This window comes from Artemia franciscana, chromosome 20, assembly GCF_032884065.1.
Source record: "Artemia franciscana chromosome 20, ASM3288406v1, whole genome shotgun sequence".
Lineage (NCBI taxonomy): Eukaryota > Metazoa > Arthropoda > Branchiopoda > Anostraca > Artemiidae > Artemia > Artemia franciscana.
This window is the reverse complement of record NC_088882.1, coordinates 10,137,441-10,209,529: the sequence shown is the minus strand read 5'-3', so window position 1 is coordinate 10,209,529 and position 72,089 is coordinate 10,137,441. Positions and strand designations below refer to the sequence as shown.

Genomic DNA, 72,089 nt, shown 5'->3' with positions numbered 1-72,089 from the left:
ATAAAATAATTCTTAAATAACTTAAACTCGTAATAACGTAATAAAAAAAATACTTTTAGTGTATACAGCTGGGAAATAACGTAGACTTCGATAAATAATAATAATAATAATAAACAAAAAGTAAAATTGAAATATTAAACATCAAAACCTAATCAAGGAACCTAAGGCTTTAAACCTAAGGCTTCGTTTTTATTTACCCATTAGATTATATTTTTCATTTAATTTGTTTCTTTTAACTTCGTTCTTAGACAATGCCACAAAAAACAAGCTAACACCGCCACCTGGTATGTGTGCTTAAAGTAATCTTTAAAAATAGCTTTTCCAAGAGAAAAGAAAATATCTACTTCTGCTGGTCGCAAACGAATTTATATTCGTTTATTTATATTTATATGTTCTTATTTATTAATCCACCTTGAATTAACTGTTGCCTCTTTAAGCTTACAAAAGTCCAAATTTTATAAATAATTTCAAAATTAAAGTTAAAATGTTTCCAGTGAACAAAAAAGTTTAATCTAGTTCAGTTCAATTTTACTCACTCGAGTTTAATAAAAAATGTAGCACTCATAACTGCACAATTCCTCTTCTTTTTACAAAAACGCATGCTGAATCCCTTAACGCCTCAAAACTTATTACACACTACGGCTCTCCCTCCACTCCTCGATATAACCATGGCCCCTGGCTTCAATATCATTCTTACAAGTCCCAACCATTTCATCGAGAAGTAAACCATTCTTATCTCTGCTTCGGCGTGGTAAGGGGGTTAGTTGCCCCCCACAATTACTTTTGACTGTAAAAAGGGCACTATCCCTATCAATGTCAAATTGAATGAGCTCTTTTCAAAGTTTCTAAGACAACAAATGGCCATCTCAAAATTTTCATTAGATACTTTTTGGGAAAATACAAAATGTGTGTGTGCATGTGGGGGGGGGGTTATCCAGCTTCCGATCACTTTGAATCTGAAAAAGAGCCCTAAAACTGGGGGGATGTCATTCTCAAAGACATGACATACGGGACCTTAAAATTATGTTGAACAAAGTGGTTACCTCAAAACTTTGATTGGTTGTGTTTGAGGAAAGAATGGGTGTGGTAGGGGGAGCGGTGAGTTTCCCGTCAATCACTTTTGACTATTTAAAGGGACCCTGGCTCTTTGAACTTTTAATCGAAAAGGCTTTTTTTGAAGTTTCCACGACAAAAAACGGCCATTTCAATATTTATGTCAGATACATTTGGGGAAAATACGAGGTTGGGGGGTATCCACCCTCCTATCACTCTGAGTCTTGAAAAAAGCTCTTGAACTTCTTAATAACAATCCAATGAGCCCCCTCCAAACTTTATGCGATCACCCTTTCTTTATGTACCTTATATGCCCCTTATATACATTTGAATTTTTTGCAACAACAAATGGCCATCTCAAAACTTATATCAGATGCATTACGGGAAAATACGAGGTGTAGGAGGAGTATCCACCTTCTGATCACTCTGAATCATAAAAATTACAGCATAACATATGATATCCAGTCAAATGAGCCCATTCCCAACTTTTTAGAATCAACTTTTGTATTTATACCTTATATTACCCCCGGGCATAACTTATAATCCTTGCCCTGAGTGCTGTTGGAGGGTTGTCATTCTCAAAGACATAGTTTTTGGAATTTTTAACAACGTTGAACAAAATAGCCATCAAACCATTTTTTGATTGAAAGTGTTTGGGAAAATGGTGGGCGTGGGAGGGGGTCAGTTGCTCTCCCTTTACTTTTCACTATAAAAAGGGCACTAGCACTTTCAATACACAATCGAATGTGCTCTTTTAAAGCTTCTAAGACAACAAATGGCCATCTCAAAGTTTTCATTAGATACATTTTGGGAAATATGAAATGTGTGTATGTGTGGGGGGAGAGGGTGTATCCACCCTGTGACCACTCTGAATCTTAAAAAAGGCAGCATAACTTATGATTACAATTCCAGCTAGCCCATTCCGAAGTTTATACGATTACCCTTTCTATATATACCTTATATGCGCCAAGGGCATAACTTACAACCCTTGCCCCTAGGGCTGTGGGGCTGAAATGTCGTCCTCAAAAAATAATTACAGGACTTTTCAACTATGTTGAACAAAATGGCTATCTCAAAATTTTGACTGGATGTTTTGGGGAAGCGTTGAGCGTGGAAGGGAGGCTTGTTGCACTTCGATCACTTTCAACTATGTAAAAAGGACACTCGCCCTTCTACTTCCCAATTGAATGAGCCCTTGTTGAAGTTCCTACGACAACTCCTTCGATGCGAAGATTGCTGGTCTAAACAAATAATATTTATTTCTGCTCATTTTTGGCTTTATGGAGCTCTTTACTTTTCTATTTTGAGAGAGTGCCAATATGTGTTCAGCCTTTTTATGCGAACTACCCTTATATAAGCGATGAAATTGATGCGGAAAATCACCGGATCGTATTTAAGAAAGGAATGAAAATATATTACACAGGAAGAAATAACGTAGAGAAATAGCGTAGAGAAATAACGAGGAAATATAAAATTGTCAATTATAAACCCTGAAACTTCCCTCTCGATACAACCTGGATTGCCAATAACCGACTATCGTGTTCTTTATCAGTATTCTGGCAATTCAAGATTTAATATAAAGCTCCTTTTTGTTTTGCCATTATTTTTTATTTTGCATATAATTTGTTTTTTTTAACTTTGCTTTTTGAAAATGCCACAAAAAAACCAGTTAACACCGAGACTTGCAATGCGTACTTAAAGTAATCTTTCAATAATAGCTATTCTAAAAGAAAATTAAATATCTACTTCCGCTGGTGGCAAGCAAATTTATCTTCTTTTTTCCTTCAGATATAAAGGAGGTTAAGTTTGCAGATTATCATATTTTTGGACTGTTTGTGCAAATTTTTTATTTTTCTTGTAAAAATAACGGTTACTTATAACTGTTACTAACTGTAACTTTACGAAGGACGGTAAACAATCTACATTCTTTTATTTTCAAGGAATGGTGATGAAGATATTGGGTGGGGCACCTAAAAATTAGAAGGGGGTAACCACAGTCTAAGACACATTATAATTATATAGCGGTCCAAGAGTCAGAAGAACTTAAATGACTAAACGCCACGCGGGTTTGAGCGAAAATTTTATAGCTCATGAAAATTTATTGAAAATCATATGTCCCAATTGGTGGGAACCCCACTTGGCAACACAGGTTTCATCTGGCATAACTCTAACTTACATATTATCAAAAACGATATTTTTTAGGGAATGAGAATATCCTTTCAGTTATCGCAAACATCTGTTGGCTAACTTGGCTTTTCAGAAACAAAATTGAACTTTCTACCAGGGTTGCCAACTTACACGCTATTCGTGTGTAATATAATACACTCCTTTTAACCTCATAGCACTCTTTCCTTACATGGACTGGTACACACTTTATGCCAATTATTAGCTCTTTTACGAAATTGATTGAAAAAAACTTTTTCCACAAGATAAATTTTTCAAAGAAAAGTAAAAAGCTTCATTAAGCTAAGAATAAGCAAAAATTAAGTCAAATAAGCTTCCAAACGTAAATATTAATTAATAAATGAAAATCAAAACGAACAGAAATTTCAATAAATAGCCGCGTCAAACTCAAACCAGCAAAATTTAACATGAGTAGGGCTAATAATCCCCATGCCTTCTCAAGACAAGAACACAATCTGCGCTTTACTGAAAAAAACAATAAAAGAACAACAACAAACAAATGGCCGTGGATTATCAGTTTAATTGACATATACTGACATTTGCTTCTTAAGGTTTTGATAAAAAGAAAAATTATTTATGATAGTAAGAAAGGTGAACACATTTCATACGTATTTTGTTTTTAGTAAAGCCCAAATTTTGTTCTAGTCAAATAGTTCGTGGTAACGAACTGTAGTAAGGAGCGACCCGGCTCAATAGTAAACGATCCCTAAAAAACGGAATTTTGATGCTAAAATATACATGAAAAGAATCTGATTTTCATGCTGATTTTAAATATATAAGTTTTATCAAATTTAGTCTCTGTCATCAAAAGTTACTAGCCTGAGAAAATTTGCCTTATTTTGGAAAATAGGGGGAAACACCCCATAAAAGTCATAGAATCTTAACGGAAATCACACCATCGCATTCGGCGTATCAGAGAACCCTATAGCAAAAATTTCAAGCTCCTATCTACAAAAATGTGGAATTTCGTATTTTTTGCCAGAAGACAAATCACGGGTGCGTGTTTATTTGTTTGTTTTTCTTTCTTTTCCCCAGGGGTCATCGTATCGACCAAGTGGTCCTAGAATGCCGCAAAAGGGCTCATTCTAACGAAAATAAAAAGTTTTAGTGCCCTTTTTAAGTGACCGAAAAAATTGGAGGGCACCTAGGCCCCCTCCCAAGCTCATTTTTCTCCAAAGTCAACGGATCAAAATTTTGAGATAGCCGTTTTGTTCCGCATAGTCAAAAACTATAATAACTGTGTCTTTGGGAATGACTTACTCCCCCCACAGTCCCTGGGGGAGGGGCTGCAAGTTGCAAACTTTGACCAGTGTTTACATATAATAATGGTTATTTGGAAGTGTACAGACGTTTTCAGGGGATTTTTTTTTGGTTTTGGGGGTGGGGCTGAGGGGAGGGGGCTATATGGGAGGATCTTTCTTTGGAGAAATATGTCATGGGGGAAGAGAAATTCAATGAAAAGGGCTCAGGATTTTCTAAAACTACTATAAAAAAAAACAATGAAAAAATATGCATGAAAAAGTTCTTTCAATTGAAAGTAAGGAGTAGCATTGAAATTTAAAACGAACAGAGATTATTACGCATATGAGGGGTTCTAAAAATACTTTAGCATAAAGAGTGAGGTATTTAGGAGGAGATAAATACCTCGCTTTTTATGCTAAAGTATTTTTAGTAATTTCAACTATTTACTCTATGGCCTTTCTGATTCAGGGGTCATTCTTAAAGAATTGAGACGAAACTTACAATTTAGTGTAAAGAGCAAGGCATTAACGAGGGTACAAACCCCCTTATATATATAATAAAAATATAAGAATATAAAAGTTTGTTACGTAAGTTGTTTCTTAAGTTAAGTATATTTTTTACTAATAGAAACGTTCGTTAAAAATTAGAAGTTATAGTTGCCTTTTTATGTAAACGAAAAATTGGAGGGTAACTAGGCCTCCTTCCCCACCCCTTATTTCTCAAAATCGTCTGATCAAAACTAAGAGAAAGCCATTTAGCCAAAAAAGAAATTAAAATGTAAATTTCATTTTAATAATTTATGTGTGGAGAGCCAAAATCAAACATGCATTAATTCAAAAACGTTCAGAAATTAAATAAAAAAACTATTTTTTTTAACTGTAAGTAAGGAGCGACATTAAAACTTAAAACGAACAGAAATTACTCCGTATATGAAATGGGTTGTCCCCTCCTCAACGCCTCGCTCTTTACGCTAAAGCTGTTAATTGTTTTAAAAAGTAGAATCTTGGCAAAGAGTCAAACTTTAGCGTAAAGAGTGAGGTGTTGAGGAGGGGACAACTCATTTCATATACGGAGTAATTTCTGTTCGTTTTAAATTTTAATACTACTCCTTACGTACAGTTAAAAAACTATTTTTTTTATTTATCTTGAGAAGCCATGGGGGTTATCAGCCCTACTCATGTTAAATTTTGCTGGTTTGGGTTTGACTCGGCTATTTATTGTAACTTCCGTTTGTTTTGAGTTTCATTTGTTCTTTGATAGTGATTTGTGATAGTAATCTATTTCTAAATTTCGATTGGATGTGTTTGGTAGTTTCATTTATTTTCTGATAGTGATTTGTGGTAGTAGTATATCTTGAAATTTTGATTGGATGTGATTGGAGAAATGATGGGCGTGGGAGGGGTTATTTACCCTCCAACCACTTTTGACTATTAAAAAGAGCACTAACCCTTTCTATATCCAATCAAATAAGCTCTTTTCAAAGTTTCTGAGACCATCTCAAAATTTCTATCACATGCTTTTTCGGAAAACCCGAGGTGTGAGGGAGGGCATCTACCCTCCGATCACTCTGAATCTTGAAAAAGGCACTAAAACTCCTGATTACCAATCCAATGAGCCCCCTCTGAAGTTTATACAATCATCCTTTATATTTGTACCTTATATGCCTCCAGAGCGTAAATTAAAATCCCTTCTCTGAGGGCTATAAGAGGGGAAGAATCATCCTCAAAGACGTAATTTCCGGAATTTTCAATTACGTTGAACAAGATGGCTGTTTTAAAATTTTGATTAGACGGGAATCTACAAATTTTGAAAGGCATCTACAAATGCCTTTGTAGAAACGATGGACGTGGGAGGGGGGTGTGTTGCCCTCCACTCACTTTCGACTAGTAAAAAGGGCACTGGACCTTTCAATTTCCAATCTAGTTAGCTGTATTTGAAGTTTCTACAGCAATAAATGGCCATCTCAAAACTTCTATTTCGTGCATTTCTAGAAAATAGAGGTTTGGGGGGATATCCACCCTCCGATAACTCTGAATCTTAAAAAGCGGACTAGAAGTCCAGATTAATAATCTAATCAGTCCCCCCCCCCGAAGTTTATCCAGTCATCCTTTCCATGAATACCTTTTATACCCCCAGGGCATAACTTACAACCCTTGCCCTTAGGGCTATGGGGGAACGGTTGATAACCTTAAAGACATATTTTACAGCCCTATTTATCATTTATCATGTTGAACAAAATAGCTAACTCAAAATTTTGATAGGATTTGTTTGAGGAAATGGTGGTCATGGGAGGGGGGTTAGTTGCCCTCCAATCAACTTTCAACTTTTGAAAAAGGGCACTGGCTCTTTGAATTTTTAACCGAAAGAGCTGTTTTTGGAGTTTCTACGACAAAAAAAAAATGGTTATTTCAAAATTTCTATCAATGTACTTCGGAAAAATACAAGGTGTGGGGGGGGGGGTATCCACCCTCCTACCACTCTTAAAAGTCTTAAAAAATTCTCTTGAACTTCTTAATACCATTCAATGATCCCCCTCCGAAATTTATACGATCGCCCTTTCTATATGTACCTTATATGCCCCCAGGACAGAACTTACAACCCTTGCCCTGAGGGCTGTTTTCCATAAGATTCATTTTGGGAAATACCAAATTTTTTATAGGGAGGGGGTATCCACCCTCTGATCACTCTGAATCTCAAAAAGACTACTAAATCTTCTGATTAGCAATCCAATGATTCGCTTCCGAAGTTTATACAATGATCTTTTCTATATTTACCTATATGCCCCCAGAGAATAATTTAAACCCTTGTCCTGAGAGGTTTGGGGGTTTGTCATCCTCAAAGACGTATTTTTTTTACCTTTTACTAACATTGAACAAAATGGCTATCTTAAAATTTTGATTGGATGTATTTGGAAAAATGGTGGATGCAGGAGGGGTGTTTGTTACCCTCCAATACCTTTTGTCTATTAAAAGGGTATTAGCCCTTTCAATTTCTAATCGAATGAGCTCTTTTAGAAGTTTAGCTTTTCTCTGAGAAAAAACAATTGATTTCGTGCAATAGTAGCGAGCAAAATCACAGAGCTGGGCGTGACGGATGTCCCTAAACGCATAGATTGCCAAAAAATGTTTCCTTAAGTGTATCAACATATTCCCTATTTCCAAAAATTATTGATTAATGATGGATAAAGAAGTTTCCTTGCGACAGGAGCAATTGAACCTCGGCACGGGTTGTTCCCGAGCGTGGCTTTCCCCATTCCGCTGTCACAAGGTGAATAGATGAGAGATTTGTGCCAAAGGGTATGGGCTGAAATCGGCAAAAAAAAAAATTAATGTGGCTATTTTGTTGTATTGTTATGTGTATGTATTGTTGTTTTTTATATATAAGAGAGGCTAGGTGGATAATAATAATAATAATAATAATAATTTATTTATACCCTCTTTACATACAAAAGATGTACATAGATGAGCATAAAAAAAACTGAAAAATATAAAAAAAAAACACTTTAAAATTATTTTCCCCTTAATTGTCTCATTTAATGGAAAAACAGTTTTGTCATCATTTCTGTAATAAAATAGATATTTAAGCGCTATTTTAATGGGTGTTGTTTTATGAGTTATGCTTATGAATTATATTATTATTTACGGGTCATGTTTTGTCAGTGGTTTTTTGAGTTATGTGCAAAAAAGTGTTATTTATAAAAAAAATTTGCACAAATAGTCCAAAAATATGATTATCTGCATTCTTGACCCCCTTAATATTTGAAGGAAAAAAGAAGATGAATTTGTTTGCCACCAGCCGAAGTAGATATTTTCTTTTCTCTTGGAATAGCTATTTTTTAAGATTACTCCAAGTACGCTTTGCAAGTCTCGGCGTTTACTGCTTTTTTGTGGTATTGTCTAAAAGTGACGATAAAAAACATATTATATGAAAATAAAAATAACAGAAAAACAAAAACGGAGCTACATATTAAATCCTGAATTGCAAGAATACTGATGTAGAACAAACGACAGCTGGTTATTTCCAATCAATGCCGCATCAAGACGGAAGTTTCAGGGTGTATAATTGACAATATTATAATTGACAATCAAAGGTTTGTCTAAAAATTCAAAACATCCTTTTCCATATTTGACCACCTGGTACTAACACATCAGGTATTAAATTAATCTCAAGCCCCTCAAACGATCTCGTATAGCCCTAGGCCATATAAATAACTAACTAAACATAATTCATAGAAAGCGTAAATTAATCATATTTCCTCGTTATTTCTCTACGCTTTTTTCCTGTGTAACATACTTTCATTATTTTTCAGATAAGATCCAATGATTTTCTGTATCAATATCAATTAATATCTAAATCTCTAAACTATTCACCTTGTGGCACCGGAATGGTGACAGCCACGCCCGAGAACAACGAGTGCCGATGTTTAACCCTCCCTGGCGCATGGAAGCTTTTCTATAATCGAGTTTGATAGCAATTTTTTGAAATATGTAAAATTGTGGTAAATTCAAGAAAAAAAATGTAGGCAATCAGTGCGTTTAGGTGTATAGGCTACACCCTGCTCTATGATTCTGCTTGGTAGTATTACACAAAATCAACTGTTTTTTCTCAGATAATTTATTTGACTTATCTGGAAAGCCAAGTTAGCCAACATATGTTGGCGATAACTAAAAGGACATTCTCATTCCCTAAAAAATATCGTTTTTGATAATATGTAAGTTAGAGTTATGCTAGATGAAACCTATGTGGCCAGGTTGGGCTGCCGCCAATTTGGCTATAATATTTTCATTAAATTTTCAGTCGTTGAACGAATAATTATACACAACTTTCATTATTTTCTAAGTAACAGTCTAATATTTTTCAAGCACAAACAAATTTTTTAAATGCTGAATAGATCAAATCTTGATACCCTGATCTTCATCAATCTGCACAGCAATCCTCATAGAAACTGTAATAGGAAACTGTAAACTGTAAAGCCAGTAAATTTGCTATCTGTTGCACGAAAGTGTTTTTATAGCACACAATATTTCATCATGTCTTGCTCCTGCTAGTGCTCAACATTAAATGTACCACTTTTTATCTTGTATGACAAAATTGTAACACTTTCTGCTATAATTTTTCTTTTTTGTCTTTGACAAAAAAAATGAGGATTTAAAAAAAAGACAGAGAGATTAGCAAAGAGCGCTGACTACCCTTTTGCCGTCTTTGTTTAGAAAGATTGGCACTATTGCTACAGCCAGGAACCCCTTTTTGTCGTGTTTGCTTCGACAGATTAGTGTAAGCTTTTAATAACTTGATATGGGTCGTAAGAAGAAAATCAGTGGCTCTGCTAGAAAGATTTTTTTCGTCACCTTTGGCTAAAAGCAGCCCCCTTCCACCAGGAAAGAAATTGTGAGAAGCTTAGGCTGTTGATCTGTGAATTTCAATAGAAGAGAATTTTTGCTTTAAGTTACAGGAGATCTACACAGGTTTGTAGGCTACATTAGTACATGCATGTAGGCCTAGGTTACATTTCCAAATATCAGGATAATAAAAGAAAATAAGCCAAGAGAAGGACCACTAGAGAAGGAAACTTGCTAATTAGACAATTCTTACTTTATAATATGCAGAATAATTGCAGTTAATGCATTTCGCATGCAGCTAAGCTTTATCTTCACATATTTAAGTATTAAACAAATACAAAGTAGAAACAATAAGGCAATTTTTTGAAATATGTAAAATTGTGGTAAATTCAAGAAAAAAAATGTAGGCAATCAGTGCGTTTAGGTGTATAGGCTACACCCTGCTCTATGATTCTGCTTGGTAGTATTACACAAAATCAACTGTTTTTTCTCAGATAATTTATTTGACTTATCTGGAAAGCCAAGTTAGCCAACATATGTTGGCGATAACTAAAAGGACATTCTCATTCCCTAAAAAATATCGTTTTTGATAATATGTAAGTTAGAGTTATGCTAGATGAAACCTATGTGGCCAGGTTGGGCTGCCGCCAATTTGGCTATAATATTTTCATTAAATTTTCAGTCGTTGAACGAATAATTATACACAACTTTCATTATTTTCTAAGTAACAGTCTAATATTTTTCAAGCACAAACAAATTTTTTAAATGCTGAATAGATCAAATCTTGATACCCTGATCTTCATCAATCTGCACAGCAATCCTCATAGAAACTGTAATAGGAAACTGTAAACTGTAAAGCCAGTAAATTTGCTATCTGTTGCACGAAAGTGCTTTTATAGCACACAATATTTCATCATGTCTTGCTCCTGCTAGTGCTCAACATTAAATGTACCACTTTTTATCTTGTATGACAAAATTGTAACACTTTCTGCTATAATTTTTCTTTTTTGTCTTTGACAAAAAAAATGAGGATTTAAAAAAAAGACAGAGAGATTAGCAAAGAGCGCTGACTACCCTTTTGCCGTCTTTGTTTAGAAAGATTGGCACTATTGCTACAGCCAGGAACCCCTTTTTGTCGTGTTTGCTTCGACAGATTAGTGTAAGCTTTTAATAACTTGATATGGGTCGTAAGAAGAAAATCAGTGGCTCTGCTAGAAAGATTTTTTTCGTCACCTTTGGCTAAAAGCAGCCCCCTTCCACCAGGAAAGAAATTGTGAGAAGCTTAGGCTATTGATCTGTGAATTTCAATAGAAGAGAATTTTTGCTTTAAGTTACAGGAGATCTACACAGGTTTGTAGGCTACATTAGTACATGCATGTAGGCCTAGGTTACATTTCCAAATATCAGGATAATAAAAGAAAATAAGCCAAGAGAAGGACCACTAGAGAAGGAAACTTGCTAATTAGACAATTCTTACTTTATAATATGCAGAATAATTGCAGTTAATGCATTTCGCATGCAGCTAAGCTTTATCTTCACATATTTAAGTATTAAACAAATACAAAGTAGAAACAATAAGGAAAATCTTTTCAAGACAGTGGAAATCAGTTCTGTGAATATTTCGGCCCTATGTCCAAAGGGCCGTCTTCAGCACAATATGAGAACGAGAGAGAAAATATGTATATATAAATAAACTTACATTAAATTGTGAGAACCAAAACTAATAATGTTTTTTAAAAGCTTTTTTTTTAAACAGCCCTAGCATCCTCACTTCAACGAAGTTCAACCAGGACTGACACAAAGAATGAAGTGAGAATATAAATTCATTCAAACTAAAGAGAACAAAGTGATTAGATGCAATTTCTCAGAGCCAACCTTGCATTTTTAGCAGCCTGTCTCAAAGGCCTTTTCGTAGCTGGTTCAATACTATTATAAATCGGCTTAGTAAAATATTTTGTTAGATCATTTTAATTAAATTTGAGTATAAAGAATTTAGTGAGTATTCCCCTAAGTCCCTTTGAGACTAATTTCGATTGAATCCCGAACCACCTGTTTTATCCCCAAATCATTACTGATGAGTGAATATTTTTCAAAATGTATCGTGTGGGACGGATTATTAAATATATGCCAACCTAAAGCAGAATCAGAGGAGTTGTTGGAACTATTTGAAATTAATGCCTTGTCGATGTCTTTTTTATGCTGTTGTAACCGTTTTTCTAAATTCTGATGGGTCCTGTCGAGATGGTAATTTCCATAATCACAGGGTATTTGATAGACCCCTCTTTGGCGAGTAACTGTATTTTTTTGTTATGGAAAGGCAGTGTGGTCTTCGTCGCTATTTTTTATCTAAGTATTTTTGCATTTTTTCTAACAAATTTATGTCAATAACTTTTCTTCAGTTTTAAAACTCATGTAATCACACCTTAAACAGAGTGCCCTTTACAAAACCTATTGAAAGTGATTTATTTATTAGTTAGAATCGCATTTATTGGTTACGTTGACGGGCATTTGTTTATGCATGACAATAATTCTAAATATATTCAAATACGAAATATTTGTGTACGCGTACATTTTCCCATTCAGCGCTCTTATTCCTCTTAGCATTTTAAAAATCCATTTTTCAGTACAAGTCCAACTTTCAAATATATTTGCCAGTCTCCCAATGTACTATCAAATATATTTCCCAACTATCAAATATATTGAAAGATTTTCCATTATCAAACAGTTCGTGGTAACGAACTGTAAAAAGGAGCGACCCGGCTCAATAGTAACCAAAACTCTAAAAAATGGAATTTTGATATCAATAGCTACATCATAAGAATCGCATTTTAATGCTGGTTTTAAATATATAAGTTTCATCAAGTTTAGTCTTACTCATCAAAAGTTACGAGCCTGAGAAAATTGCATTATTTTGGAAAATAGGGGGAAACACCCCCTAAAAGTCATAGAATCTTAACGAAAATCACACCATCAGATTCAGCGCACCAGAGAACCCTACTGTAGAAGTTTCGAGCTCCTATCTACAAAAATGTGGAATTTTGCATTTTTTGCCAGAAGGCAGATCACGGATGCGTGTTTATTTGTTTTTTTGTTTTTTTTTGTTTTTTTTCCCCAGGGGTGATCGTATCGACCCAGTTGTCCTAGAATGTTGCAAGAGGGCTCATTCTAACGGAAATGAAAAGTTCTAGTGCCCTTTTAAGTGACCAAAAAAATTGGAGGGCACCTAGGCCCCCTCCCACGCTAATTATTTTCCCAAAGTCAACGGATCAAAATTCTGAGATAGCCATTTTATTCAGCGTAGTCGAAAAACCTTATAACTATGTCTTTGGGGACGACTTACTCCCCCACAGTCCCAGTGGGAGGGGCAACAAGTTACAAACTTTGACCTGTGCTTACATATAGTAATGGTTATTGGAAAGTATACAGGCGTTTTCAGGAGGATTTTTTTGGTTGAGGGGAGGGGTTGAGAAGAGGAAGATATGCTGGGGGAACTTTCCATTGAGAATTTGTCATGGGAGAAGAAAATTTCTATAAAGGGAAAGCAGGATTTACTAGCATTATTTAAAAAAAACAATTAAAAAATAAATGTGAAAAAGCTTTTTAAGCTGGAAGTAAGGAACAGCAATAAAACTTAAAACAAACAGAAATTATTACCCATATGAGGGGCTCATCTCCTTCTAATACCTCGCTCTTTACACTAAAGTATTTTTAGTAATTTCAACTATTTATTCTACGGCTTTTGTGATTCAGGGGTCATTCTTAATAAATTGGGATAAAATTTAAGCTTTAGTGTAAAGAACGAGGTACTGACGAAGGGGCGAATCCCCTCATATATGTAATAAAAACATGAGAATACAAAAGTTCTTTACGTAAGCTAATTTATAAGTTACGTAAATCTTTTACCAATAAAAAGATTCGTAAAAAATTAAAACTTCTAGTTGCCTTTTTAATTAACCAAAAAATCGAAGGGTAACTAGGCTTCGTCCCCCGCTCTCTTTTTCTCAAAATCATTCGATCAAAATTATGAGAAAGCCATTTAGCCAAAAAAAAAAATAATATGCAAATTTCGTTTTGATTATTCCTCTGCGGAGAGCCAAAATCAAAACATGCATTGATTCAAAAACGTTCAGAAATTAAATAAAAAAAACAAGTTTTTTTAACTGAAAGTAAGGAGCGACATTAAAACTTAAAACGCACAGAAATTACTTCGTATATGAAAGAGGCTGCTTCCTCATCAACGCCCCGCTCTTTACGCTAAAGTTTTTTACTGTTTTAAAAAGAAGAATTGAGAGAAAGAGTCAAACTTTAGCGTAAAGAACGGGGCGCTGATGAGGAAGCAGCCTCTTTCATATATGAAGTAATTTCTGTGCGTTTTAAGTTTTAATGTCGCTCCTTACTTTCAGTTAAAAAAACTTGTTTTTTTTTTATTTAATCTCTTACTAGGTCGCTAGCTTCCACTAAAAAGCAGATTTTTACTTTTTTTTGATTGTTTTAGTAAATTTACCTCTAAATTGTTGTAAAACCAATTCTTTATTAAGACTTTTTACTTACATAAGTTAGATAAAACATTAAAATGAAAAGATAAACTATATTATATTATTTTTTTAAGGATAAGTGTGTCACATCATCACACATATAATGATTTAATTTTTGTAAAAATTGCATTTGATTTTAATATTTCACTTAATATGGGCTAGAGTTCATCTTTTCCTATAACTTAATTTAAAATAAAAATCGGAAAAAAACATATGGATTTTCCTCATTTGGAATAGTTAGAGACAAACTTCCGAGAATAGGGTAGCTAACTAAGTCAGATATGTGTGTTCTTTACTAGGTTTTAGCCATCTCTACAGCCATGATACAGATGAAACTTAGATAATCCCTAGGCGTAATTGAATCGAACCCACGGTCCTAGAACTTTGGAAGAGGGTTCATTTCAATGGAAAATAAAATTTCTGGTGTCTTTTTTATTTGACCTAAACGATTGGATGGCTATAAGCCACCCCCCCCACCCTTCCACGTCCTTTTTTCCTTAAAAAGTTGTTAGATCAAAAGCGTCAGATAGCCGTTTTTGTAAAGCTTAGTTGAAAGGTTCCAAAACTATACCTTTAGATTTAACATGACCCATGCTGCCCCTCAGGATAGGTTTGGGGATGAAAGTTTTCTAAAGATAATTTGCTAAGTATAATAAGGATGATGTACGATCTATGAAAACCAGTTCCATTGCCAGCAAGACAAATTATGGATGACGGAATGCATTGAACTTGTTTTCTTTGGGCTATATATGTAAATATTTGGAGGGTGGCTTAAATTTCAGGTTATATTAAATTGCCTTGACACCCCTTAATGTGCAAATATACAGAGCAAATTATATTAGTATATAAACTGAAGAATTATATTTTCATCATATTTGGCTTATTTCACTAGGATTAACATAACTTTACTTCTTGGGTGTGTTCCATATAAGTAACAAGTACCTCATTTTTTAAAGAAGCAACCTAACCTGTGCTTATCGAAATCTGTGATGAGTAAGGCACATTTAATTCATGAAAATATAAAAGTGCCGTTTGCAAAATTGTCACTGGTGTCTCAATTATTATACTACCTCAAATAGAGGAAAAAAGAAAAATATTCTGGATAATTTTCGGGATAAAAACTGTGGTTTTGGGTCAATAAGAAAAAAAAAATTAAAAAGCAAAATAATTATTTTGATTAGATCCCTAATAACCAATTTTCGGTGTGCAGGGTAAAAGCCAAGGGTATCAGATAAGGAAAATACAGGGAGGAAGGAAGGATTTTGTTTAAAAAATACAAAAGGGTGTTTTTCAAAATTTCATGGGTAATTTTCGCTTGAGAAAAAACAAAAGATATATCTAGATATTTTTCCACACCTGGGAGTAATTTTACCCCCTTCCTGTAGATGCTTATGTATAAATATAGTACGGATACAAAAATTGATTAATTACAATAATAAAAAAAATTATAATTATAGTAATCTGTAGTCATTTATCAAAGGATTTACACGCTGGTTTAGTGATTTTAATTTTAAGTCTCTAGTAATTTTTTTACCCAGCGGCAACCCTAATCTCCCTTGACGTGGAATATATCCTGTTTTCAAAATGGAAGAAAGCATGGAAACTAGAATAATTAAAAAAGAAAGATTGGAAGGACTTTGGAGTTGTTTACCAGAAGAGGTTAGAAATACAGAAAATTCTACTTTTGGCCATTTTGGAAAGGGGTTAGGCTAGGAAAATGAAACTTTCAGGCATGGGCCTACAGGGTAAAGTAGGGGTTCCGGGAAGGTATTTTGAAGTATCTAGGCTTCCTCCGCTCCTTCTCCCTCTAGAGGGTCCTGACCGTTGATTACATTTATAAATCTGTTATTTACAAAAATGAAACCTTGCAAAATAGATGTTTTGATTAAATGATGTAGCCTACAAAATCATTGTTTTGTACTTAATTGTAAATAGTAGTTGTAAAACTTTGCTGAATTTACAAGGTTTTAATGATTAGGCCTACAAGGTTTAATGCAAATGCATTGCTTAAATTTTCCAAAAAACAATAAATTCTACTCAATTAGTAGGTATTGCATTTTCAGAACTAGAGCCAGTGCTAATTGAAAATTAAGGTAGAATGTTGTTTTTCATAATTTCAAGGTAAATAGGGCCTATATGACTGTCCATAGCCTATTATTGGCCTAGCAATATAGTGAACATATCACTTGATGCCTTTTTTATGCTCTTTACAAATATTATAATTGCCTCTATTGCAATTTCAAAATTTAAGCACTTTAGGATTTAACCTAGAAAGATGTTTTTTGTGTACCTTCAAACCAGAAGACCTAGAATAACCTAAGCTAAACTAACCTTATTACAAACATATTTTTGGTAAATATTTAGTTTCATCACAAGATGTCTAAAGTGTGTATCACTACATATAGCAAGATTCTGATGATTGTATATTGTTTCTTTGTCAATATTAAAGAAGCACATCCATTTTTTAGCTTTCTAAAATCCAATGAGATAAAGATGCATTAATTGGGCTTGCTTACAGGTAACATTACCTATAGAGCAAAGTGTATTAATCTATAAGCCCTGCAGGCAGTAGGGCAAGGTCTATATTCTCTGTCTGAATGGTGTGTATTCTCTGTCAAGGTCAATATTCAAAGTGATAAAATCAAAAAAAAATATTAATAAACACTTTTTAACCTAACCAAAACTTACTGAACGATGAACAATTGTATTTAATACCCATCAATTAAAAAACAAATGGAGCACAAAAAAAAACAGAAGACACTATTTTTTTGACACAAAGAAAATGAAAACACAACAACCAGAAAGAGATGCAGAATACTGCTGCAAAATCTTGGCCCAAGGGAGGGACTTGACAGACAAATTATATTGATCAGTTATAATATAAAATTATTATAAATAATTTTAGCACTGAGAAAATGTAGTAGTATTTTTCAGAAAAGTATTATTGCATCAGAAAATGCATTTTTGTTTTGTAGAAAATGAGTGATAACTCATAGTTTACTTTAATTGAAAATTCGTCATTTTTAAGAGTTCAAAAATGCTTAAATTTGATTTTGCAGTACAAGCAATTATTATATTCATAAAGAACATAAAAAAGTCAAAAAGTGGTATATTCAGTTTATTGGTTGGCCAGTTATATGAACTGTCATAATTTTACCCAAACTTCAAACAAGGCTTATTAAATAAATATAGAATACAAACCTCAGCCTGCAGGGCTCATGGACTAATACAATTTGCTCTATAGGTGATATTACCTGTAAGAAAGCCCACTAAATACATTTTTAGTTTGCCCCATGGAGGAAGAGGGTCAACCAGAAATGGATGTGCTGCTAGATTTATAAGCATTTATATGTATAATTAGAGTATAGAAACTATGTTGCTTTGCAGCATAGTTTCCAGTTTAGACAGCTTGTGACAAAACTTGACAAAAGTTAGCTCTACACTCTAGTTTATATTAATACTGTACTAATTATTGTGTTTCACAGCACTTGTCTTAGATAAAGTGCATCCAATGTCAACTGTGTCTGTCAATAGGGTATGTTGTTCCAATTGTAAGATCCTGTGTCAAAGACTAGATTACATTTTCAAAGATTTTTTACTAGATTTAAATGTGCAGCCAAGATTAGGCTTCTGTGTTGATACAATATTCAAGCTAATCACATACTTAATTTTTTTTTTCCACCTCTAATGGTAGAAAAATCCACTTTCTAAGTGTAATTATTAAGCTATGATTTAGCTAGTAAAGAGAAGATTAGCTAGCTGACTATTGGGTATCTTACCCTTATTAGCTTTTAACCAATTCTTTAACTATTCACCACTATATATAAACTAAAGTTACCTTTTGAGGCTTATATTTAGGCTGTATATTCATCCAGCAACTACAAAAGTGAAACCTGAAGAAATAGGTTTTTTGCTCAGAAGAGGTATGATAAAAGTATGAAGTTGCCAAGTTACTCTACTGAAAGCACACTATTACCAGGTTACAAAACAAATTCTCAAATCAGGTAGTCAGTCTATAGAATTCCCTTATAAAAGAGAGCATCCTGGGAAAAGAGATCATCTTCTGCTCAGATGCTCTCTTGAAGGAGACAAACAAAAAGGAAAGATTTAATTTTTGATAATTTTGTTGTCATTTTCCTGATGGTGCAATGTCATATATAGTCATACAATGTAGGCATATAGTCAATCAAACTAAAAAAAATACATTTTTAGTTGATAATATGCAGCATCTTTGAGTCAATTAGATTATAGTACTTTTTATTATTATTTGCATTATTGACACTTTTAAGATATTGTTTTTTTCAACCCAAATTTTAAGTATGATTGCTCAGGTGAAAATGGATATCTTGAGTCTACACAGAATAATCAGTTTTATGTCACAACAAAGTTGTTGGTTTTATCAACCAACAGAGTAGACAATAAGCAAATGTTATTAGAACTGCAAATGTCCAAAATGACTTCTTTGGAAAGGAGCATAGATTAAAAACCTAATGGTTTTATTTTTTATTGTAAACAGTAAGTAAATACATAATTCTTGTTACAGAAAATGATTGAAAATTAGAGAAACAAAACTGGAAATGCTAACATTCTCATAGGCAGAGCTGTTCCTAGGGTTGGTGGTGTGCTGGGCAAAATTAATTACAACAACTCCCTCCCAATTTAAATATATACAAAGCAAACCAAATCAAAAAGGACAGCCCCTCAGCAGCAGCATTCAGGGCAGCTGACCCAGTTGCCCCCTTATGCTTGGAACAGCCCTGCCTATAGGTCTATTTTGTTCTGAACAACAAAGCCCTTTCTAGCTACATTCCCATAGACCTGGTAGTGCTATATTCCCTTAGACCTGTCTCATGACAAAGAACAATAGCACTTCTTAGAAAAGTATAAAAATATGCAATTAATAAAAGAAACAGTAAACAAAGTAAACAGGAATTGAAAATCTGACTGTTTATTGGAACTGTAAAGAATAAATTTCATAAGCTTATAACATAACAAAAACAAACAGATACATCACAATTAGCAAGAAAGATACTCTTAGCAGTTCCCTTAAGGGGTACTAAGTAAAGAAAATCACTCTAAGATCATATATATATTCTAGTTTGCCTTTTGTAAAGAGGTTTTAATCAAAGCTGTTTTGAAAGCTGTAATACTGTTTGTTGAAACAGGATTGTTTAGCAACATATCCAATGGTTTAGTCTTTTTGTCAGATTTCATGTTGGTAGTAATACATCCCAATGATGCTGTCAACCAGCCCAAGAACTAAGAATAATAGCTTGACAATGCTCAGGATACACCTACAACCCTCGATTTATTCTTCAATTTCCTTCTCCTTAATTAACTTCACTCCAAGAAAAGCAAGAAAGTTTTACCAAATATAGATTTCGACAAGCATTGCTAGCTGCAAATCTAGTTATATTGATTCATGGTATTTGCTTTTTTCTGAATCTAAGTGTAAAATCAGAAGAAAACACCATCAAATTGTGAAAACCACAACAACAAAAAATCTAAAATACTAATATTATTCCTGAAAGTGCTTCACATTTCTTTACCGCATACCCCCTCCCCCTCCTATTGATGAAATACATAGCCAAAACTATATATTCCTCGTGTGTTTTTCACTTTTTTCTCATTGGCAAAGAAGTAATATAATGGAAATCAAGCAACAGAAGAATCCCTTTGGTGCCATTACTGCAATTTTTATATTAATATGGTTTATGCACCCAGGCTACCTATAAAATAAAGCATCATATAAGCACAGCACAATCATTACGTAAGCAAAGCATGGTATATGCACAGCAGAGAATTAAGCACAAGCATAGCAGAATGCGATATCTTCCTTCTTTTGTCATTTAAGCTGCCTGCACTTCCTCTTACATTAACACTCAACACTCACTCCAACTCATCCACTTTGAGCAGGCTTGCACACTTTTATAACTACCTTCAGATTGGTACATGTAAGAAGGTGCTAGGCTTGCTTCATACATATTCATTAACTAGTTCACTTCTTCTTCCTCCCATACTGTCACTATTTACAGATTGAGCCTTTTAGGTGGGTTGACAGCTCTTACAGACCTGGTTTGGATTGGTTGATGTAAACTGACAGTGGTGGTACTGGAGCTGGTACTAGGCCTCACCACCATATGCTTATCTGGCATCCCAGAACCTCCAGTGGGTTTTACCTCCACATGCAGTGCAGCTGGTAGCAATGGTGTGAAAGGTAAGGGTGGGCTGTAACATTTTTTCTGTGACTCTGCTGGAGATGTGTAATCTCTGACAGTGAGTATATTGGGCAATTGCTGGTTTGGCAAAACTGATGCAGCCCTTCTTTGTTGATATTCAGGACAGCATTGTGGAAGGTCTGATAGGTGCTTCCTGTTCCTTCTTATCACCAACCCATCCTCTGTTTCCACAATATATGATTGCAGCAGCTCTGAACAGGCAATGATGGTTGCTGGACTCCAGATGCTTTGTGCAGATGCTGGAACATGTACTGAATCATCTACTGAAAGTGGAGACAGGGGTTTAGCTGATCTGTCATAGTGAGACTTCTACTGCTGCTTCCTCTCTGCACACAAGTTCAGAAATTCCTTTTCTGAGACTACTTTCTTTTGTTGATGTTTGGTTGTGCGTGGTAGGATTGTTTGTAGCTGGTGGCTCATCAGGAGTTGAGCTGGTGCAGCTAGGCCATCTACAGGAGTGTTCCTGTACTCTAAGAGTCCTTGGTAGGGGTTGTCATCATTTTTGGATGGCTTGATCATCAGGCTCTTGGCTGTCTGTGCTGATTTCTTGATTAGTCTGTTGGATTGCGGATAGATTGAACTTGATTTGAGGTGCCTGAATCCCCATGCCTTTGCAAATCCCAGGAACTATGTTGAGGAATCCTGTCTGCCATTATCAGATATGAATACCACTGACATTCCATACTGAGCAAAAAGGGTTTTCAGTTTGGTAATCACTGCCTTTGACATGAGGGTACTCAGTTTATCAACTTCGAAAAATTGACTGTGATAATCTGTAGTGATCAAAAAATCAGTTCCATTTCACTTGAAGTGATTAGATGCAACCTTTTGCTATGTCAGAGGTGGGACAGAATGGTTAATCAAGGCCTCTTTTTGTCTATAAGGCATGTTTTTGGCAAAAATTCTGCAATTCCAGACATACTGCTTAATGTCTCCTTTCATACTTTGGCAGGAGACGAGCATGCATGCCCATTGCTTGGTTGTATCCACTCCAAGGTGGGCAGCATGTAGTTGCGTCAGGATCTCAGGTTTTAAAGCTTGGGGCATCACAAGTCTCTCCTTTAAAGATGATGCCATTTGCTGTAGTGTTTATGCTGGATGCTCCAAAACATGACAATATTTGACTGGCACCTTTTCCTGCAGCTTGGCCATCCATTTTCTTTAGCCTTGAGGAATCCTTCTGTTAGGGGTCTTTATTGTTTTCATCCTTGATTGCTTCTAACTTAATATCACTCACAGGTAAGTGTTTGCAGATTTGGTGCCAAACTGATGCTAGATTGGTAGCTTGTGATGGGAGCAGATCATGAGTCAACAATATAGAATTTATGCATTGCAGTAGAGCCAGTTTTGTGGCTACATTTTAGGTGACAGGTTCCAAGAACTGGTATCTTGGCACCACAGTAGCTAGTGAGTCTTTGGTTAGTTGTCTAGAGTGTGGGTTTTGGGTTGAGCTGATCAAAGACTGATGTGGGAATGATATTAGCTTGAGCCCCTGTATCCAGTTTGAAGCCAACTGGAAGCTGATTGTTTATTATGAGAGTAACAATGGCTTTGTCTTTCACATTGTCCTGATTGATGAGGTACAGGAACACTTTCTCATCTTTTTCTGAAGTTGCTCCTGTTTGCTCGTTTTCTTCATCAATTGCACTCACAGTCTTGCTTCAACAGACTTTAGCAAAATGATTTGGCTTCCTACACTGTGAGCACTTTTTACCTTTTGCTGGGCAAACATGTTTTGGTGAGTATGCTGCACCACAAAAGTAGCATTCTTCACTTTTTAGAACGTTACTTGCCAACTCTCTCTGACTTCGAAAGTTATTTTGAGGTGAACTGCGTGTAACTGCATCTATTTCCTGCTTAAGTGGTATGGAGTTGCTTTGACAAAATTATTTTAATTGAGCCTGGGTCAGCTCGTGGGTTCTTCATCTTGCAGCAGCATTTTTTAGTGTCAATGAGTCACCTTTAGCCAGTAGTGTCTCCCTGGCTGCCTGGTTTTTGATTCCACTGATAATTCTATCCCAAATCATCTCATCCTGTTCCTTATACATACATGGTTTAGCTAATGTCTAAGTCTGTAATGTACTTTTTGACACTTTTACCTTCCAACTGGTCCTGTTTTTGGAAGAGGAACCTTGCAAAGACATTATTTTCCTTTGGACTGGCGCATTTCCAGAAGTGTTCTTGGAGAGGTTCTGTTTTGTGGGCTTTGCCATCCTTAAGCTGAAAGTTATTGAATATTTCTCTGCCATTTTCCCCAGTCAAGATCAGAAGATAAGCACACATGGAATTCTCAGTTTTATCTGCTAGGGGTCCAATGAACATCAGCTGGACATGCTGTTTGAAGCGACTCCATTCTTCAGCAAGGGAGCCAGCATCCCAGTTTATGGTTGGTTGCTGGACCTCCATGGTGATTTATGGATCCTACTTTTGACACCATGCTATGTTTATATTAATAAGGTTTATTGACCCAGGCTAATTATAAAATAAACAAGGTATAAGCACAGCTCAAGCATTCCGTACGCAAAGCATGGTATAGGCAAAGCAGGAAATAAAGAAGTAACAGAACAGAAATCAAGCAACAGAAAAAACCCTTTGAAGCCATTACTACCAGAAGTCTTGATTGTTCAGTTGTGGTGTATTGAAGTTTGAAAATATGTATGCTAGGTTATGTGTTTCTGTTAAAGCTCCTACCCACAATGATTGTTATATCTAAAAAACTTAAGTACCAGTTTGAAAGAAATCTGTCGGAGTGGGGTAACCCCCCCCCCCCTCCAAAAAAAGAAGGAAAAAAAGTATTGATTGATTTATATGAAAAAAATATATTTTCATTTACATTTTTAGATTTGTGTTGGGTAGATATTAAAGAAAAGCTACCAAAGGGATGGATGAGTAACAAAAATTGAATTATGCAGGAATTCTTTTCCTTCTGATTACCGCAGCTGATATGATATGATATCATATTTTGTTTTAATATGAAAATGAATGTTCATTGAAAATCTTTTAATAAATTATCTCTTTCATGTCAAATCCTCTATGTCTCTCTATTGAAAGTCTGTTCACCTATTTGAGAAACATTGGCGAACCTGGGGTGAAGTATGTACTTTTGAAATACAAATCTCTTGAGTCTTAAAGTTAAAATGACAATTTTTATTATTACTGATTGACTGCCCTCTCCACTTTTGAACGCCCGTATCATTTATTTATTTTTGAGATGGAGATCTAAGTGTCCACATTAAATACAAAGCTGGTGTCAATTGTAAAAAATAAATACCTAAGATGTCTCTTTAAATTAAGATGTCAGTAGCAGTACATTGATATTATTGCTGTTATGACTATTATAATAAAGAAAATGATTTCAATAGTTATGATAAATGTCGGGGGTCTATATTTACTCATAGCCTTTTTTCTAAACCAAAATTTGAGGTTGACTTGACTCCTCAACACCTCACTAAGCTATCTCTTTGATGTTTCTAGGATCACCTTTTCCAGATGAATTGGGCAAAGGGAAAAATAAATAAAAAGAAAACATCTAAAAGGTAAATAGGTCTTTACTGTAAAAGTACTTAAAACAGAAAGAATGTACTGCAAGTAATAACACTACTTGTCGTGTTATTGCTAAAGTGTGTATAATATATGATTAAAATATGTGACGTTTTCAAATATAAGTGGTAGGTGGCATAGATCATTCACCTTTCTGAGGGCTAATTGTCAACATTAATTCAACACAAAAAAGCAAAGCGCACATTGCATCCAAGTTCTTTGGTCTAGTTTATACCGTTGTAGGTTATATGCACATTCTATGAATACCTAAGCTTCAGAGATGTAGAAGCCGCCAGTCAGACATGTAGAAGCTGGTATGCAGCATTTATCAACAGCAGTAAGATTCATAACAACGTTGAATTTGTAATCCACCGAAACCATAGTGAGGCTCTAGCTGCTTTATCAAGATATCCTAGTCGCTGCAAAAGGATTACAATTGAGGTAAAGTACCTTAATTGAAATTTTTACTGGACACATAACACAGGACAATAGTGGAGTAATCCCCTTTAAGGATTGGCCGAATATCCTTCTCCCCTAAACTCTACAACTGTTTCAGGACAGAAACTCAAGACAATATGCTGTTTTACAGTATATACAGTTTTTTTGTAGTAAACCTTCTAAAAAAGGTGTTTTTTTTAAAATTAAGAGGGGTGGGGAACACCCCCTCTACTAATTGAGACCACCAGCTCTAGAAGACTGTAGTCTAAAAATCAAATTCATAGGTAAACTTCCAGTTTTACACTAAAATTGGTATGGAAAATATGAAATTAACAAGAAAATTATTTAGGGTTCAAATTATTAACTCTGGTCTATTCTATACTTTGAAAAGTAAATAACTCAAGCAATTTTCTCAATTGTCATATTAACTTTGATTTATATTCATTTTTTCTAACCGCTATTTGTACACTTTTAAATAACTTTGAATACTGTTTTATGCTTCCAAATTTAGATCCTGGTCTTAAAAGCCTTAGCAAGTCATATAAGTTAATTTAAAATTTTCTCTGCCAGAAAGAGGGAAGAAGGGGTCCAACTCAAAGAGGAAAGTTTGTGGTTTACTTCAGACCACAAACATTCAGGGTGTATCAATGAGAAAAAAAAATGAAAACGTAATGACAGTTTTGATACAAACACCCTTTGAAAAATACAAATTATCCTTAAAGTACTGACCTTTTTGGATCGGTTTGTGACCAGAAATGTCAATATACCAATTTTAAGAAAAAAAAAATAAAATTATGTAGCCGATTTTGAGGCTGGACCCCGACACTTGGCATGTTGCAGGCTTGCATATATTGATTCCTGTTGTAAGTACGAATCTCAAAACACAACACATTTGTTTGCTACTCTTTCCTTGGGAAAATGGAGGACTCCTTAGGGAAAACATATAAGGTTGAAGGTTCTCAATGACTTTTAATCAAAAGTGGCGTAGTGTATGGCATCTTTATAGGTTTTGCGCCACGTTTTGTTGGCGTTGAAGATTGTGATGGTGTTGTTCTTCCAACGTATTATTTTTTCTTCACTCTTATTTTTCGCTCCATCTGATTTTCGTTGTTGCTTGTCTTCTAACAGCACAACTCTTAGTTCTGCACTTCACTTTTAAAACGTTCCGATACTTGCTTTCTCGCTATCGCTTGTAATGCTGGCTGCCACTTATCGTCTAATCTTATATTTCTTTGTTCTTGCTGTGGCATATCTTTTAGGCGCATATTTCTTTGTTCTTCACTTATGTTTTTGAATCGTATTAATTATTGCTGCTGTTTATGTTCGAACCGAATTGTTCTTCACTTTTGTTTTGACTTGCTGCAATTCTTGCTGACGCAAGTATTTTGACTCTATAGTTCTTTGTTCTTCATTTTCGTTTATCATGACTTTATAGACATTTCTTCCATACTCTTTACCTTTGCCACTCATAAATATAACGTTAATCTTACGGTTTTTCTTGTCAATCATATGTATCTTGTGCTATTTTGCCTTAATCATAGACACTAAAAAAGATACAACCACTACAGAGGCAAATATGACTTATGTATGCTCTTAAAATGTGCTCATAAATATGACATTATTTACGGTTATTTTTTCCAAATGAAGGCTCTTAATGAATCTCCTCAAACTCGTGACTTATATAGATCGTTTTTTAGGCCAGTAAATCCAAGATTGTCAATTTCTCCGAAAAAATATGGAGTTGTTTTCGAGAAACATACATAAATACATATATACCCAATTATTGCTCGTTTAACAAGATAAGATATTTAGTGGTATTTTGAATAGTATCAGATATATAGTAATAATTTTGAATTTGAGAAGTTAAAAGAGAAATTTTTTTGAATGAATTTTGTTTTCAGTATAGAGCTAATTATATTCTTGTTTTTAGAAGGCGTGGGGGATGTCAGTCCTGCTTTTCTTAGTTTCTGTTCGTTTTTAGTTTGACTCGGTTATTTATTGTAATTTCTTTTCATTTTTGGCTTTATTTTTTATGGTAATTTGTGTTAGGTTTACGCTTAGAAAATTATTTTACTTTATTACAGCGCTTTTTATTTTAAAAGTACCTCTTGACTTTTTTTTTGAAAAACTTCTTCTATTGAATTTTTTTTTGAAATTAACGTCTGTTCATTTTTTATTGACGTAGTCTTTTTATTGCTAAAGAACTTATTCTAAATCTTTTTGTTGTTTATTTCAAACAGTTCGTGGTAACGAAGTGTAGTAAGGAGCGACCCGGCTCCATATTGAATGAAACTCTAAAAAACAGAATTTTGATACTAAAAGACACATTAAAAGAATCGTATTTTTATGCTGATTTTAAATATATAAGTTTTGTCAAATTTAGACTTGTTCATCAAAACTTACGAGCCTGAGAAAATTTGCCTTATTTTGGAAAATAGGGGAAAACAACCCCTAAAAGTAATAGAATCTTAACGAAAATCACACCATCGTATTCAGCGTATAAGAGAACCCCAATGTGGAAGTTTCAAGGTCCTATCTTCAAAAACGTGGAGCTTCGTATTTTTTGCCAGAAGACCGATCACGGGTGCGTGTTTATTTATTTATTCTTTTTTTCCAGGGATCATCGTATCGACTAAGTGGTCCTAGAATGTCGAAAAAGGGCTCATTCTAACGGAAATGAAAGTTCTAGTGCCCTTCTTAAGTGACCAAAAAATTGGAGGGCACCTAGGCCCCCTCCCATGCTCATTTTTTTCCAGAGTCAACGAATCAAAATTTTGAGATAGCCATTTTGTTCAGCATAGTCGAAAAACATAATAACTATGTCTTTGGGGATGACTTACTCCGCCACAGTCCCCGGGGGAGGGGCTGCAAGTTACAAACTTTGACCAGTGTTTAGATACAGTAATGGCTATTGGGAAGTGTACAGATTTTTTCAGGGGGATTTTTTTGGTTGTGGGGGGTTGTGGGGAGGGTGCTCTGTGGGAGGATCTTTGCTTGGAGGAATATCTCATGGGGGAAAAGAGATTCAATGAAGGGGGCACAGGATTTTCTAGCATTATTATAAAAAAAACAATGAAAAAATAAATATGAAAAAGTTTTTTCAACTGAAATTGAGGAACAGCATTAAAATTTAAAACGAACAGAGATTATTACGCATATGAGGGGTTCTTTTCCTCCCAAATAGCTCGCTCTTTGTGGTAAAGTATTTTTTGTAATTTCAATTATTTATTCTACGGCCTTCTAATTCAGGGGTCATTCTTAAAGAATTGGGACAAAATTTAAGCTTTAGTGTAAAGAACGAGGTATTAACGAGGGGACACACCCCCTGTTATACAAAATAAAAATATACGAATATAGAAGTTCGTTACGTGAGTTGATTCCTAAGTTACGTATATTTTTCAGTAGTAAAAACGTTTGTTAAAAACTAAAAGTTCTAGTTGCCTTTTTAAGTAACCAAAAAATTGGAGGGCAACTTGGCCTCCTCCCCCACCCTTTTTTCTCAAAATCCTTTTGTTTTTAAATTAATAAATTGTAGAGGTCATCCTTTGCAAGCTTTTTTTTATGTAGTGGGTTTTGCATCTTATGTATAATCAATATAAATCAAAAGACCTGTTTTTCGACAGGTATTTTGTAAAGTTGGGGATGCAGTCAATTATATAGGTAGATTCATAGTCATTTTGTATTTCTTAAACTTTAATATTGTTAACTTTATGATCATCTCTCAACAGTGTGTTTAGAAAATTGCGACGGATTGTGGCTAAATATGATCTTTACTAATATTTAAACTAGAAAAAATGAGTTTTTTTAAATTAAAGTAACGAGTGACATTAAAACTTAGAACGAACAGAAATCATTACGAATTTTAGGGGTTGCCCCCTCTACAATACCTCAGTTTTACTCTTAAAGTTTGACTTTTTGTTCCAATCATTTAAGAATGACTCAAAAACACAAGTGCCTTTTAAATAGAATAATAAGCTTTTTTAGAAATTCAAAAAACTTCTGCGTAAAGAGTGAGGTATTGAAAAGGGGTAGCAAACTTTGACAGTCGCAGTAATTTCTGTTCGTTTTAAATCATCATATTTTTCTTTACTTACAGTTGAAAATTTTGTGTTTTTGTTTCATTTCTGATCGTATTTAATAGTGCCAGGCAGTTCAAACCCCCCCCCCCCCCCTCCCCTCTAAAAGGACCTGCATACTTCATAATAGCCAATAATATATGTAGACAATAATCAACAACTTGTGTCCCTTCCCCCGGGTGCTTTGGGGGTCAAGTCATCCTCAAATACATAGTTATTAGATTTTTCGACTTTTGTGAACAAAACGACTATATAATAATTTTGATCAGAATACTGTGTGAAAAATTGGCGTGGGAGTGGGCTAGCTGCCTTTCAATATATTTCGTTATTTAAAAAGGGCAATAGAATTTTTGATTCCGGATCAAACGAGCCCTCTCCCGATTTTCTAAGAGTAGATAACTGATTCAATACGACCACTCTTGGGAAAAAACTAAAAAATAAACATCCATCCATGATCTTGCTTCTGGCAAAAGAATGCCAAAATTTTGTTTTATATATAGGAGCTTTAAACCTGTTAAGCTTGGTTCTCTGATATGCTGAATGTGATGGTGTGATTTTCATTAAGGTCACTTGATCTTTTGAGGGTGTTTCCCCTCTCTGTCAAAAAGCTTTGTATGATATGTATAACCATCTATCAGGCTACCTGGTGGGACCATAACACGTTTCGCTATGTCAGTCCGTCGAGGTGTCAGACAGAGTGCCCTTACCTCTCCAGTTGCCTTCAGTAACTGTATCCTGAACGCCCAATCCAGCGCAGGTCCTTCGTGTATTTTAAAAGGGATTGATGTTTCGCTTATCGTTTATGATATTTTTAACCCAGTCGAACACCACAGTCGTTCGAAAGAAATTTGGCTATTTTAAGAAATTTGGCTATTTTAAGAAATTTGGCTATTTTAAGTAAAGAATATACTAAGACTAACCTTACATTCAATAGAGAAAAATCGGATGTGGTTCTGTCATATAAGCAAAGCATAGAAGATTATAATAGTAGAATTGGTCGGCACCCATGAGCTCTATTTTGATTCAATGAATGTTTCGCCTTTGCTTTTGTATGTTTTAATTGTTTTTAAGTAAGGTGAATTGTTGTTTAGTTTTTCAGGTCATTTTCCTTTTCCTGCTTTCTTTTACTCACATTACACTCCGTTTTTCAATATGTATTATAACGAGTTATAAATAAATTCAATTCAATTCAATAATAAGCTTTTTTTAAAAATTCAAAAAAATATCTGCGTAAAGAGTGAGGTATTGAGGAAGGGTAACAATCTTCATAGTCGCAATAATTTCTTTTCTTTTTAAATTATCATGCTGTTCTTTACTTACAGTTGGAAATTTTGTGTTTTTTGTTTCATTTCTGATCGTATTTAATAATGCCGGGATATTCAGCCCCCCCCCCCTAAAAGGACCTACATACTAACCAATAATATATGTAGACAATAATCAACAACTTTCGTCCCTTCTCCTGGGGACTTTGGGGGTCAAGTCATCCTCAAATACATAGTTATTAGATTGTTCGACTTTTGTGAACAAAACGACTATATAATAATTTTGATCAGAATACTGTGTGAAAAATTGGCGTGGGAGTGGGCTAGCTGCCTTTCAATATATTTCGTTATTTAAAAAGGGCAATAGAATTTTTGATTCCGGATCAAATGAGCCCTCTCCTGATTTTCTAAGAGTAGATAACTGATTCGATGCGATTAATCTTGGAAAAAAAAAGAAAAATAAACATGCATCCTTGATCTTGCTTCTGGCAAAAGAATGCCAAAATTTCGTTTTTTTATATAGGGCCTTTAAATCTCTTCAGCTTGGTTCTCTGATATGCTGAATGTGATGGTGTGATTTTCATTATGATCACTTGATCTTTTGAGGGTGTTTCACCATCTCTGTCAACAGTTGGGCAAATTTTTTTTAGGCTTTCAACTTTTGATAGGTATCATTAAGCTTATTAATTTGATATAGTCTAAATAAGCATCAAAATATGATTCTTTTGACGTATGTATTGTTACCAAAACTCTGTTTCTTACAGTTTCGGTTACTATTGAGCCGCATCGCTCCTTGCTTACGCTTCGTTAGCACACTATTAAATTTTTTATTTTGACTCAGTGTCTTACTAAAATCTAAAGATGGCCAGCTAAGGTGTTTTTTAGGAGCATAAAGGGTGTAAATGGTAAATCCCTAGCACGTGAAAATCTTCTGTATTTGATTTAGTGTTGTAACTTATAAATTTGGTCCTTGTAAAAATTGGTAATTTACGTAATTTATGTTTTTCACCGGTATTTTAGCGGTTTCTGACATATATTGAGGCAGGGATATCGTTAGGGATTTCCGCCCAGCCGTCTCCAGTGCAAAAAAAAAGAAAGAGAACTAACACTTTGACTTAACTCTAACTGAGCGAAAGAAAGACTGAATCAACAAACCAAAAAACCAAGTGCGACTAAGTGAAAGCCTATTCACCAATTAGATTGGGAAAACATTTTCTGCTTAGCGATTGACTTAATTCTCTAAGAGTGTGGTCAGATGATTTCAATTTAAACTGAAGAAAATTTTTATTTAAATCCTTTATTTTAAGTTGTTGTAAATTGGGTTTATAGGAATATCTCCAGTATCTCTTTTAAAAGCAAAGTCTCTATTTATGGATTTTTTTTTATTTCAATTGCCCTCTGAAAAAATTGTGGGATGCCATTTGGTTCAAATATTAAAGTTACCTCATCAAAAGGAGCTACATGATCTAGATTTTCAACAATGTGAAGGGCCTAAGCAGGATCAATATCCTCATTTTTATTTTAAGTTACACATCTCAGAGAGATATTGTATTCATGCCGTCTTTTCCCCAAGAGCTGGCGTTTACCACTCTACCCCCGGAAAACATCCCCACGGAATATTCTCTCCTCCTCTGCAGAAAATTCCCCCCCCCTATTTTCCCCTTGGATAATTCCGGATTTTCATTAGAATAGAAATGGAAATTTCTACTATTCTGTTTAAGTCAGTAGCAACCGTATAGCATTGCCTATAGTAAAGACCCATAAGGGTTTAATGGATTAATATTCGTTCACTTATTTTTTCCCAGAGGTGCTTCATGTGGAAGGGGTGGTCGAATAAGCTTTGGGGTGGGTGGGGGTGCTCAGTCATTTGGAAATTGAAAGTTCCAGTGCCCTTTTCTATGGTCTAACCTATATTTCAGTGAATTTCTACTGAATAAAATGTTACTGACTACAGTGGCTATATTAAATTCTTATTCTAGTTCAACGGCCCTTGTTTTTCAGCAGTTGTTTTGAAAGAATCAGATAAATACAGAATTAGCTCTAAGGGAGAGATGATGGCAGGGTGGAGGTAGAAATTGAAATGCTTTGGAACAGGCACAGTCACCTGAATTAGGATCCAAGTCTGAATGAGAGGAGTTAGATTTGCAAGCAAATCCTGTCAAGGACAGTCCCAATGATTGTAAAAGTGACTGAATGTGTCTGCTCTTATGATCCAGTGCTTAGTTAATCAAAGTGTTACAAACCTCTTTTTTAATGGTATTCGGTACTTATATAAATAAATAAAAAATAACACGAATGTGACTTGAAGAATGTTGCTAAATACGGCTATTTAAATATGCAAGGCTGCTAGGGTAACATTTATTAGGTTTAAATGTAGAAAAAAATGACTTTATGATTTTATTCCCAAATAATGGTAATTTTTTTTTAATGGATGTCCGAAATCAGGCACTGTCCAATTGCTGTGATATATATATATAAACATTGCTGTGATATATAAAACCTGAAAGGTTTTATAATGTCAGGTCAATCATTTTAGATTCAACTAGTCTAAAATAAATGGAAGCAAAATTGAGTTTTCTATGTTATGGTAAATTTTTGCTAACCGTGATTTGTTCGGACTGTTTTGAATTGAACCTTCTCTGTTAGATGTTTTTCATCTTCAGTGTCCTATCTTGTCTAATTTTTTCTCTGTGTGTAGCACTTTGGTCTGGATACTACAGAAACAGAATGGGAACAAGTATTGGATTGTTGGAAGCTTTTTTCAGATCACGTAAATCATCTAAGGTTCTACAAGTGTAAAATAACTGAAAGACAAATTGAGAGTTTCCTTTGTTCCTGTATTTCCTTAGTGAGCCTCACTGTGGATTGTTGTGATTGTGCTGATTGTGACACGGATTCAGATTGTGATTTAATAAACTTGGTAAGCGTAACTCATCTAGAAATAAAGGATACTAAAAATGAGTATGGTCCTTATTCCACTGGTAAATCACTAATAAAATTGACCAATTTCATGACAAACCTAGTTCACCTTTCTTTGTCTTTGACGGATAATAACATACCTGAATATGACCTAGATAGTCAAATGCTACCTAGACCCGAATACAACATAGTACGACGTATAGTTGAACCGAAATTTGCCACCATCGTTTCAATTAGTGTTGATCCATACTGTATGAGCGATGATCAATTGGTTTGTTTGTTAAAAGTACCAGATTTGCGACTAACATCATTGAACCTACTAACAACATACGGAACTGTTGGTGGCGCTGTAATCAACGCAATCGCTACTCACCAAACCGAAATAGTCCATCTATTTATTAACCTCTGTGCTATTTCTGCTGAACATTTCGACTTGCTCTGTCATCACCTGGAAAAATTAGTAACGTTCCATTTCTATGATTTTTTATCAAAGAGAGTCTTAACTTGTTGGCTAGAGTCTTTAATGTACTTCAAGGAACTTAGAACTCTTATAATAAAAGATCTTGATTTACATGATTTCAGCAATTTTCGAGAGCCAACAATTTTACAAAGATTGTTAGACAAACCACGGGATATACAGTTGACACATTTAGACATAGACCTCCAATGTCTCCAATGTGACCTCTCCAAACCCACTCTTAACATTGCCAAGATTTGCCTCCGATTTGTTGCCTCACGACTCCTGAGATTGACATTTCTTTGTTTATCGTGTTGTCCTTTGGATGAAAACTTGTTTAGTGAAATAACTACTAATTTGATCAATTTGGTTGTTCTTAGAGTGCAAAACTGTAATTTAAGTGACGATGCCTTAACCGGAATCAAAAATATGGAAATTGACGCGTCCAGACCTCCGCTTCGCCATTTGAAAAGTACGTATATTCATTTTTTACTGTAGTTTAGCGAAAGTGAGTGCAGATCATATGCAGGTTTTTTGTCTGTCTTGTCGAAGCAACATTCACGGTAAAGTCACGTCGATTGCCTTATACCCCGACCAATGAAGCTATTGTTTTTTTTAATGATCATCTATCTAAATTAGGAAAAGAGATAAGAGCTACAAACAATTATCTTATCAGTTAAAGTCAAAGCATAGGCAATGACTCAAAAAAGAGCCAAGTGCTAATTACAGTTTGTTCTGGACATATCGTATTGAAAAGATTGCTGTAGAAACATGTGCAGCGGGTATGTTTGATTTGAATTGAAACTTTTAGCATCCCTTGGCAGCTGAGTTCCCTGTCCTTTTCACCCCTGTGCTACCCGTTGCATTTTGCCAAAATTTACCGATATTTGTTTTTCTCACAATAGTTAATAGATCGAATATATGGGGCTTCAAGGATGACGTAACTCGCACAGCCCCATGAGCAAGGACTGTAAATTCTACATTTTTCCATTGTTAAAAGACAAATGATTTCATCGAAAAAGACCGCTAAGTTTAATTTTGATTGGCTTGAAACTTTCAAGGATTGTTCTTTAGCCCACAAGTAGATCATATTTTATTAAGGCAGGAATAATTTTATGAAGGCCCATAAAAGGTTAAAACAAATTTTTTCTCTAATCAGTGTATAACTTAGAACCAAGCTTCTTTTGAACAAACTAGTCCTATTGAACATCAGGCAAAACTTTCTATCTATTTCGTGCGAAAGAACTGGGCCGAAATCCCTTTTTTAATTTTTGTAAAACTTAAATCATAAGTTTCTGAGTCAAGGGGGCTCTGGAACAAATTGATAAAAGATGGTTTCTGCGGAAACGGACGTGAAAGAGGTCCACAAAAACAAGTTTTTCTGCGCGATCAGTATTAAAGAAAGTTTCAAAACCACTTGGTGTTTAGAACATTCGACTTATTGAAAGGAAAACCATAATCTACCAGTATTGATTTAATTTAGGACCCCAAAGAAGCTGGGCTTAAAACCTATATCTTTAAATCTAGGGATTCCAATGCCAGGAAAGAAAATCTAAGCATCATATGCATTGCAATAGTGCCGCCAATGAAAAGAGGGGTAAGGCTGTGAAAAGAGGGGTAAATATGCTATATTTTTTTCCCTAGGCTAGTATGTATGGAAGGAATTGCCAACGAAACTTCAAAGAGGGCTTATTTAAATGGAAATTAATGAAGTTTTAGTTCCCATTTTAAGAGTCGAAAGCGTTTGGAGGACAGTAACCCTATTTCCACCGCCTTTTTAGCTGTGCTCTCCTGAAAAGATATTTTATCGAAATTTGGAGATAATAGTAAGTTTTTTTTTATTTTAAGTTTTAATTTTCACATTTTAATGTAAGTTCTTATATATTTATATATTATTTTTTCTGGTTTTGTGCTGAAGACGGCCTTTGTACATAGGGACGAAATATCCACTGAATTGAATTCTACTGTCTGTAAAGAATTTCCTGATGATTTTTTAAGTTGCCTTTTTTTTGTTAAAGGCCTAATAACTGCCTCTATGATTGACATGATCCCCTGTTCAGAGATCAGCATTTTACTGAGTCACCGTCAAAAGCCTTTCTAATAAGCAGTCGTAAACTTAAATGTGAAAGCATGTTACATCTAATGAGTTATTTTCAAGTGATCACTAGCAATCATATTCTTGCAGACCTAAGTAATTGTGTGTAATATGGCTGAGAATGCGATTTTTTAATGTATATCAATTTCTGGGAACGGTAAATTAATCGTTTCAAAATCGAAATCATCCGCACTATTATATATCTTAAAAACTAATTCATCAGAAATTTTTATATTCTAATCTGATAAGTACTTTTTTTGACATCATGTCAGGTGACTGGGTTCCAGAATTGATTCGATTGGGTAAATAGTTCTTTGATATCCTAATAATCTCATCACAGTTTAAATCCAAATAATCTTTAACATATCTCATCCAAACATATTCTAGTTGGATTAAAAACAAGTCAGTTCTAAATGGACTGGCATTACCATCCTTAGGAATCCCTATAATTTGTTTGTAAAAAACACCAGTAAATATTATAAATGCATCAAACAGAACAAAATCCAGTAAATCAAATACCTTTTCCATACTACAACATCTTATACTAATAATACTATTAAAGAAGTTTATCTTTTTCTACTTTTTATTATAAGTGTAAATTTCAAAAGGACTTGACGTTAGATAGGAGAAAAGATTGTTTAATAACAGTTTTTAATGTTCAAAGGCGGAATTGAGTGATACTTTTTTTTTCGATGAATTTATTAGCCACTCAGTCGATTTAAAAATGTGTAAGAACTAAATATTGAGCTTTCTAGTTTCCAAGACATTAATGCCCCGTGATGACGCATTTATTGCTAAAGAGAAACCCTAAGAATTAATGAAATTAATATAAAAATTTATTGGAATGCTTCATTTACTACGGTTATTCATTTGAGGTTTGATACAATCATGAGCATTTGTGTATAGTTACATATTAGCCATCCTGGAGGAGGGATGGATGATCTTTGCTTTAGTGATGTGAGCGTATCAGAAGCATAAGAGGGTGTACATTTATGCCCAAACTTTCCTAACTTCTCCGTGAGTTACTGGGTGAATCGTAAGGCATCAAATCTGTCTATAGCTTAGACTTAGCCCCTTTTTGGCCAAGTCAGAACTGAAGCTTTAATTAATTTTTTTTTACGCTGAGGCCTATGCTGATCACTGCGTAATTGAAACTCTTCACATTGGATATAATTTGTTTTTACCTTGAGTAATAGCTTGGATTTATACCGAATGTTTACTTTTTAGTCCATTATAGCTGACTGGCTGTGCTTTATATACCAAGTCAAGACAGTTCTTGTTTTTTTAACTGGTTTTTGTGGTGCTACTCCTTTGATTTTTGTTGTTGTTTTTTTTTTCTCCCAAGTCTGGGCTTAGCTTAATTTTTTTCGTTTGGACATATATACTTTTTGCGCGTAATCAGGGTTTTGCCTTTTCGCCCAATCGGTTAGCCAAAAAGTTAGCTTGTTTTTGTACCAAATCTACAGATAAAAGATTATATCCTTTTTCTGTGTGAGTAAGTTTACTTTTTCACATAGTCTGGACTTTGTTTGTTTTTTTGCCAAAAAAAAACAACAAAAAAACAAGCTTTCTACTTAAAGGGAAAATATCAAAACCGAAAATGAAAAGAAATTTGTACGTATTTAAGGAGGTTTGCCCCTTTTTCAATACATCGCTCTTCACGCTAAAATTTTTAGTTCTTTTAAAGAAGCTTCTCGTTGCACTAATTGAGTGACCCTTGTCTTACAGGAGTTGTTCTTAAAGAATTAGGACAAAATTCGAACTAGCAAAAGAGCGAAGAAAGAGATTGGAAGAAAAGATTTGTCGAAGAAAAGAAGAACTTGTTGGGTTAACTGTAAAGATATCTAAATTTCGAGGGTGATATATTGTGTTGAAGCAGCAGGGTCCCTCTATTTTCTTATCTGAAGTGCTGGAACATCGCCTGAACTTTTTTTTTCAAATTACAATTTACTCTACATTATTTTAGGCAATTTTTCCAACTAAAAAAAAATAATTTACAGAATTTTTTATAGCTTTAGTTGTTTTTGTATGACTCTCTTTGTTGGTGTGTTTTTATCCTTTTTTTTTAATCCATTTCTTTTCTCTTTGCAGGGCTGACTGAGTTAGACCTTTATTGCAACGAAGTGACTGACGCATCTTTGGAGTCAGCATTTGCGTCCTGTTCTTTAAAGAAACTTTCCTTAGAAGACTGCTCTCTGGTTTGTAATTCTCTCTCTTTGCGTAGATACATAATGCATACATATTGATTACATATACTCTCAAAACCTCCAAAAATTTATTATTTTGCTTAACATTCATCTATACCGCTCAAATCCTTAATATAATTTAAGTCTAGGAGAGATCAACTTTTCCATTTAGTTCCCTGCTTCTCTATAGCTTTTGCTCTGTTCTTTAGAATAAAGTTCATCAAAATTACGTATATAAATGGGGATAGAACGCATTGTTGCTCAGCTCCTGTTCAATTCAAAACTAGCCACTAACCCAGTGCCATAAATTAACCTTTGCAATTTTATTTTTGGACATATCACTTATCAGTTTAGCACTTGTCACTTTAATGTTTATATTTGGTACACCATACAGGGATAGAATCTTCTTTAAGGATCTTCTGCTGGCTGAATTACACGCTTGTTAATAATAAAAAAAAACAAAAAACTGAGGACTAAAGAGGTTTGATAACACAGACACTTCTCAGTCATTAATATAAAGTTGACATTTGGCCGACCCATCCTCTTCCTAAAGCGAGGCTGTTTTTCTCTTAAAGCTTTATCACAGAATTTTTAGTCACAATGGCATCATCATTCTAAGCAATTTACTTATGATATATCTTTACTTGTGATTCATCTTCCCTATATAGGGGTTTAGTTCAAGTTTTCTAAAATTGCTATTTACCTTCCTGTTTTCAAAATAAATACTTTTACTATGTTCAGTTATTTACCTGTAGCTTTGCAACCACCATATTTCTTTGATCTACTCTTACAAGTACTTTTCATTTTTCTGCAATTTAATTTGGACCGGTTTTAGATGTAAATTCAATTATGATGTTTGAATTTTTCGAATTTTCTTCTAATTCTAGATTACTGACTGTGGTCTTCTGAACCTTGCAGCTCAACCAGAATCATTCAAGCGATCTATAGAAGAATTGAATTTGAGTGGTTGCTACGAAGTTACTGACTTAGGTTTGTCTATACTCCTTCCAGAATTAAAAAGACTACGTGTCCTCAACTTAAAGGTACTTTTTAGTTGGTTGTTCCCATTTTTCAGGGTTTTTTTCAATATATTGTATCTTCGACATTGCTGCATTATTTTATATATAGCTTTTACTTATTTAAAACCTTTGTTTATTTACTTTTTATTACCTTTATTCTGTTAAAGAGAACACAGACAGAGTACCCAATAGAGAAAAAGACATAAAAAGGAGAATAACAAAAAAAGACATCGTAACGCTTGTCAAGCCATTGATGAAGATCACGTATTAAAATCTGAACAACTGTTACATACATAACACTTTAAACATCACTATATAAAAAGGGTATGCAACAGATGATACTGATTTTGTGATTATGTTCCAAAACACACGTGGGTATGTTTCACAATCCACTAATTTAAAACTTATGAATTTATAAATTTGTGGGTCCAAGGGGGTAAATGAAGCAAATATTTTTTATACTTGAAATATACTGAACAGATTTTACCTTTATCCATTTTGTGTAAAAATCTTCTTAAATGATGCTAAATATAGAAAATACGGTAATTTTGTTGAATTATACTATTTAGCAAGGATTATTTTGTTGAATTTTTTTTTATTTCGAACAATTGAGGCTTAAGACAGACAACGCTTACTTGCAAGATGAGAAATAGATGTAAACAGGTCTATTTTAGTCCTCGTCCAATTAAAAGACCAAGGTAAAGAAGTTGTTGTACTGGTTTTATGAAAGAAATGCCCTATCTTGGACACGCCCCAGGTGGACCAACGAAGTGGACCCGAATTGCTCCTTTTTAAAGGAAGAAGATCAGATTTTTCACAGTCAAACTCAGTTACCCAGTTTATTACCTTCATTTTCGAATAAACTTATAGTTTTCCGTTATACGTTGTATCATCCTACTAAGATTAAAGATATCCTGCTCATAACTGACAAGTGTCACGTATGTTGCTGCTTCTTTGCATGGGGATACACATTTGATTGAGCACCTAAGACGCCATTGCTAAATGATTTGGCGAAATGATAGGACTTTAACGTACACCTTTATAAACAGAAACGAAACTATCCAGATCATTTGGAAGGTTTCAGATACATTCTTTTGACAACCGGGTTCACAAAGTATTTTCATATTTAGTTCAAAATTCCTTTTAACATTTTCTGGAAATTTCAACTTCATTCATTACCGTCATTCATTACTCTTTCTCTTTATGTTGGAGGTGCACTATTTTGTCTTCCATAAAACTGAAATGTAACGCGTGTCTTTTTCGTCTTCACTGTCTTTAATGAGCCACGGATCAGTCTCTCATTAAGCTTGAAAAGCCTAATACATATTTGATTCATAGATGGCACACCATGTCTAACTTTCCAATTAAATGTTGGATGTGAGAGTAGTGAAGACATAGAAGATGCAACTGTCCCACTTTAGTTCTCAAATCATTCAGATTGAAATCTTTGCAGGAATTTTTGCCCTGTAATGAAGTACTTTGGAAGTGGATTTTTTTTAAAGATTGGTTATATGTTTAATCGAGTGGTGCTCTCCGTATCCATCCATTCAAAGTTTTTCAGTATTAATATTACTAAAAAAAATTCTTAAATATAAATATCAACCTGATATCATATTTTTTCTATGAAAATTCTATGAATCAATAGATTGATTAAAAAAGGAAAATAAGAGGCTTAATGCCGGTCAGGATTTAAAATAAGAGCTCTGAGTCACGATGTCCTTCTAAATATCAAAATTCATTAAGATCCGATCACCCACTCGTAAGTTATAAATACCTAATTTTTTCTAATTTTTCCTCTTCCTTTAGCCCCAGATGGTCAAATCTGGGAAAACGACTTTATCAAGTCAAATTGTGCAGCTCCCTGACACGCCTACCAATTTTAATCGTCCTAGCACGTCCAGAAGCACCAAACTCGCCAAATCACTGAACCCCTCCCCCAGCTCCCCCAAAGAGAGGGAATCCAGTACGATTCTGTCAATCACGTATCAAGGACATTTGTTTATTCTATCCACCAAGCTTCATCCCGATTCCTCCACTCCAAGTGTTTTTCCAAGATTTCTCCCTCCAACTCCCCCCAATGTCAAAAGATCTGGTTGGGATTGGAAATAAGAGCTCTGAGACATGAATTCCTTCTAAAAATCATATTTCATTAAGATCCGATCATCTATTCGTAAGATTAAAATACCCCAATTTTCATGCTTTCCAAGAATTCCAGTTTCCCCCTCCAACTCCCCCCAATGTCACAGGATCTGGTAGGAATTTAAAATTAGAACTTTAAAGCACAAGATCCTTCTAAATATCAAATTTCATTAAGATCTGGTCACCCTTTCGTAGGTTAAAAATACCTCAATTTTCAAAATTACCCCCCCCCCAATTCCACTAAAGAGAGCAGATCCACTCCAGTTATGTCAGTCACGTATCTTAGACAGGTTTCTATTCTTCCCATCCAGTTTTATCCTTATCTCACCGCTTTAAGTATTTTCCAAGATTTCCGGTCCCCCCAACTGCCCCCCCCCCAATTACGCTTGATCCGGTTGAGATTTAAAATAAGAGATCTGAGTTACGAGGTCCTTCTAAATATGAAGTTTCATGAATATCTTATCACTCCTTTGTAAGTTAAAAACATTTTTTCTTATTTTTCAGAATTAGCCCCCCCTCCCCAATAGAGCGGATCCGTTCAAATTATGTAAATCACGTATTTAAGACTTCTGCTCTTATTTTTCCCACCAAACTTCTTCCCGATCCCTCCAATCTAAGCGTTTTCCATGATTTTAGGTTCCCCACCCCAAACTTCCCCCAGTGTCACCAGATCCTTTCAGGATTTAAAATGAGAGCTTTGAGACACGATATCCTTCTAAATATCAAATTTCATTGAGATCCGATCACCCGTTCGTAAGTTAAAAATACCTCATTTTTTATAATTTTTCAGAATTAATCCCTCCCCCATCTACCGCTAAGAGAGCGGATCCGTTCCGGTTATGTCAATCTTGTATCTAGGACTTGTGCTTAATATTCCCACCAAGTTTCGTCTCGATCCCTCCACTCTAAGTGTTTTCCAAGTTTTAGGTTTTCCCCTCCCAACTCCCCCCCCCCCCCCAATGTCACCAGATCTGTTCTGGATTTAAAATAAGAGCTCTAAGACACCATATCCTTCTAAATATCAAATTTCATCGAGATCCGATCACCCATTCGTAAGTTAAAAATACCTCATTTTTTTCATTTTCCAGAATTACCCCCCCCCCCCTCAACCACCCCAAAGAGAGTGGATCCGTTCCGGTTATGTCAATCATGTATCTAGGACTTGTGCTTATTTTTCCCACCAAGTTTCATCCCGATCCCTCCACTCATAAGTGTTTTCCAAGATGCTAGGTTTCCCCCTCCCATATCCCCCCCAATGTCACCAGATCCGTTCGGGATTTAAAATAACACCTCCTAGACATAATATCCTTCCAAACATCAAATTTCATTAAGATCTGATCAACAGTTCGTAAGTTAACAATACTTCAATTTTTCTATTTTCTCCGAATTAACCGGCCCCCCACTCCCCCCTCCAGATGGTCAAATTGGGAAAATGACTATTTTTAATTTAAGCTGGTCCCGTCCCTGATACGCCTGCCAAATTTCATCCTCCTAGCTTACCTGAAAGTGCCTAAAGTTGCAAAACCGGGACCGACAGACAGACCGACAGAATTGGCGATTGCTATATGTCACTTGGTTAATACCCAGTGCCATAAAAACGAACCAAGAGCCTGTGTATGTACCTGCAGTGCTTTGAGTATGCAAGGCTATCGAATTATTCAACACCCGACTTTAGAATAATATCAAAAATGATTACCTTGCCCTTTTGAATTGTCGATACCGTTCTTTATAGGTAGGAATTTTTTCATACATTTCAGTTACAATTTTATCCTTATCTTTTGACATATATTCTTTGAATGACCTGCTCATCAAATTCATGGAAAACGTTTTAAATACGTATTTAAATTGCGCATTTGAAAAGGCGGCCTTTGAAACAGGTGAGCAATAACCTGGGTCCGCGTTGTCTGTGCCCAAAGGACATGGGAACTAATTAAAAGTCAATAGCTAAGTTCATGAATGTAAAATCATCATTGATGACTGTCACAGTGTAAAAATATTTTCCCTTTACTGTGCTGACTGCATAGATGACTGGAACAGTTACATCCGCAGGACTTTGCTTCTTAGGGAATTCCAATTTCGTCAGCAATAGTTACAGCTTAGGGGTATAAGCCTAGAGAAGGAAACATGTTAAGAAAACATTTCATAATACGCACAATAGCTGTAGCTAACACCTTTTGCATGGATCCCCCCTATACTTTACCGCCAACCCACCTTCCCCTAAAAAGCAAATATATAGTCCAAATTATGTAAAACCAATGCATTCTGTCACCCATCACTTGTTTTCCGGTTCTTCTTTTAAACAGTTAATTCAATTAATAAGTACAAGGTATGAAACAAGAGAGACGCATTGGGAAAATAGAGGGGAAATATATAATTTCGACTGTATATTTACACATTAAGGGGGGGGGGATATAGGGAGTTCCATGCGAAATCTGTTTGCTACAATTGTTATGCATATTGTATTCTTATCATGCTTCCTTCTCAAACATGTTTCCTTCTTAACTCGTAAGTTAAAAATACCTCATTTTTCTAATCTTTCAGAATTAACCCAACAAATTTATAGGGTTTCATTAATTCTTTCTGATCAGTATATTGACCTCCAGTGCTCAATCAAGTACTAAATTAACAATTCTGAGTATTCATTTCGTTACTACCAGTTAGGTCATTTTTTTTCTTTGTAAAATTTCCTGTTAAGCAGTAAAAAATAAGAAAAATATTCTCAAAAATGCGCCCTAAGTCGTGATAGAGCATTTTCTTATGATGATGTTGTTCACTTCAGAAATGGATGGTCTTGGATGTTCTGCCAATATAAGTTGTTTTGTCGAAACACTGTCAAAATTCTGTTTTTACACGTGTATTAATAATTTCTATCTTAACTCATTAGCGCCCAACGTTCCCAACTGGGAACACCTTACTTTAAATTTTTTATGACTAACACGGTAGCAGCTAGGGCAAATTTTAAGCGTCCCTTAAACTGTCATATGAAAAAAACTTCGTTTTCTTAAAGAGTTAAAGAGGCTGCGTCCCAAAGTCGAACCTTAAAACGTACAGGAATTAGGAGAGGCAGTTGGGGGCTGCCGCCCCCCAAACCCCCCGCTTTTAAAGACTCTTTTGTACAGGTTTTTTGTTGTGGGGGGCTGCCACCCCCCTAACCCCCCGCTCTTGGCTTCGGAAAGTCCCTCTTTTAATTAATAAAAAATTGAAATGAATGAATAATGGAATAACTGAAAAATGTTAAACACAAGAGGACAGGAGAACCATTGCGCTGAAACTAGTAATTAGTAACAATGAAGTCCCCCCACAACAAAAAACCTGTACAAAAGAGTCTTTAAAAGCGGGGGGTTTGGGGGGCGGCCGCCCCCCAACTGCCTCTCCTAATTCCTGTACGTTTTAAGGTTTGACTTTGGGACGCAGCCTCTTTAACTCTTAAGAAAAACGAAGTTTTTTTCATATTATTTCTGTACGTTTTTCTACAATCCATGGTGGATGTAATTTAATAATTCCTGTACTCCTCGTACAGGAATTAGGAGAGGAAGTTGGGTGGCTGCCGACCCCCCCCCCCCGCGCTTTTAAATCATTGTATAAAATAGAAAAAAAATAGATAGAATGACCGAAATGTTTCTTTTGCTCATAAGAAGCTAATATTCTGTTATCTCTCAAATGATAAGCTGTCCAGGTGTTATCAAAATTATACACTTTTATTTTGATCTTGTGAAAAAAAACCGCCCGTAAGGGACTTAAACCCTTGACCCGAGGATTAAAAGTCCCACGCTCTACCGACTGAGCTAACCACTTGCATGTGTGTAAATATAACTTTTAAAAATTTCAAATTAACATGGGCTCTTATGGAGAAATGGGTTAATTAAGTAGCTAATGCGTGGTTTCTGGAAAACAGGGAAGGAGTTATCAAATCGAGCTGAAATTTCGCGGATAAGCTCCTGGGCCGTAGGGGACCTTAACTTGTGAATTTCAGCCCGATCGGACAACGTTAAAGGGGGGCTGGGGTTGACGGGTCGAAACTTTCGGCCAGATTTTCCCCATGAAGGAAAAGTTGGAGGGGGATGAAATTTGGCAGGTTTCTTAGTTGGAGCTCGGGCTACGAAATGCATCCCTCCCCATCCCTCTGCGACCACTGGAACCGAAGATCGCTTAACATTGTCGTGGTTCGCCTCTTTATAGAGGCACGAGTGTGCCTCCTTGATAAGAATCACAAAAGTTCTCAATTTTTTTCGGGCCGGGATTTAGTTTCGTTCTCTGGATTTTTTTTTTTTTAATATAGGAAAAAGTATGTTTTTGAAAGCTCTCGGGTTCTAATGGAGTACCAGGGAATGCAAGTGGTTGAAACCTCTTGTTTCAGCGTTTTATTCTTCTATAATCACCACTCTTGAATCTATGAAATAATTGCACCAAAAAATCTGCAAATAGAGTATGCAGTTTCAGTTAACCAAAAGTGCTCCCAACCGGGAACGTCTGGCGTTTCGCAGACCTAAAATTTTTCACATGTTTCGTTGCAGGCGATCACTTCTTTTTTGCAGATGGGTCCCAAAAAATGTGCTTCTATCGAAGAAGCTCTAGGGTTAATAATAATAAAAATATGGGGGTAATATCGGGGTAGTCAATGACGAAAAAGAGGGAGACAAGGGCAATAAAAAAAATATGAACAGTCTCCCAAGTTGTCTTGTAGGAACGATAGAGCTTGAGATAATTGATCCTTGTGAATCAGCTAGTCTACGTCGACCATATCGATCTGAATAGTTTCCAACTTTCAAATTATGTTCAGATGAAACAGACGACGTTCCTCTAGGATTTTGTCCTAGGAAGATGGTATTCTATCCTGTTTCTTACTACAGACAGGAAACTCAATAAGATAGAGCATGTGAATTAGCTCTCCCAAGTCCCACTCGGCAAACTTAAATATCTGACACATTTCCCAAAACCCCGTTATAATGTGTCTCCTCTCCCGTGACCCATCCTCATACCCCTATCAATAACTCTCGGAAACCGTACCCTAAATCGACGTGCTTTTAAGAAAGAGAATCGAAAAAATCTGCTAAAATAACTAAAAAAGAAAACACAATCTGAAGATGAAGATCTGCCCTCAGAATCAGTACTTCAACTAACAACCGAGTTTAATTATATGAATAATTTTCCCTGAAACCGAGGTTTTTCTTATAATCTTATAACGAAATGATTCGTAAACTGATCGTGCGGGTAGTTTCATGTCTAAATATCTAGCAGATCAAGAGCAAAATCTTGGGCAGGCCACTGTACCAAGGGCGCCAATGTGACTCAAGGTGGGCACTAAGTTGACAAGTTTATTTTAAAAAAGGTTAGAAACAAGAACGGAATAAGAGTGCCAGAAATGTCTTGGGGGGGGGTCTCCCCCTCAGATCCTGTGGTTCTGTTCTTGGCCTATATTGCCTTTAACTGTTTCATTCCTCTAATTTCAACCAAATTAGCTATGTAATTAAGATGAATAGATTTATTCACACGAAAGCCCTATTGGGCCATTCAATTAGTAACAAAACTAAAATTAAGGATTTGTTTGAGGGGGAGGGGGTTTATTATTAGTAAAAACTTACCTTTCGATTTCTGGATATTTTACTAAATATCCGCAAATATCCTTCTATCCCATTCTACATTCAGCCATCAGTCTTGGTCTATTATCCATTCTATACTCGTATCCAGATTGTTTCTTTTTATCCATTTTGAAATTTTAGCTACAAAGCTACTTTTCAATCTAATGTCAAATTGTGAATTGACCAATAGCTATAACTTCCGGTGTTACCGAACGTTTATCTGGTAACACGAAGAAAAGCTGATTCATCAAAGCACGAGTTTCTATGTTCGTAAAATAGGGGGAAGCTAGCAGCAGTCAAAAGATTTTTATGTCAATTTTGCAGATATATACTGAACCGAATGAAGATAAATAAATTTTGTTCGTTTTACGTTTCAACTTTGCTCTTTACGTTCATAGGAAAGCTTTGTTTGTTTGGTTATTAATTGGGTAAATAAGCTACGAATAATTGACCAAATTGACAAGTTTACTACAAAACATTGTAAAAAAAAAACAACAGAAAAAGAACGGAATTGGATTGAGGAAAAATCTTGGGGGTTCAGGCCCCCAAGGGTGTGATCCATAGCAGTGCTTGGAGGCACTGCTATATGTTATTTGAACTTACTTTCGATGGCTATCTCAAAGTATCCATGATATGTAGTTAGTTAAAAGAGGAATTCGGGGAAGGGGATGTTGGTTGTCTTTTATCACTTTTGGCTCTTATAAAGGGAGCCAGAACCTTTAGTTTCTAATCAGATGAGCCTCTTCTAAAGTTTATGCGACCACCCCTTTCACAGAAATCTTATATGCCCTGGGGCATGACTTGCAACCCTTTCCCCCGTGCTCTAGGGTTTTCAATCAACCACGAAGGCCTTTTTACATGATCTTTGTACTATTTTGAATATAATGGCTTCCTCAAAATGTCTATTTGATACATTTTGGAAAAAGAGGACCAGGGGGCTCTTGTTAGCCTCCGACTCTTTAACTTTCAAAAAGGGCTTTAGAACTTATTATTTCCAATCGAGCTAGTCCCCTCACCTCTTCCACAAAAATTTTATATGTTAACAATAGCCAATTAGTATAACTTATAGCCCCTGCCCCTGAGGGCTTTGGGGGTGGAGAAAGTTGTCAGCCCCAAATACTTAATTTCCAAAGTCCTAAAGACCTTTCAACCATGTTGAACAAAATGGCGATCTCAAAATTTAGTTTCGATATGTTTGGGGAAATAGGGATCGTGAGGGGGAGGCTTATTGCCCTCAAATCACTTTCACTTTAAAAGAGAGCACAAGAAGTTTCAATTTCCAATCGATTGAGTGCCTTTCGAAGATTATATGAGAATCCCTTCTCTATGCTGTGCCTTGGTCAGAAGAAAAGACTACAATTGTCCTAACATCATTCTTTACTTAGGCAGCGCACTTGCTCTTCAATAATTTTCGCTAATATTGAATTACTAATGGGAATAGTCAATTAACAATTGACATGTCTTTAAAAGCATTGAAAAACGGAAAAACAAAGTTTTGAATATTAATTGTCAAATAAAAAGAGTAAATGTGCTATAAAATTATTAATGAATACTTCATATTCCTGTTGTTAATTTTTTTTACATTTTATTTTACAATTTAATTGTTTTCCATTTTCCACGAAGAAAAGGAGAGATAAAAAAAAAAGATGAACACGAACGCCTAAAGAAAAAATTTTTTTTATGTGAAAGCATTGAGAAGCATTTTAAATTAATGTTGATTTTGTTTTAATTGCCCTAGAATTTATGTCTCTTTTTTTGAAATCATGAGCTTTATTTTCTCTCCTTCTTTCCAGGGTTGTCGTGAAGTGACTAGCAAAACGCTCGAAACTGTGAAGACATATTGTCCAAAGCTTCGGCACCTAGGTGTGTCTAAGACATCAGATATAAGGGATACTCTTTTATTGGATACTCTGCCGTTACTGAAATTGGAATGATTCCTAAGAATACTGCAATATTATTACGCTGACGATGAAGATTACTTCAATATTTTTTTTCTCGTGATTTTTTGTTTTCCATTAGCACAGTCTCGCAAGCTATGCTTTTGCTGTGCTATCAGTACGATATTTCATGGTTTTGATAATAAAAGTTTTTCTACTACTACTAATCAATAACCTGTATTATTTGAACTATAATCATTGTAACTTTAACAGTGAAGGTAGTTTTTAACTATATTTTAAATTGATGTATGTTGTCCTTTTTTGTTTAAATCATTAAAAAAAAAAGTTCTGAATGCGAGTAAATTGTTAAAATTATCAAAACTCGCTCCAATTTCTTGAAAAATCAAATAGAAAGATGCCTTAAGAAGCTAAGTAGGAAGCTTTTTAATATAGAAAAAAAAATCGAAACTCATGTCTTACAATCTGAAAAAAAAATGTTCAACAGCAGCCTTGCAGACAAGGCTTTTCCTATGGTTGGCGTTGCCTGAAAAAATTTATTGCAGCGCCCCCTCCTGACTCAAATATACGTATGAAAACAAGAAAGGAAATAATAAATGAAAAGAGAAAAATCAAATAGGTGAAAAACGAAGATTTCGTCAGCCAGTAGCAAAATATGAAAAACAAGCAAATATTTCGACAAAGACCTCCGCCAACTCGTCCTTTTTTTTTTTTTTTTTTTTTTTTCTAGTTTGTCGCTGAGTTTCGAGACGTATGGTAGTGTAGTGAAAGTTTTTTCTCAATCGCCAGTGTAACTGAATCAAGGGGGATGGGCTCCCTATTTTCCTATTTTATCTTTTTTAATCGTCTATCTATTATATTTTCAATGAGATTGATTGGGTAGCCATTGTAGAATAGAATATCTTTAACGTAATCTAACTCGGATTTTACATGATTACGTGAACATATTTTTAGAACCCTGTCGACTAAAGAAATTACTACCCCTCTTTTTACACAAGGAGGGTGGTTTGACGAGAAATGTAGATACTGATCATTATGGGTCGGTTTTCTATATATAGAAAATTCAAGGCTAGGAATATTTTTTATAATGAAAACATCCAAGAAAGGAAGCTTTCCTGAATCTTCCAGTTCTATTGTGAATTGAAGATTCGAATCAAAAGAATTCAAATGTACCAAAAAATCTTTTAGAGAGTCCTGACCATGTTCCCAAACAGCAAGAATATCATCAACGAAGCGAAACCAGAGAGTGTTTTAAGGGGAAACTATTCAAAGCGGATTGTTCTATGAAATCCATGTAAAAATTTGCCAAAAAAGGAGACAAAACAGTGCCCATGGGTAGGCCCTTGACCTGAAGGAATTTTTTTTCTCGAAACATAAAATATAAAGAGAACTTGTTGCAGACGTACAAATGTCATTATTGTGTAGATTTCCAAGGTTTTATAATCTGGCCAAGCAGAATTTTCCTCTAATTTTCTTTGTAAGGCCTGTTCACATTTATGGACATTGCATGAAGTGTACATGGAAACTGCATCAAAACTAGATAAAATAGTTTTTTCTGTTATACTATGATTTTTCAGCTTATCAACAAGATCTATGGAATTTTTTATATAAGATTTCTTTGTTGTTAGAAAAGACTTGAAAATTGTAGCTAAGAATCTTCCTACACCTGTAGCTGGAGAACTAATGCTACAATAGGACGTAATGGAGTATCCTTCTTATGGATTTTGGGTAGACCATAAAATTTTGGGGCTGAACAACCTTTGGGGTAAAATTTTCTGTACATTTGAGGGGTGATTAGTCTATTGTCTTTTAAATTTCTAATTCTTTTCTCAACTGCTTGGTGTATTTATCTGTGGGATCAGTTTTTATTTCTATGTAAGTATTTTTATCCAATAAAAGGGTAGTTATTTTATTTTGATAATCTGCAGAATCCATAATCACACCTGTGTTTCCTTTGTCCGCTCTTGTAATTACTGTATTTTTATCTTTTTTCAAATTTCGGAGGATTTTAACTTCTTCCTTTGATTGTGCTGAAAGCGACCATGACAGCTTATAATCAAGAATACTCTTTACTATTTCCCCCCATTAGTAGGTCTGGATTTTCAACTTCACCATGATAGCTAAAAAATACCGGACTCCACGCTCGTAGTAATTTCTGATATATTTACGTCTGTCTGAGACATTGCAAATTTAGGTCCTTTTGATAGAATACTTAGCTCCTTTGGTGTGAAAACCTTTGAGGATAGATTTTCCAAAGAAGAACCAGGACAAAATCTAGGAAAGAAAATCCGTGTTTGTTGAAATTCGAGTTTTGAAAATTTTTCTGATAATCGAGTTTTCGCTAAATTGAAAACGTGTCGGAAAGATCTTTGTGAGATATTTAAAATTTGGATAAAATCTAGAACGGATAAAGTCTGATGTAATAAAGATTTGAAATTAGATATTTTATTACTAAGGACATATCTTTAGAGTCTAAGGTCTTATATTAAATTGGTGGTATATTGAATAAAGTGGTATTATATTGAAAATATAATAGATAGACGATTAAAAAAGGTAAAATAGGGAGCCCGTCCCCCTGGATTCAGTTACACTGGCAATTGAGAAAAAAACTTTCACTACATTACCATACGTCTCGAAACTCAGCGACAAACTTGGAAAAATTTAAAAAAAAACATAGTCTTTTTGTTTCTTTCAAAAATGAAAAAAAAGTTGAAAATTTTTTCATCTCGGGAAAGGATAAAACGGACCCTATACTAGGTAGTGGTGTCTACAGAGTCCCGTGTTCATGTGGAAAATTTTACATTGGCAGGACCCATTAACAATTAGGGGAACGATTGCATGAACACAAAATTTCAATAGATATGTCCCTGAGATTTGAAAATAAAAATGACAACTTTGATTCAGCTCTGGCCCAGTATATATACGAAAATCCTGACCATTTAGTTCTTTTTGAAGAGGCAACTTTAATATCTACCGTAAATGGCCTACTGCATCTTTCAGAGGTAATTGAGATAAAAAAAAAACATAAATAGAAATTTGGCTATAAATAGAGACATGGGAGACATTTCCTTAAGCCCAATTTATAACAACTTAATATTAAAAGACTCTATGAATATTTTCGCCCAGTCTAATTTAAGACAACCTGTCCGCATATCTAATGAAAACCGAAATTGTAAACAGGCGAAATCTGTTGCAAGGCAAAGGATACTTAATCAATCTAATTTGTAATTTCTCTTTCATTGATTTCAAGTTGGTTTTTGTTTGTTTGATTCAGTGTCTTTTTTCCTCTCGTGGAGTTCACTTAAGAAGGTTAGATTTTGTTGTTGTTTTTTTCTTTTCTTTTTCCTCTTTCTTATTTTTTTGAGCACTGAGGACGACTTGGCGGATGTCCTTGTCGAAATATTTGCTTGTTTTTCATATTTTGCTACTGACTGACAAAATCCTCGTTTTTCACCTATTTGATTTTTCTCTTTTCATTTATTATTTCCTTTCTTGTTTTCATACGTCATGCATAGTATGGTTAAGAATGTATTGACTCAAATATAAAATAAAAAAGCCAAATTAAAGACAAAATTTGTTCAAAGTGGGTAATCCCCCAGCCCCTCAAGTCACGGTGCATGGTTCAAATGTCCAGGTTGCCCCTCCCCCAGTTTTGAACGGCTCTGCTTGTACATTATTCAAAATTACGAATCATTGGAATAGTATCAGGGTGTATTAAATATATGTCAGTATAAGAAATAATTTGTCAAGGGTAAGACAACCATAAATCACCATAAGTATATAAATGAATACCAACATACGTGCATAAATTCCTATAAATACCTGACTCAATCTCAAGACTTGCAGAAAAAAAATGAGTACAGCTGAAGCCCCTCGTGCCTTCTATATAATTGGATATAATGTGCACTTTACTGAAAACAATTTCAAACCATGTGTTTAATTTCTCATAATATCAAAAATAAAAATAGACTCCATCATAACCTACATTTCTTAAAAATCAGATGTAGATCATCAGTTAACTTATGCACCAATCCCTAAAGAAGCCACGGGGGAAGTCAAATCTACAACTCTTCGTTTTTGCTCGTATAGTTTCTGCTCCAGTTTTATTGTTGTTCCTCTTCATTTTGGGTCTTATTTATTTGGTCATAATGATTTATGGCAGTTTTAAGCTTGAAAAATTATTTGAGTATTTCTGCTCATCTTCGGATGCATTTAGTTCTTCAATTTCCTCTTAAAAAAATTGTGTTATGGATTTCAAAATTAACAAGTTTTGGTAATGGAGTCTTTTTCTTTATTCAAAGAATATTTTAAATCTTTTCGGTTTTTTCTATAAGAATCCGAATTTTTGCCTGCTATATTTGTGACCGACAAAAATCAAAAAAAATTTCCAATGATATTATTCAAATATTCTTAATAACATATGCCCAATAGAAAATCTGGATGACTTACTTGACTTAAGTCCCATCAGGCCTTGTTGTTCGTCTCAGAGCCTCTCTCCTTACAAGCGAATATATTTGTCGCCTATACTGCTCTCTGTTTTTTTGCCAATCTGAGAACACCAGGGAGGTTGCAGTCGGAGAAGTTCTTCTTCCAGCGCTTCGGAGGGCGAGAACTGTAGATGCAACCTTCGAAGGCAATTTTCGGTAGCTGATCGTTGTACATGCGCTGGACGTGGCCAAGCCACTTGAATTGTTAGACACGGACCCTGTTCAGGATGGGGGTGTTATACTGCAGTCTTTTCAGTAGGTCGGCGTTTGAAAATCGATCTACGTATGTTATGCAAGCGATTCGACTCAGCAGCTTTGTCTCAAACGTGGCGAGTCGTCTGGAGTCATCTACTCTGATTGTCCATGTTTCACAACCGTACTTAGCTATAGGAATGATAATGGAGCTGGAAAGTTTTAGCTTCACGGAGATTCAATTTTGCTTCCATATTGGCATCAGAGCTTTGAAGCTGGCCAGGCCCAGAGCGAGGCGTCTTTTGATGTCCACCGAGTGACTATTGTTGGTCGTGATCTGGCTCCCCAGATATATGAAGCTGTCTATCCATTCTATTTCCGCTCCATTAAGCTTTATGTGTGGTAGTGTTGGGCTATTGAACCTTGACACGCGCATGGCTTTCGTTGTATTCTCGTTAATTTTCATTCCGAAGGTTCCTGTAACTACTACCAGGCTGTCTGCTTTGGTTTGGAGTTCAGCGATGGATCCAGCGAGCATGTCGATGTCATATGCGTATACCAGCTTATCGATTACGATCCCTCCTATCATTGCCCCTTTGGTTGCTTCCACATGCAACATTACACAATGGAGGAAGAGATTAAACATGTGAGGTGAGAGGATGCATCCTTGCAAAACACCAACAGAAGTTTGAAATTCTTCGGTCGTTCCCTCAACTGTTTGTACTTGGCTTCTAAGCCACTCATACATGTTACGAATAAGTGATACCATATTTGACGGAATGCAGTAGTATATGCCAAAGGCCATCTCTCCAAATTAAGTCGAAAGCTTGTTTGGAGTCAATGAACAATTGAGTCAAGTCAATTGAAGTCAATGATAGAGGTCCTGACCGTATTCAAGGTATTTTTCCATTGCTTGACGGATCACAAATATCTGGTGTATCGTCGAGCGGTTCGCTCAGAAACCTGCCTGATGCTCCGGGATGATGTGACTGGTCAATGCCTTTGTTCTGCCTAGAAGTATCTTGGTCAACACTTGGCAGGTTAGCTTGTCAGGCTGATTGGATGGTAATTGTCACATTCGGCTTTGGACCCTTTCTTATGCAGAGGGATTATAGTAGCGGAATACCACGTTTTCGGGAAATATTCCTTGTGGCAGGCAGTTGCGGCAATTCTGTGGTAGAGGTCTGTTACGACTTCTGAGTTGATTTTCAGGAGTTCTGCCTACAATCCATCTGGTCCAGGTGATTTATTTGATTTGAGTGACTTCAAGGCAGCTTTAACCTTGCTTCTGGGTGGTGGTGGGCTTGGTTTCAATAGGGAGGTGATTAAATTCCTAAAAACGGCAGGGTTAGGATTGATTGGGGGGTTTAACTTTTCATGATAATGTTGTTTCCATCTCTCTCTTATTCCTGTTGTGTTGTTGATGGGAGTCCCGTCTTTATTCAGGAGTACATTTGCTAGTGTAGTTTTGTGCCTCGATTTTTAGTAGTTTCTCGAGCTTTAGTATTCTTTTGTACACGGCATGGGTATAGCTTTTCCCGAAGTCGAGTTCGCATTGGTCACATTTGTCATGAATGTATGAGGTTAGAGCGCGTGTGATCTTCTTTTCTGTTAGTCACTTAAGATGCTTATAAATGTCTCTACTTTCTGGGTCTTACCTATTAGCGACAGCACGCTTGTCTTTACACAGTTGAATGATCTCATCGGTGATCCCTGGTTTTTCGGAGTCATTAGTTCTTCGGAGGACTATCTCGGCTATTTGTATTAAGACCTCGGTTCTCTTATCAACTAGGGCGTCTAAATCTGTTTCCTCTGGATTCATTGAAGAATTCTCTAACAGAGTTTTGAGAGCCATATCGAGATTCATCCGGTAACGGTTGCAAGTTGACTCGTCTTTCAGAAACTTAGTACGGAATCTCGGGACTTTGTCTGGAAATTTGTTGCTGACTTCAGACGGAGGTGGGAAGATGCCATTACTAGTGCGTGATCGCTGTCAAAGTCTCCTCCAGCAAGAGTGACTGTGTCTAGCATGCTAGTTTACCAGCGCTTCGGGATGAGAACATAATCAATGCAGTTTTTGGCAGTTCCGTCGGGTGATCTCCTTGTGTCTTTTCGTCTCTCTCTGTGTTTGGGAAAGAGTGTTGGCCGCTACCAGCTATGTGTCCTGGCAGTATTCCAGAAGGAATCCACCTCTTCTGTTGCTGGTACCATGTCCGAATTATCCCATGACGTCTTCATTACCGTCTGAATTCGAGCCAACTACTGCATTGAAGTCTCCAATAACGAGAATTATGTCTTTTTTGGAATGGAGTCTGTGAGGTTTTGGAGTTGGTTGTAAAATTCCTCTGAGTCGTCATCACCACGCGATGAATCTGGCGCATAAATCTGAATGATGCTCAGGTTTTCAGTCGAACCTTTGAGCCTGATATCGATGATATGTTCAGACTTGAGCTGTGGAGATAAGTAATTTTTTTGCTTTCTTCGAAAGAATAAATCCTACTCCTTGGCGATGAATTCCATCTTTACGACCCGACAAAAGAAGTGTTGTGTCCCCAATCCTTTCAACACCAGTTACTGGAAGATGGGTTTTTGACAGACCAATGATGTCCCATTTATACCTGTCGATTTCTCGCACGAGTAGATCCTTCTTTCCTTTTTTAGTCAAGGTTCTTACATTTAGAGTTCCTATTACCAATTTTGTTAAAGGGGTGGAGGGGGGGGATCCGATACAGGATTTGTTACGTTGGAAATTGTAGTTGCAGTGTAGCCGGTCGTCAGGCTATCAGTCATCTTTTCAGCGGAGCCGGTCGTCACATCGTCGGCTACCCCAGACGCGGCAACTGGTTCTTCGGTTTCCCCAGGTGCGGTAGGTGGTTCGTCGGTTGCCCTGGACTCGGTAGGTGGTATCACAGGGTTGTCCTATAAAACTCCGGACGTGGTAGCATTGGTTCTTATAAGTTTTCTTGTCTTCATCATTATATAATTTGAGAGCAATATCTGAGAAGAAAGGATGCTCTTCTAGATTTCGAGACAGTGCCAAGCTACTCCTCTCTGTCTCTAGCAGGGGCTGTTGACTCGTGTACGAGTTCATCCACCCTTTACAGGTGTTATCCTATAGGGAATCCTTCTATTTGGCGTCCTGCATGGTTAACATAATTTTCTCATTGCTGAGAGATGGTTTGGGGTATGCTGGAACATGTCCACACGCCAGGGGGCCCTGCGCATTATCATCTCAGGGGCCTCCTTCCTCTTGCGCAATAATTTATATCCCCCGTGCATGGGTGCCTCAGTTTTATTTTATAAACCCCGGAGGGCTGGGTCCCCCTGATCCTCGGCTCCTTATTTTATATTCGAAGGTATCCTTTATATCTAAAAGGACTTTTCCCTATCTGCCACTTAGGGACGCGCCTGGTGCCTGAGGGAAGTTTCCCATGAATCTGGACGGACATTGTATATTTTGGTATAGTTTCACACCTCTACTTTCACTGAAAAAAAAAGAAGAAAAAAAAAACTTTTTTGAAGCCTAAAGTTTAACCTAAATGTGCGTAGTGTTATTTGGTGTAGTGCAGCCACATCCTCAAAATGCCCGAAAATCTTCAGCTTAATACTCTAGACGTCCTTTAATTATTGCTTGAGGGGAGTGTTGAATAAAATCAAAACGCTATATACTCGCAGATAGTCATAAAAAATTTTCAATAGTGTCTCAGGAACAGCCCAAGGTATTAAGTTGAAACTTTTAAAGTATGTTGAGGGAGGTTTTAAAGTACTGAAAAAGTCTTATATGTACGCTACAGCTATTACTAGTACTTCTACTAAATTTCTCTTCTCTTCTCACCTCTTTTCCTACTGATGCTATTATTGAAGCTAGAGATATTAAGCTGAAAATTTTAGGGAGTGTTCGGGGGGGATGTTAAACTAAACAAAGACACAATATGTGCAGGCAGGTTATTAAAAAGGAGTACCAGCAATATTCAGGGTTCGCCTTAGGACATTAAGTCGAAATTTCTGGGGGAAGGGTGTGGGTGTTGAACAAACCAAAGGCGTTGTTTGTCTGCTACTGATACTGCCTATTATTATTATTCTTACTGCCACGTGTAAGGGCGTCAGCATTATAGGTTATCAATATAGCGTTTCAAAAACATATCTTGTGTATTAGGTTGAAAATTTCAGTACATATTGAGGGGAATGTTGAACTAATTAAAAGGCACCATGTGTATACTGTTAATTGTACTATTACTTTTACAAAGGCCTGGGCTGCAAAGGTTGCAACTTTCATTAAATCCTATAGGGATTGAACTAGATCAAAACTCAGGTTATCAATAGAACATAAAAGTAATATCTTCAGAATGTTAACTAGGAACTTTCAGGACATGGTCAAGGGGAATATTGAAATAATCAAAAGGTAATATATGTATTCTATTGCTACTGCTATTACTGTTGCTACTACTTTCACTAAGGCTAAAGTTACAAATGTAAAACTTTCATGAGACCCTGAATTGGGTGTTGAGCTTAATAAAAACACTATGTTTATGCAGGCTATATTTAGAGTATATCAGCAATATCGTATGAACAACTTGGAGTGTTAAATGGAACCTGTTAGGATCTATTGATGATGAATCGAGATAACATAACAATAATAGCTTATGTGAATAATATTGCTACTACTACTGACTCTATTAGTACAACTGTAACTATTTTCGCTATGGCTAATGGTACAGGAGTAAAATTGTCAGGGATCTTGAACCAAAATTTGCTTACTTCTACTATTGCCACCACTACTACTACTCAATGGATATCAAGCCAATCAAAACAGACTATGTGCATGCTACTATTAGTAAGATAAGCATATTATTACTTCTGCTACGACTACTATTGAGGGTAAGGCTATAGGGGTGAAACATTCAGGGAATTTTAAGGATGATGGTAAAATAAATCAAATCACACCGGCATGTCGTTTGTCAAAATTGTGCATCAGCAATATCCAAGTAACGGCTTAAGATATAAAGTTGAAACTTTCAGTCCCCCTGTTGATAGGGATGTTGAACTAAAAAAAAACACTTTTTGCAAGCTACTGCTGCAACTTCTAACTTTAACCACTGTCACCATGACTACTTGCGACTTTAATTACTCGCGACTGCGACTACTTGTGACTGTGACTGAATATTTGCAACTGCAACAACTTGGGACTAAGAATTTCACTACCTGTGTCTACGATTACTAAAGAGTTTGATTATATACGACTACTACTACATAATTATTTGCAGCTAAGAAATACACTATAGAATCGCAGAGCGTTTGACGATGAAACTAAGCTCATCGCTTAAGTCGTATAGTGGACTTTAGAACCCCCTTTCACATTCTCTAGAAGTCATTAGATCGGTTGAATAATTCAAACGGCTAGATAATAATTACTCTACTGGCCAGTGGTTCAATTCTGGCATTCAATATCTGGTGTTTCTTAATATTCGTCTTGGTTCTTTTGCTCACATTTCAAACGAAATTAAGATCACTATGTGTTACTTGATAACGTGGCCCAACTGCTTCAAAACATTTAAAAATGAGATTTTGTTTAGAAGCTAATGTAATTAATCGTACTATGGATTGATATGTCATGTTCTTCTTAGATATAAGCTTAAAGAATTACGTTTTATTATTAAGAGTGAAGTTTAATATATTTTCGACAAACTATTGCTAAAAAATTGCCTCGAGATTTGTCTTATTTATAGAATTTGTAACACTAGCTTTTTGTGAAATACATGAAATTGATGCAACAGACCAGGATTGTGATGAGAGAAAATTCCGTAAATAGCAGTAAACAAAATATTAAACACTTTATGAAGGTTTCAGCAGCCTTTTACCAGCCTTGAGAAAGAGAGAGAGAAGAGAAAGATTTTATATGAGAGAGAGATAGGTTTATATTAGGGTCAAATTTAATTATAATTTTAGTTTCAATTTTCCATTTGCATGATTTTGATGACATAAAATAGTGGTAATCAACCAATTAATACACGCAAAAACAGAATAAACACATTAAAATGAGAGAAACAGCACAACAATAAAAAGGACCCTTTCTCTTAACTTTACTTTTTAAAACAGTAAAAAACTTTAGCGTAAGGCCAGGGCGTTGAGGAGGAAAATCACCTTACATATACGGAGTAATTTCTGTTCTTTTTAAGTTGTGATGTCGCTCCTTACTTTCAGTTAAAAAAAACTTATTTTTTTATTTAATTTCTAAATGTTTTTGAAATAATGCCTGTTTTGATTTTGGCTCTCAGCACAGCAATAATTAAAATACAATTTGCTTATTAATTTTTCGGCTAAATGGCTTTCTAATTGTTTTAATCGAAAGATTTTGAGAAAAAAGGGGTGGGGGAGGGGGCCTATTTGCCCTCCAATTTTTTGATTACTTAAAAAGGAAACAAAAACTTTGAATTTCTTACGAACATTTTCATTAGTTAAAAATATACGTAACTTACGAAATAACTTACGTAGCGAACTTCTATATTCGTATGTTTTTATTACGCATATGAGAGGGTTCACCCCCTCGTCAATGCCTTGCTCTTTGCACTAAAGCTTAAATGTTGTCCCAATTCCTTAAGATTGACCCCTGAATCACAAAGGCCGTAGAATTAATTAAAAAAAATACTTTAGCGTAAAGAGCAAGGTATTACGAGAAGGTGAACCCCACATATGTGTAATAATTTCTGTTCGTTTTAAGTTTTAATGCTGCTCCTTACTTTCAGTTAAAAAACAAACTTTTCATATTTATTTTTTCATTTTTTTTAATAATGCTAGAAAATCCTGTGCTCCCTTCATTGAAGTGCTCTTCCCCCATGGCAAATTCCTCCATAGAAATATCCTCCCACGTGCCCTCCCCCTCTTCACCCCCCCCCCCAAAAAAAAATCCCCTAAAAACGTCTCTACATTTCCCAATAAATATGACTATATGTAAACACTTGTCAAAGCTTTTAGCTTGTAGCTCCTCCCACGGGGACTCTGGGGGAGTAAGTCGTGCCCAATTTCATAGTTCTTAGGTTTTTCGACAATGATGAATACAATGGTTTTAAGTTTTAATGTTGCTCCTTACTTTCATTTTAAAAAATTTGTTTTTTTTATTTAATTTCTGGGCGTTTTTGAATTAATGCATGTTTTGATCTTGGCTCTCCGCACATAAATAATTAAAACGAAATTTGCATATTCATTAATTGCAATTAATCGGAAGATTTTGAGAAAAAAGGAGTGAGGAAGGAGGCCTAGTTGCCCTCCAATTTTTTGATTACTTTAAAAAGCAACAAGAACTTTTAATTTTTTACGAACGTTCATTGGTAAAAAATATACGTAACTTACGAATTAACTTACGTAATGACCTTCTATATTCGTATGTTTTTGTTGCGTATATGAGGGGGTTAAACCCACGTCGATACCTCGCTCTTTACACTAAAGCTTAGATTTTGTCCCAATTACTTAAGAATGACCTCTGAATCACTAAGGCCGTAGAATAAATAGTTGAAATTACTAAAAATACGTTAGCGTAAAGAGTGAGGTATAACGAGGAGGTAAACCCCTCATATGCGTAATAATTTTTATTCGTTTTAAGTTTGTAGAAAAAACTTTTCATATTTATTTTTCCATTGCTTTTCAAATAATGCTAGAAAATCCTGCGCCCCCTTCATTGAAATTATCTTCCCCCATGAGAAGTTTCTCCATGGAAATATCCTCCCACGTACCCCCCCCAACTCTCCCCCAAAACAGAAAAAAATCCCCCTGAAAACGCCTGTACACTTCCCAGTAACCATTACTATATGTAATTAAATAAAAAAAACAAGTTTTTTTAACGGGAAGTAAGGAGCGACATAAAATCTTAAAACGAACAGAAATTACCCCGTATATGAAAGGGGCTGCTCCTTCTTCAACGCCCTGCTCTTTACGCTAAAGTTTGACTCTTTCTCTTAATTCTACTTTTTAAAACAGTAAAAAAACTTTAGCGTAAAGAGCGGAAGAAGCAGCCCTTTCATATCCGAAGTAATTTCTGTTCGTTTTAAGTTTTTATGTCGCTCCTTACTTCCGTTAAAAAAACTTGTTTTTTTCATTTAATAATGGAAGAACCAGCGTATTGAACCTGAAAGAACCTCAGCACAACTCTTCCATTTTAATTCACCGAGTCCGTTGATTTTTGAATGAAAATGGAATGGAAATGTCTGTTATAATGGCAAATTTTCCAATATATTTGATAGTTGGGAAATATATTGGATAATACGTTTGGAGAGTGGCAAATATATTGGAAAGTTGGACTTGTACTGAAAAATGGATTTAAATGTGTTTTATGTTTGTACACATGTCGGTATCCCATCTAGATGTTTGTGAGCATAGGAATATTATTATTTATAGTGATTTTATTATTTGTTTGCCTATTATTTATTTGCTTATGCGGGTGCCTCTCCTTATTCAGCGTACATTATCCCAACTATTCAGGGTTTGTTTTTGTTCCTTTATATTAAAAAAGATTTTAAAATAATGACCTAAACATAAATATTAGTACACATAAACGAATCATATGCGTGTTGCAGTGTAAGCCGTGACACACACAATTTTTTTTTAACCGTGGCACCGAAAATTTTACTGCAGTACATATATTAGGCCGATTTTAGGATCTAACAGTAAGTGCAGCCGTGGTCATAAACTGTGCTTTCACACGGGGCTGCCAACTTTTTGGTCCATGAATGTGATCCCTGGGCCTCCAAAAATGCGTAATTTTTGCTAAAATGTGTCCGTCTTGAAATCTAAACAAGAGCTAAGAGCTCATATGGCACTTGTGACGAGGCAAGAAGAGCTAAGAGCCAAGAGCTCATATGGTATGAGCTCTAACAAAATTCCAAGAATCAATAGATTGATTTAAAAGGAAAATCAGAGACTTAATGCCGGTCAAGATTTAAAATAAGAGCTCTGAGTCACGATGTCCTTCTAAATATCAAAATTCATTAAGATCCGATCACCCACTCGTAAGTTATAAATACCTAATTTTTCCTCTCCCTTTAGCCCCCCAGATGGTCGAATCTGGGAAAACGACTTTATGAAGTCAATTTGTGCAGCTCCCTGACAAACCTACCAATTTTCATCGTCCTAGCACGTCCAGAAGCACCAAACTCACCAAATCACTGAACCCCTCCCCCCAACTCCTCCAAAGAGAGCGAATCCAGTACGGTTACATCAATCACGTATCAAGGACGTTTGCTCATTCTATCCACCAAGCTTCATCCCGATTCCTCCACTCCAAGTGTTTTCCAAGATTTCCCCCTCCAACTCCCCCACACGTCAAAAGATCTGGTCGGGATTTGAAATAAGAGCTCTGAGACATTAATTCCTTCTAAATATCAAATTTCATTAAGATCCGATCACCTATTCGTGAGATAAAAATACCCCAATTTTCAAGTTTTCCAAGAATTCCGGCTTCCCCCTCCAACTCCCCCCAATGTCACAGGATCTGGTCAGAATTTAAAATTAGAGCTTTAAAGCACAAGATCCTTCCAAATATCAAATTTCATTAAGATCCGGTCACCGTTTCGTAAGTTACAAATACCTCAATTTTCAAAATTACCTCCCCCCCCAACTCCACCAAAGAGAACAGATCCGGTCTGGTTATGTCAGTCACGTATCTTTGACAGGTTTTTATTCTTCCCATCCAGTCATACTCATATAAATGTTAGACATACTAATATAAATCCTTTAGTAGTTTATTGTGTAGCCAGGGCAGAAAATACTGCACAAGGGAGTACATAAAATACTTTCCAGGGGGGCGCGTTGGAATTTAAAGGTTCTCTGACACTGATACAATAAAAAAAAATCACTGTTGCTAGACTGTTTGGAAACGTAAATCAGTACATTTTATTTAGTACATTTCATTTTATTTTTATTTAGTTAATCAAACTTGGTCTGTGTCCTGGCACCATAGTTTTTTTTGTTTTTTTTTAATCCGTTCTCTAAACTGGTCTAAGACAAATAATCCATTTTGTATTATTGTTTATCAATTTTTGTTGTTTTGTTCATTTCGATTAAAAATGTGGAAGAAAAGTTGTTTCTAGCCAAGAATAAAAGCGAGGACCCGACTTCTTTCAACGCACTTGACTATTAAAACACAAACTGTTGTACACAAACTTTTTTTTTTAGGTCAAAACTGATATGGTTCTGAGCATAATCACAATTCTAGCCCTCTCAGCAGCCACAAAAACACTTAAGAGTTTTGACTTTTGACTTGCATAGGTTCCCTGCATGGGCCAATACAACCTCTTCACTGTCAAGCTAATGGTTGATACAGTGTATTTGTTAATTATTTTAATAGTATTTAAAATATAGGGTTATATTTTATGAGTTTGTCTATGTTTTTCAGGTACAAAAGGTCATTCAAAACAGGTTATTTCACCCTGGGTTATTATAATAGTTTCTCGTGTATAATTAAAAACTTTGCCTTTAGAAAGATGACGTGCAAGAATAGACAATTCCAACAAGTGAGGACCACTTTATGGAACTTAATAATTGAAGATCAATTGAAGATTATCTGATAATCAATCTTCAGTTTAAGGAAATACTTAATGGATGATAAATAGACAAGATGAAAAACTGGAAGGATACAGTCTCCTTTTTAGGAAACTTGCACACCTATGCCAGGATTGCTGTTAATAAAAAAAGCAAAAATTTCCTCAAGAGTGATTTGATACAATTAATGCCCAAATTATAACTTCGTCATGTGTGTCAATGAAAAAATTATGTAAGGCCACTGGATGAATTACGTATTTTCTACATTATTTGGTGAGGTGTACTATATCCAACATCCGAGCTTTAATTTGATGGTTGACAAGATCTGGTAATTTTGGAAAGACATTGCATTAAAAGAAGATACTTGGGAGCTATTGTTGGTTTCCGTTTTTCAACCTAAATTCTTGGTACTTTAATTTACACTTCTGTGGCACAAGCTTGATCTTAAAAACAGCGAAGAAATAAGATCATTTATAGATATTGCCTTCTTTAGTCTGTCTAGCTCGGGCCACACTGAACAGAAATCCCTGTTCAGAAACTGAGGAACATGTTTCATTCCAAAAAAATGAACCAATAACAAAACAGTTTGTGTTTTAACAGTCAAGTGCGTTGAAAGAAGTCGGGTCCTCGCTTTTATTCTTGGCTAGAAACAACTTTTCTTCCAAGTTTTTAATCGAAATGAACAAAACAATAAAAATTTGACAAACAATAAAACAAAATGGATTGTTTGTCTTAGACCAGTTTATACAACAGATTAAAAAAAACAAAAAACTATTGTGCCAGGACACAGACCAAGTTTGATTAACTAAATAAAAATAAAATGAAATGTACTAAATAAAATGCACTGATTTACGTTTCCAAACCGTCTAGCAATAGTGATTTTTTTTTTATTGCATCAGTGTCAGAGAACCTTTAAATTCCAACGCACCCCCCTGGAAAGTATTTTATGTACTCCCTTGCGCAGTATTTTCTGTCCTGCTACACTGCTTTTCCGTCCTATGTATTTTCTGTCAGTATATTCAGTATTTCAGTATATGTCAGTATTTTCTGTCCTGCATCTGCTACACAATAAAGTACTAAAGGATTTATATTAGTATGTCTAACATTTATATAAGTGTATCTCCCTGATACTTTTGCGGAGGACAATCTTACAGGAAATCTCCAGACGGATGGGTATTTTGTTATTATTTTCTTCTCTTTTTTTGTCGGAAAAGAGCCATATTTTCAGACTGTTTTAGGGGCAGAGCAAAAGCCTGGTTTTAAGACATCCTGTTAGTAGTCGTTAACCAAAATTTGTGTATTTAAGTTCAAAAAGCTGTACATTCCTCGCAATATTAGTTTTGCCAACCCTGGTATAACCCAAGGTTATAGAAAAAAACGGAACATTTTTTAAAAAGAGCATAACAGGTTGAATCTTAATTCTCCAATCACATGACGATGTTCTGAAATATATTTCAGAATAGACCATAGCTATTTTACATTCTAGAAACTGTTTGACATTTAATCCAAAATATTTTTATAAATTTTTAGGATTCTTCCCTATTTTCTAATATTTTCTTGACTCTACAAACATAAGAGTCAACATAGTACATTGACAACAAAATATCTAAATTTCAAAAGGTGGAGTAGGTAAAAAGAAAATTTAATATTATACAAGGCAGTTCGACAAATCATTAAATCCTTCTTTATCCAGCCCCAATCATACAATTAAGTACAGAATTTTCTTTGCAAGATCGGCTGATAAGCGGAGGGTTGACTTGTTCTCAAAATCACAATTAGTGTCAGTCCTCATTAGTGTCAATTCTCAATTTTTCAGGATGTTCCCCGTATTTCCCCAAGAGTCTTGACTTCTGCCCTAGGAATGACGCATGGACGGATATTAGATTCTCGTCATTCCTTTGGTGAAATCTCTCAAAAAGTTAATTATTTTTGTTACATGTTAACGTTTGTTTAACGTCGAACGTTACTTTATAGGAGGATTTAGTAGAACCTAGTTTTTTTTCGGGGGTGATTCAGAAAAACTACGTAAACGCCTGTACCATCCTCACCAAAAAGCATGAATTTTAAAGAAATAAGGTTTTAAAGTTCATTTTGAAAATAATTACAGATTTAAAAATGTGGTTCCAATATTTCACGCCTTCTCAATAATTTCCTTGGCTCGGTCAAGGGAAACAGAGGAAAATTTTTCGACCAATCATGAATTAATTGCAGTCATGGGATACCAGCTAATTGAAAAATGAAGAAGAATGATATGGGCTAATACAGTTTGGAAGGTTTTTCGACATAACTATTTTAAGAAAACGTTGTCACAGGTAAAAGTTTCGTCTCTAAATAGAAGCAATTTAGACGAAAATTAATCCAAGCATTGGGTATCACGGTAGCCCAATCAAAATGGAATAGGGCTAATTTGTAAAGTTTGACCTAACTATTTGAAACGCATCATATATAACAATATACCTAATTAAAAATATCATCCGCTATGATTCTTTATACTGGATTTATTGATAGATATGTCAATCCAACTGAAAGAAATGGCACAAAAATGGACAGTCACAGATATTCTAAACTCTCGAAGGTAGAAAAATGCAAAATACAAAACAAAAAGCAGCAGACATAAAATTACTTTGTCTAAATCCGCAGTTGTCAACTCAGGGACAGTGTTGCCACTTCTAGTGATGGACTTCGAGTTTCGGGTTCCTCTTTTCTAAGATTTATATTGATTTTTGGATACTTTTTTTTTCTGGACATTTCCATATTTACTTTTACATTTGGGATTTTAAGTATCATATGAAATCCATAAAAAGCTGTTACAGCAGAAACTTTTCGAAAGGGTAGAAATTAAGTTTATACTAAAAGAAGAAAAAAACGGACCAGGTTCATATTTTCTGTTACATTTTTTCTACCTCAGCGATTTTTAAACCATCAATTTAGTTTTTTTTTTATTTCTCTGCTCAGTAACAACGATGTTTGAAGCTAACACCCCAAATGGAAAGGAGGTATTTTAATTTTTAAAAAGGCACGACCTGTGTTGTTTAAGCATAGTAAACATTGATTATGCTATAATGGTTTACCTTATAGCGTAAATAAATTTTTTCAATTTGACGCTAGATGGGTTATCGTCCTAACTTAGAGATAAAGACCCTCAAAACTATCTTGATCTCAGTTTGAGGTTTCCAATGGCCATAAAAAAGAGAAGATTTAAACAAATTTCAACTAAAGTTCATAGATCACATTTCTTGGGTAAAATTCGTGCGGCAAACATATTGTGTTTAATTATAGCACTCAGGTTGCGGCACTAGGCATGTGCGCTGTTATCAGCACACTAATCAGCACAATTGTTGATATTTATTCAATTCATGACTTGCACACTTTTTTTTAGCAACTTAATGATTCTGCATACCAGATTTTTCAACAATGAAGCTAAAATCAAAATCTGTCGATTTTTCAAGAATACCCATGTGTGGATAGGAAATGGCCCAAAAACATGACAAAAAAGAATCGACAAACACGTTAGGAACCACGAATTTAGACACTAAGGTTCATAACTATTATTGGACGCAAAATTCAACACAGGTGGAAGCAAATTGGAAGTATTAGGCTTTGATGGACCAAGTGATAATTGATGCGCCCCCTCTATATAATACAACCTTCCTCTTAAATAATACAATAATACAATCCTTCCTCAAAAAAAAAAAAAAAAAAAAAAAAAAAAAACTTTTGAAAACCCAGGGAGAAGAAAATGGTGGAGTTCATAGAAATTGGCGACTAAGACTGTTTTTAGACAAACTCTTATCGAGCTTGCAATTAGACCAAGAACAATTTATAGATGTGGCAAGCTGAAGGGCTGACCGTACCTAGCTGAGAAGTGCTTCTTTATCTCTTTATTCATCAAGAATTAACCTCGTGACAGTAATTAAATATAGGCCATAAGTAACTTGTAAGAGTGGAAACTAGCACAAGTGTCAAACGAAAAAAAAACACAGATGCCATCTAGGGTTTGTAGTTTCTTAGCGTTATAATAAGGTAAAAGTAGCTCAGTCAGTGTATTAATAAGTATTTGATTCTAATTATCTACACACGCACACACAAAAAAAAAAAAGCGAAGTTTTTAAAATTGCTAAGAAAACGGCAAACGCTAGTTGGCAGTAGATGATTTTTTGCAACACCAGCCCCAGTTTCCAATCGTATAATTTACCAATATTCTTTGACTCGAATTTTTCTCAGTAAATGATTTAAAAATGCTTAAAAAATAGGAAATGTTCCCTTTTATCAATGATTTTCAAACAATTTTCAACGGATTTGTCAATCGTTCGGTAAGAAAAAAATAATTCCGCAGGTGGATAAAGCTGAATGTTAGCTATCAAGTAACACCAAAAATTGTATTTTAAACGAATCAAAACCGTTGAAAAATTTCCATCAAACCAAACAAAAAAAAAGGAAGAAAAAACGTTGAAAAATATCAATTTACAGAAAAATACCAGACCGAAGCTTGCACAGGGATCACAAACCATAAAAACTTAAAAGCTACGGATATACTTTACAAAAACAAAATAGAAGTCTTATCATACCCTGAAAACAGAATATATCAATACTTTATGTATATTAATAATGACGCGTCTAATATATAGAATAACTACCCATATTTGCTTAATTTAATGTCATTTATCTATGTTTTTAACAATAACTAGATGTTGTAAGGGTTTCGAATCCAGAAAATGACTGCTTCAATACATACATTTTAGCTTAAAAAAATATCATAATTGACAGTTTTCTTACACCAGAATAGCGTGCGTTGAACCTGACGTTATGGTTTTCAAACGTCCAGAACTTGAAGTTATTTTGGTCTGAACAGGACAAAATAACGTCGAAAACTTGACGCTATTTTACTCAAACGTGAAATATGAGGAAAAAACTTGCTTTTAGTGTCACAAAATTTGGACAGTGGCATAATAGAACATTAAAAAAAAAACACACAAATAGAAAATACATATACGTTTCAGGTCCTCGCAAACATGATGGAAAGACTAATAATCCCATAGCTTTTCTGGTATGAAAATTTTTCTAATTCTATCAAAATTGAAATTTTAGATTTTAACATTAAAATTAATTTTAATAAAAATTTTAATGTAAATTTTAAAAAAAAAGTTGAAAATTTTCATATTGCAAATTATAATTTAAACTTGCAAATATTAGTGCTTAAAATTTTTAAAACTTTTAATTATCACGAATCGTTGGGAATTTTACGAAAACTGGCTGCTTTCAGATACCACGAGCTAATAGCATGCCACATACCGTGGCATGATATTGCCATCGTGGCCAATACCACGAGCTGTTAATGATAAACAACAAAGTTCAGAAACCTCTATAATACCAGACGACCAAGGGAAAATCAGTTATGATACATTAAGGGGATGCAGTCCTAGAATTTGTACACCCCTAATCGGTAGAAAAATTAAAGAAAAATAACTTTCAGTGCATATTTTTAGACTTTGGATCGAGAAAAAACTGTTTCATTGAATAATATTAAAAGAAAAATAAGAATCTCACGACCAAGAAAACAGAGTCCAATAATGCAATAATGAGACAGTGGTGTCAATTCACAAAAATTAGGGGGAAGAGGCATAAATAGATTTTCAAAATTTGGGCCGGGGTATTTATTTTTTCTTTTAATTTTTCCAAAGACAATACCCCAAAAAAAATGATGCTTTCAAAATCTAGGGGGCCAATGCTCCCCCTGCTCCCAAATTGACGCAACTAAAACGCGACACAGTTATGTAGTCGGGGGTTTCTTAATGATTACAAAAAGAAAGAAAAAAGCGGAAGAGAGAGCCAAAGGTCTCAAACCAAAATTTGCATAAGAAGAGACTAGTTGTACGCCAAGTAAATTATTTCACTCCAACACTGATGAAGGCTTCACTTCTTTTTCCCTTTGAGAGTGAGAGTATGATGACCTGGTAGAGAACTACTAGATGAAGATTGGCATTGTCGCTTTCGCCGAAGAAATTCTGCTTGTTCTTCTTCGAGTTGTCTTTTTGCTTCCTCGTATCTTCTTTTCTCTTCAGCGTGATCTTTTTTAAGCCGCTCATATCTGCTATTCAGCTACAAAAAAACAAATTTTTAACATTTAGTTTCTTCCGGGTTTTTAACACCTCAATTTATGTGCTCCACCTGAAAATGTACATGGCAACCCCTGCATATTGGCTCATAAAATAATTCCACTGTTTTCAGTAGACTTTGGATCGAGAAAAAACTGTTTCATTGAATAATATTAAAAGAAAAATTCGTTGTCTCCTGCTATGCATTTGTAAAATAAAAACATTCTTTCCAGTAATAAGAAGCTCTGACTTTCACTCACTTTCATCTTACTTATCACTTTCATCTTATTTAGCTTCTATTTGTCTTCGTAAAAATGGGCAAAAAAGAACAGTTCTTGTCATAAACACAAAATCAGGATAGCAGTCATATCCTAAACCTGTTATTTGGTCCTAATTAACATTCATTCAATAAAACTGAACCTTTGTAGCATTTCAAGTCATGATATTGGTCAAATGAATTTCGATTAAATACTTAATATATAGAGATGGTTAGGTATTTAATATAATGTGTTCTGGGTGGCCTGCTTTCCATAATTCTCTGTTGTATTTTCCATTACTTTGTTACTAAATAATTATATTTCCATCAGATTTTGGTATATTTCATTATTATCAGATTTGGTATATCACTTCTTGAGCGTGGCCGGGATAATGGACAAGTACCTTTTTTGAGAGGCAAAGGGAGAGGGTTGGTAAAAGAAATTTATTTTTCAGGAAAGTGTAAGAATTTTCACAAATATTACATTATTCAATTAACTCATATTGGCTCATAAAATAATTCTACTGTTTTCATAGTAAATGTAGTGTAGTGTTTTCACTACACTACTGTAGTGTAGTGAAAATATATTCATCATTGACGACAATCAATTCATTTTTGCTATTTTAAAGTGACGCTTATTTTCTTCCCTATTTATCCATTTCAATTTAATTTCATCTAAAATTATACAAATTTATAATTGTATAAGAAGGTAATTGTATAAGATTGTATAAGAAGGTCATAGTAAGAAGGACGTTTGGTGCCCTGTGGTGCTACCCACTTCAATTGAAAACCTTGCACACACAGGGGATGTAATATTGAAACTGTAGGTAAATTGAAAAGACAGCACTTTACTTAACATTTAATAAAACATTAAAAAAAAAATTTAGTTTAAACTGTCCTATCGTTAGCTTTTTGAACTGCTGACACGATGAGGTGACTTCGGACATTTATGAAACATGAATAATTTGAGCTTAGTATTAAAAGACGGAAGATAAAAATCTACAAAAATTTCCAATCAAGCATCAACACATTCTCTTCCGTTTCAGCCAAGAACAGAAGCCACAACCAACCCAAAATTTCTGTCCGAACCAACCCCACCCTCCCCTACAGAGCTAAAAGATGTTAAATTTAGTTTTTCTTTTTGAGCAGCTAGACCAAATTTGAGCTGATTTCTCTGTTCTGATAGAAAAGTTTTTTCAAAGCAATATTCAAGGAATAAACTTCGGATCAGAACTCATACACATTCTTAAATTACACATATACATAGTACATTGATTAAACATTAAATTAAATCAGTCACAACTTTATGAATTAAAAATAAAACATTTAAGTGAGAATGAAGTTCTAGATTGTCTTAGTGTATTTGTTGCGTTTTTTTTCTTTATCAAGCTTTGTTTCTTTCTTCTATATTACTTATGGCTTTTCATTCACGTTGGTTTTATTTTAATATTTGGTTTTTCTCCATAGTATTCTTTTTGGCTCTTTTCCTCGCATTTTTCAAACTTAGTTTTTCTCTTTTCTTAGACTTCCATTAAATGCTCAATTCTCCCTTGTTCCCTAATTAACTGCACATTTAATATAAATATGAACACGTTACACTTCGTTGAAATCAAAATCGTCATCAAACGATATTTAACAATCTTCTTTCGCGTTATAATCAAGTATCAATTATCTTCTTTAATCCAAACACAGAAATAGACAGGCTGTGTCTTTAGACGACAAGACTTTGAATTAAAACAATATTTTTTTTAAAATAATATCTACTCGTTTTAACAAATTTGATAATTTTAATTGTATTCAAAAGAGGATTGACAATGTGGCAAATATAAGGACCTCCTGGCATAAATCAAACTCTCAAACATGACATTACACAGCAAAAAAAAAGAAAGAAAAAAAAACTTGAAAGGGAAAAAGGATTTCATATTTAGACTCAGCAACACAAATGCAGTTGGAACCGCACCGCAGCCATTTAGTAGAAACGTGTGTATTTTACGCACTTTTGTGATCAAAATCCAGTCCATGACAATTCTTTCTGTAACATGAAGAATCCAGGGTGGATCCTAGGATCAAGCAGGGACGATCCTATATGTTCCTGAATATCTGAGCACTTCAAATTATCAAATAAAGTTTTTTTTATCCCCCCCCCACAAATATATATATATATATATATATATATATATATATATATATATATATATATATATATATATATATATATATATATATATATATATATATATATATATATATATATATATATATATATATATATATACGTATGTGCCATCGCTTGAGGATTTAAAACCACATTTATTTACTAAGTTTTATGATG

The 72,089-nt window shown here is 35.0% G+C and overlaps 2 protein-coding genes across 4 annotated transcripts in view; one reads left to right on the top strand and one right to left on the bottom strand.

Annotated features, from left to right (window-relative positions):
• The first annotated feature begins 15,890 nt into the window (after window positions 1-15,890).
• On the top strand, window positions 15,891-48,399 carry LOC136039741 (F-box and leucine-rich repeat protein 13-like). 2 transcript variants are annotated; one of them, XM_065723580.1, is made up of 6 exons: window positions 15,891-16,012; window positions 24,376-24,573; window positions 32,607-33,756; window positions 37,471-37,577; window positions 38,453-38,608; window positions 48,096-48,399. In XM_065723580.1, the coding sequence occupies exons 1-6, from the start codon at window positions 15,938-15,940 to the stop codon at window positions 48,234-48,236; spliced, it is 1,827 nt and encodes a 608-aa protein (XP_065579652.1). In that variant the 5' UTR covers window positions 15,891-15,937; the 3' UTR covers window positions 48,237-48,399. The 2 variants fall into 2 exon arrangements, with proteins under 2 accessions (XP_065579652.1, XP_065579653.1); XM_065723581.1 differs by lacking the exon at window positions 24,376-24,573.
• A 17,490-nt stretch (window positions 48,400-65,889) lies between these two features.
• The window catches only part of LOC136039740 (septin-2-like), a 249,200-nt gene continuing 243,000 nt past the window's right edge, over window positions 65,890-72,089 (bottom strand). For both annotated transcript variants that reach the window (XM_065723579.1, XM_065723578.1), the window contains exon 9: window positions 65,890-69,505. In XM_065723579.1, coding sequence (XP_065579651.1) covers window positions 69,320-69,505 — 186 coding nt within the window. In that variant the 3' untranslated portion in view covers window positions 65,890-69,319. The remainder of the gene's footprint in view (window positions 69,506-72,089) is intronic.

Coding starts and splice junctions, on each gene's coding strand:
- LOC136039741 (XM_065723580.1), top strand. CDS start 15,938: ATGGAAGAAAGCATGGAAACTAGAATAATTAAAAAAGAAAGATTGGAA. Junction 16,013..24,375: donor GGAGTTGTTTACCAGAAGAG/GTTAGAAATACA, acceptor ATACCGTTGTAG/GTTATATGCACATTCTATGA. Junction 37,578..38,452: donor CCTTAGAAGACTGCTCTCTG/GTTTGTAATTCT, acceptor TTCTAATTCTAG/ATTACTGACTGTGGTCTTCT.